This window comes from Eubalaena glacialis, chromosome 3 (genome assembly GCF_028564815.1).
Source record: "Eubalaena glacialis isolate mEubGla1 chromosome 3, mEubGla1.1.hap2.+ XY, whole genome shotgun sequence".
In the NCBI taxonomy this organism is placed as follows: Eukaryota; Metazoa; Chordata; class Mammalia; order Artiodactyla; family Balaenidae; genus Eubalaena; species Eubalaena glacialis.
Genome location: NC_083718.1, coordinates 103,475,511 through 103,547,599, shown reverse-complemented (window position 1 = coordinate 103,547,599; position 72,089 = coordinate 103,475,511). Strand labels below are relative to the sequence as shown.

Genomic DNA, 72,089 nt, shown 5'->3' with positions numbered 1-72,089 from the left:
TTGCTATTTAGGGTCTTTTGTGGTTCCACACAAATTTTAGGATTTTTTTTTTTCTATTTCTGTAAAGAATGCCATTGGTATTTGATGGGAATTGTGTTGAATCTATAAATGGCTTTGGGTAGTATGGATATTTTAACAATATTAATTCTTCTGATCCATGAACACAGGATATTTTTCCATTTGTTTGTGTCTTCTTCAATTTCTTTCAGCAAATTATTATAGTTTTTGTTGTACAGATCTTTCACTTTCTTGATTAAAATTACTCCTAAATATTTTGTTGTTTTTGATGCTATTTTGAATGGGAAAGATTTCTTTCTTTCTTAGATGGTTCATCATTAGTGTATAGAAATACAGCTGATTTCTGTATGTTAATTTTGTATCCTGCAACTTTACTGAAATTGACTAGTTCCAATATTTTTTTTGGCTGAGTCTCTGGGATTTTCAATATACAAACTCACATCACTTGCTAATCGCTACAGTTTTGCTTTTTCTTTTCAGATTTTAATGTCTTTTATTTCTTTGTCTTATCTAATTGCTCTAGTTAGAACTTCTACTATTTGAATAAGAGTGATAAGAGTGGACATCTTTGTCTTGTTCTTGATCTTAAAGGAAAAGCTTTCAATTTTTCTCCATTGATTATAATGTTAGTTGTGTGTTTCTTGTATATGACCTTTATTATGTTAAGGTATGTTCCTTCTATGCCCAATCTGTAGAGTACTTTTATCGTGAAAGGATGTTGTATTTTGTCAAATGCTTTTTCTGCATCTATTGAGATGACTGTGATATTTATCTTTCATTTTATTAGTGTGATATGTTACATTTATTGATTTGTATATGTTGAACCATTCTTGCACCCCAGGGATAAATCCCACTTGGTCATAATGTATAATCATTTTAATGTGTTCTTGAATTCAGTTTGCTAATATTTTGTTGGGAATTTTTACGTCTATATTCACCAGGGATATTGGCCTACAGTTTTCTTTTTTTGTGGTGTCCTTATCTGGCTTTGATATCACGATAATGCTGGCCTCATGGAATGAGTTTGGAAGTATTCCCTTCTGCTTAATTTTCTGGAAGAGTTTGAGAAGGATTGGTGTTAATTCTTCTGAAAATGTTCAGTAGAGTTTGCCGGTGAAGCTGTCTGGTCCTGGGGTTTTCTGTGTTGGAAGGGTTTGATTCCTGATTCAATCTCTTTACTTGTTATTGGTCTGTTCAGATTTTCTATTTCTTCCTGATTCAGTGTTGATAGGTTGTGTGTTTCTAGAAATATTTCCATTCCTTCTAGGTTATCTAATTTGTTGGCACGTGATTGTTCTTAATAGTCTCTTATGAGCCTATGTATTTCTGTAGTATTATATTTAACATCTCCTTTTTACTTTCTAATTTTATTTATTTGAGTTTATTTCCATCTTAGTTAGTCCAGCTAACGATTTGTCATTTAAAAAAAATCTTTTTGAAGACCCATCTCATAGTTTCATTGATCCTGTCTACTGTTTTTCTGATCTCTATCTGTTTCATTTATTTTCTCTCTGATCTTTATTATTTCCTTCCTTATGCTAACTTTGGGCTTACTTTTTTCTTTTTTCCTAGTTCCTTGAGATATTAAAGTTAGATTTTTTTATTTGTGATTTTTCTAATTTCTTAATATCTGCATTTATCACAATGAACTTTGCTCTCAGAACTGCTTTTGCTGCATACCATACATTTGGATATGTTGTATTTTCATTTTCATTTGTTTCAAGATAATTTTTTATTTCCCTTTTGATTTCTTCTTCAGCTCACTGGTTGTTCAGAAATGTGTTGTTTAGTTTCCACATATTTGTAGACTTTACAGCTTTCCTCTTGTTGATTTCTAGTTTCATACCATCATGGTCAAAAAAGATAGTTGGTATGATTTCAGTCTTTTTAAATTTGCTAAGATTTGTTTTATGTCCTATTATATGATCTATCCTGGAGACTGTTCATGTACACTTGAGAAGAATATGTATTCTGCTGCTGTTGGGTGGAATGTTTTATAAATGTCTGTTAGGTCCATTTGTTCTAAAGTGTGGTTCAATCCAATGTTTTCTTGTTGGTTTTCTGTCTGGATGACCTATCCATTGCTGACAGTAGCATATTGAAGTCCCCTATTATTGTAGTGTTGTCTATTTCTCACTTTAGATCTTTTAGTATTTGCTTAATATATTTTAGTGCTCTCATTTTGGGTGCATGTATATTTACAATTGTTATATCTTCTTGAAGTATTGACCCCTTTGTCATTACCTAATAACCTTCTTTGTCTCTTGTTACTGTTTTGGGCTTTAAGTCTATTTTGTCTGATATAAGTATAGCTAACCCCACTTTCTTTTGGTTTTCACTTATTTGGAGTATTTTCTTCTATCCTTTGAGCCTATGTATGTCACTTTGACCTGAAATAAGTCTCCTGTAGGCAACATATAGTTGGGTCTTGGTTTTCCCAGCCCTCTCTGTGCCTTTTGGTTGGTGAATTCAATATGTTTACATTTACAATGATTATTGGTATGTAAGGACTTAACTACTGTCATCTTATTATTTGCCTTCTGCTTGTTTTTCATCTCAATTCTTTCTTTTTCCTTCTGTTTCTGCCTACCTTTGTAAATTGGTGGTTTTCCCTAGTGATTTTTTCAGTCCCTCCTTTTTATGTTTTGTGTCCCTATGGTAGATTTTTGCTTTTTGGTTACCATGAGGCTTACATAAAACATCTCATAGGAACAAAATAGTCATTTTTATACTGATAACAACTTCTCTTTTTTCATCTATAAAGTTTCCATCCTTTTACTTCTTTTATATTTTTGATGTCAAAATTTTCCTATTGTTGTACTGTGAATTCATTACCAAATTGTAGTAGTTATAGTTATTTTTAATTCTTCTTTCCTTTAACATTTGTACTGTAATTAAATGGTTAACACACCATTCTAGTATAGAGTTGCAGTTTTCTAATTGTGATTGTCTATTTTTCACCTTTACTAAACTGTTGTGTATTTTCATGTGTTTTTGTGTCACTAATTAGCATCTTTCCATGTCAGCTTGAAGAGTTTTTTTTAACATTTCTTGTAAGTCAGGTCTAGTGGTGGTGAACTCCTTCACCTTTTGTTTGTATCTCCTTTATGTCTGAAGGATAACTTCACCAGGTAAAGTATTCTTGGCTGGTAATTTTCAATCTTTCAACACTTTGAATATGTCATGTCACTCTCTCCTGCCCTGTAGAGTTTCTTCTGAGAAATCCACTGATAACCTAATGGGGATTCCTTTGTAGATTACTTTCATTTTTTTCCCTGGCTGCCTTTTGGATTCTTTCTTTATCATTGATTTTTTTGACAGTTCCATTATAATGTGTCTTGTAAACAGACTTTTTGTATTGAGATAATGTGGTGTTCTATTAGCTTCATGGACTTTTATGTCTAATTCCTTCCCCAGGTTTGGAAAGTTCTCAGCTATTATTTTTTACATAAACTCCCCTTTTCCCTCTTTTCTCCATCTGGTACACCAGTTATTCTTATATTTGCTTTTCTGATCAAATCCTTCGGGTTCATAGGGCTTCTTCATTTTTAAAAAATCTTAGTTCTCTTCTCTCTTCTAACTGAATCATTTCTAAATTCTTATCCTCCCAGTCACTTATTCTTTCTTCCATCTGATCTGTTCTGTTACCTTTGCTCTCTGATGAGTTCTTTATTTCATTCATTGATTTATTCAGCTTCAGAATTTCTGTTTGGTTCCTAAAAAATTCAGTTTCTTTTGTAAAGAATCCTTTATGGTCATTAATTTTGTTCCTGAGTTTATTGACTTGCCTTTCTGAGTTTTCTTATAGTTTATTGAATTTCTTCATAACAGCTACTTTGAATTCTTTATCAGATCTCAGTATACTGTGCCTTTGAGTTCAGTTCCTGGAGAATTATCATTTTCTTTTTGTGATACCATATCCCTTGATTTTTCATAGTGTTTGACGATATGTGCCTCTACTTTCGCAGTTGAAGTAACAAGCACTTTTCTTAGTTAAGGATTTGTTTGCTTTGGCTGTTACAGCTCGTCAGGCTGGCAATTAGAAATCTTTCTTTTGTTTTCCAGAAGGTGGCGCTGTAGCTCAAGTTTTAGGTTTCTCCTGTAGAAGCTGGCTCTTGGGGCTGTGCTTAGGAGTTGTAAAAAGAGCTGGCATCAGAATGGGGGGAGGCTTGGGCTTAGGAACTGAGACTTTGGAAGTGCCATGGCCTGGTAGGGGGATCCTAGAGTGAGGTCTCCCAGAGTCCTGAAGCAGATAGCAGGAAACATGTTCCTTCAATGCCCTTTGATAGTCTTATCTGCCCCCTTTCCTTTTCTCTTCCTCCCCACCCCCCCTAGTCATGGAGGTCCCTCCTCAGAACTCCAGGTCTGCTGGAGAGAATTGGGACCCTCCAGCTGCGACCCACCTGCATCTGGGCAGTTTGTCACTCACCTCTTTGGCTTTCCTCCTCCTCTAACACAGAGGTAGCTACTTCCACTGCTAAAAGTCCAGTGTTGTTTAGGGTCACCTTGGAGAGGGGGGCTGCCTCAGCAGGTTCCTGCCTCTCCTCTGTCTCCAAACTTGTCTCAGTCCTGCTCTAGTTCCCCCATCAGGCTGGCTGGACCTCCACAAATTCTCTGTCTCCTGTGAGAGTCCACCCAGTTGTGTGTTCTCAGGTTCCCTTTCTCCCAATTGGAGCAAGTGAGAGTAGAGCAGACTCATCCACTCCCTTGAATCTGCAGCCCCATCTGAGGTCCTGTCTACCTACTTTGAATGCACAGGTGGGTAGAAATCTCCTAGGTATCCTGGTATAAAATACAGAGGACTTTTGTTTGGTTATGGATGTCCAATTAGTTGTAAATCAAAGGGGAGAGAAAAAGGAACAATGCATACACCACCATGATGCTGATGTCATGTTAGTTTTGTTACTTTTTAGAATGGTTATTTCTCTAATGTAAATGCTAATTGTCTTGTTCTTTGGTCTTATTTTCTGTATCAATAAAACAAGATGATTATATTTAGATATGTGTTTTCAAATTACCAAAAAAAGGGACATTACAATTAATGGCAGATTTTTTATAAAGCTACAATTTCATGACTTTATATTAAAATACGTTTTTATACAATGTTTTGAAATTTTAGTTATTACTTAAAATCTGGAAACCACTGGACTAGTTTATTCCAATAGTCTCTCTCAAGGTTAACATTCTCTGATCTTACAGTTTATTCTTCCCTTGACTTCCTACATCCCAAGAGAAAGAAAATGTCATATAAGAATGTTTTATGAATCAAATATCTTAAGGGAACTTAATGGTTGTATCAATCAGGATAGAATAAGTTATGCTGCAGTAACAAAGAACTAAAAATTCTCAGTGCCTTACAATAGCAAAGTTTATTTCTCTTGTTCATCTCAGATCAACAAGGGATTCTTCGTATCAGTCACTTTACATTCTGTCACAGAAACATATTGACACATTTTTTACCATATAGAAGCCCCAAAGTAAAACATTACTTCTGTTTGCATCTCATTGCCAAAGCAAATCACATGAGCACTTCTGAATTCAATAGGACAGGGATATATATTTCACCTGCAGGGAGGAGCACTGAATATTTATAAACAACAATATATTCTGTGGGTGAGTATGATATTAGGAATAAAAACTAACAGAAAAACGAATTTTATTTAAAATGAAAATTAGAAATACAGGAAATTTGAGAATAACTCTTACTACTTCTCCAATCTTCTGAACATATTAATATTAGCTAAACAGAAATTTCCAGATATCAGAATATCTCCACATACAATTTTTTTTTGATTTTTTAGAACAACCCAGTGAGGGAGATTAAAAAGACGGAATTGTGGCTAAAGGCTCACTACAGAGTTAGATCGTTTGGTTTTGAATTTCAGTCTCAACATTTACTAAAATATGTTCATGGACAAATTGCATTACTTAATTTCTCAGTGCCTCAGTTTCCTTCTTTTAGGACTGAATATAATCGTAATTCTATCCTGAATTTATATATCTGTGAAGAGTCAAAGTGATAATACATGGAAATGGCACACAGTAACACTCAATGCATATTGCTAGTTGTTAATTATTTTTTGTATTTTTATCATTTATCAACAGTACTATTATTCCCATTTTCTAAATGAAAACCTAAATGCAATCTATAGACTTTAATGTTTCTCTAAGGTTCACATAGTAGATGGCAAAGCTTGGATTCAAAATTAGATTTTTGGTTTAGAGATTTTGTTTACATTCTAGTCACAATTATTTAACTAATTTGACACAATCATATTCTAATCTGTGTCTTTAAGGTTATTTTAGCAAAAGGTTGTTTTTTTTTTTTTTTTTCCTATAGATTGATATAAATGGTTCAGGAAAAAAAGACTGGCTGAGATTGGGAGAGGATATTGAGAATGAGAAAGGAAGACAAAGAGAAAGCAAGCAACTGAAAAGGTACAGTGTAATTAGAGTAGGTGGCAGGGCAGCCAACTGAGCTGGCGGAGGGAAGTCAGTGGTTTGCTCAGGAAACAGGAGTGATAGTGGCCAATCTGGTGCCGTTGTGGAGCTCAGACTTTTTGTACAAATTGGATTTGGAGAATTAGAGCAGGATTGTAAGACCACCTACTGAAAGGAAGAGTATTATAGGAAATCTATAAAGTCCTAAATTCAGCATTTTTTTCCTAATTGAAGAGAAAAAAAAAACAGAACTGTGTGACTTTGTTGTTTTATAATTGAAATGACTGAACTGTGGATTTGAGAGACTGCTGACTTTAGGGAAGTCGATGTGGTAAGTTGTTTTAATGGTTTTTGTGTATCATATAGTTCCCCCCTCCCTTTTTTCTTGAAATAGGTGGTTTCTGTCATATGCTTTGATATAGTTCAGAGTCTCGCAATCTGTTTTAGGTTTGTTGACAACTCAAGTTTCAGTTTCCAGCAGCGTATACTGTTTGTGTTTGAAATGCGTCTGAGGCTTGGCTCAAAATGTTTCTCGCATTTCAGAAACGTGGTATGCAAACTTGATTATCTTTGCCTTCATTTCTCTAATCTTCACATGTGACTTACTATCCTGAGAATAAACCTTATGGGTAAGTCTGAGCTAACAGTTTTTTTCTTCTTAACATTGGATATGTTTTATTGAAACTTCAAATATAAATTTTCAAATATAAATACTCCCTAAAAAGTATTGCTTTGTTGTTAAGCTATTACCAAATATCCTATTTAATATTATTTAGGAATTCCCAAGACATCTCATTTAGCACATTATAGGAACCATAAGAGCTTTAAAATAAAAAGAAATTTCCTCTATTTAGAGCAATCCAGAAAACATGAGGTGTGAGCAACAGAGCATTGATATTAGTAGCACTAACTATGAATAGCTTCTCTGAGGAGAACCATTTTAGGAAAACTATAATGGGAAGTAGACATAACAACTATTTCAAGTCCTTATTTTTTTGTTTTGTTGTTGATGCCAAAGATGTCAAGAATTTGTTTGCATTGTTTACTTCCCATGATATAAATATACTTTAGTTGTTTTAATGCCTCTGCTGTGAAGTTTATAGCTCTTTAGATTGACTGAGATGAAAATTAAGATTAAATGAGAAAACCTATGACAATGGCTGATCCTTGGTAGAAGCTTATTATATGTTTGCATATCTCCACCTATGCTAGGATGCTAATAAAGTCCCCCAAATTGTGTTTGCAAGTTATCCTTTATTTTAATAATATTTTTAAATGCTTTGTGAAAAACACTTATTTGTTACTTAAAGAACAGTTCAGAGATAACTGATGAGGCAATGAGGAGAAGTTGTTTCAAAACTAACATGTAGACTGCCAGAAGCTCTAAAGAGTTTTAAAAAAAGAGAAGAGAATGGGGGAAAAATTGCAGGTAGAAAACATTGCTGGTTCCTTCTTATCACCATCTGTTCCTCTGGGGGATAAAAATACGTCTGAGATATAGAAAGTATTATTAGAATTTGGGAATAGTGGAATGGAAAGACAGAATGTTCAAGTAATGATAAGTGAAAGTGGGAAGAGAACATGAGTTTCTAGCAGTTTGAATAGTACCAGAAGTAAAAATAGCAATACAATAATAACAATATTACAGCAACCAAATACACTGAGCTTTTACTGTATCCATGCACTGGGATAACAGCTTTATATGTGTTAATCCATTTAATCATCAGAACAACTCTATGAGGTACATACTACTTTTTCTAGTTTACAGATATATTTAGAGAGGTTACTTTCCAGGATCACACAGCAGATAAATGGTAAGGTCAGGATTTAAACTATGCTTTGTCTAACTCCTAAGGTCTTAATCTTAACCATTACATTTTAACATTTGGAACCTTGGGTCAAGTGTGAAGTTCAAATGTTCTCTTTTCTAACTCTCAACTCTTTATCACTGTCAGCCCTATGTCATCCACTATTTAGTCAGTCTTCTCTCCTATTCTCTTTCTAATATTCATGTACATTCAGTTAGTCTCTTGTCCTCCTTGCAAATTTTCCTTTCTATTTGTTTTTGAATACATTTCTTTGGTAATTAAACTCTCCCTATGTTGAAGGTAACTCTTTATATGTTCTACTACCTGCCCTATCATATAGACTGCAGAGTTATAACATTGGATTCAACACGTCTATTGGTACCATGTCAACTTTCAAGGGTCCAGCTCTCCAGGCCTGATAATCCCACCAGAGTGAACTGGCCTATACATACTAGTTGCTTATGAATGGTATCTGTTCTGACTGGTTGGTGTCTGTGCTAAATCAGTTGTTAAATATTTTGTGTGCCATTTCTGAAGCTGTCATTTCTTTGTTGAAAGCTGCCAAGTCTCTCTTCTTCTTTCTCCATATCTAATTTTTTTATAGCCCAAACTCAGTATATTCCATAATAGCTCTTCAGTTTCCCTAAATCAATCTGCCTCTAGGTTGCACTATGCATGAAAATGCCATTGTCATTGTTCCACTCACTAAACTTTAAATCATAGAGTCCTCTTTGATTCTTCCTTTTCTCTATTCCCCTACATCTGATTAGCTACCATTTCTGTAGAATTATCTCCACCAAATCTATTGCATCTCTCCTCTCTATATCAATTCATTATTGCTGAATAACAATAATTTATTATGTCTCATATGTCTATGGTTGACTAAGTAGTTCTTCTGCTGATTTAGCTCTGGAACAATCATTCAACTAACAGCTGGTAGGTCAACTCACATGGTTAGAATGGCTAGGGCCAATTAGATCTCTCCATGTGGTCTTCCCAGTTATCATCACAACACAATGGTCTCAGATTTTCAAGAGATGTGCAGATGCTATTCAAACTTCTGTTTGTGTTTGTGGCTTGTTTGCTGACATCCCTCTGGACAAAACAAGTTATAAACCAATTCCATAGTCTATGTAGGAAGAGATTCCACAAAAATATGGATACTGTCAAGTGTCATTCATTGGGTGGCACTTATTGTTACAGTTGACCACAGTCTCCTAATTTTCATTTTTACTGCTGAAATCATAGTTCACATTTTCATCACCACTCTGTTTTACTACTGCACAAGTTTCCGATTGTTTCTATCTCAGTTCTCTTTGCCTGCCAATCCATCTGCCATACTCCAAAAGCTCTAATCATGTTACTTTCCTTTTTAAAAACAAACAAATGAATAAAAACCTTCTATAACTTCTCATAGCTTTCAGAAGAAAGTCTGCTTTCTTCTCCCTGACTTTGAGAGCCCCCCAATATAACTTTCCTAAGTCCTATGGCTCCTCTACTTCTAACTCAATGTTCTACAAAACTATATTAATTTCTTGCTATTTTCCTTGCCCAATTCCTACAATTGCTATATTTATTTTCTTACTTAAAAGCCATTTCCCCTTATCTCTTTTCATTAAAACCAAACCCATTCTTCAAGTCAATTTTACCTTCCCGTATTCCCATCAGTCACAAAGGATTTTCCTATTAATGAAATCCTAAAGCACTTTACTCATCTCTCTCTTAAGATAGTGATCATATCCTTCATTTTATTATTGTTATTTGTATTTGTGCATGGACGTGTCCTTCCTCAGACTTAGTATGAGAAAGGTGCTACAACAGTGCTGTCCAATAGAAATATAATGAAAACCACATATGTAATTTAAAAAAATTTAGTAGCCATATTAAAAAAGGTAAAAAGAAACTAGGAAATTTAATGTTAATAATAAATTTTATCTAGCCTAATGTATCACAAAATATTATCTCAACATGTAAACAACATACTAATTAATTTTTTACATTGTTTTTCATGCTAACTTCAAAATCTGGAGTGTATTTTACATACATATCATATTTCTGTCCAGATAAATCATATTTCAAGAGTTCAATAGCAAAGTGTTGCTTTTGGCTACCATATTGGACATTACAACCTGAGAATTCTATGAGAAACATTGGTGTAGTACAGAGAATGTTGACTCGTGGTAGGACGATTATCAAATTTTGGCCTTGTTACTTATTATATGAGCCTGAACAATTTATTCAGTCTCTCTTAGCCTTAGTTCCTTTATGTATACAAAGTTTTTGCAAGGATTAGAGTTGACTGTATTACACAGTTTCTGACATGGTGTTCATTTACTTAAAAAAACATCAATGTGGACATGACCCAAGCTACACCAATGTCTTGCACAATACCTGGATTTTAGAGTCTGTATATTGTAACCATTTATTGATCACATAAGCCATTATGCTATTTGTTTTGCAAGGAATATTAAATATGAAGTCTACCTTTAAGAAGATTGGTCCCAGAATGATGGCCATATAAATACTTATTTTTTACAATATAAATCAAATATCACTTAATAATATCATATAAGTTAAAAAGCTGTCTTACAGAGGAGTCATTAACTATTCCTGGGAATGTCAAGGTAAGCTTCATAAAGATGCTTTTTCAACTGCATCTGAAAGGAAGAGAAGTTACTAGATATTCAGGGGTGATGGAAGGGAACCATAGAGAGTTAAATAAAGTGCATGAAAGTCATGGAGGAATAAAATTCCTTGTAAAATATGAAGAAATTTTAGTTTTGCAATGGATAGGTGTTAGGGACTTCATGTTTGTGTTCCACCCCACCAAAAAATTCAAATGTTGATACCCCAACTCCCAATGGAATGGTATTAGGCTATGGGGCCTTTGAGAAGTAAATACATTAAGTTGAAGTCATGAGAGTGAACTCTTGAGAGTGAACTCATTTGGATCTAATTCTCTTTCTTTTCAATCCTCTCTTTGAAGTGTTTGCCGTCATTTCCATGGATTTAAAATGCATACTTTGGCATGGAGGCCTGCATCTTGAAAGCAGATCTTTTCTTGGACTTCAACCTCACATTTACAAGAGATGCTTCACATCTCTACTTCACTATTTCACAGACATCTCCTACTTAACATATCCAAAATGTGACCTTCAATTTGTTTCTTCAAGAAGCCTTTTGGTATTCCCCGCTGCTCTGTTTCACCACTTACTAAGACACCTGAGGTATTTCCTTGATTTTTTCCTCTTAACAACTTGCCCTACTTCTTCATATAAACCTTAGCATGATCTATGAATTTTTATCTTCAAACTATCTCTTAATTCCTTGCACTTCTTTTCTTGTATCCTCTTCCACCTCTTCATCCAGGTCATCATTACGTCTTGCCTGTTTTCCAAAACAACTTTTCTCCTGTTTGTACTGTTTTACTTCCTCAACTGATTTTACTACAAACCACAAAATAATATTCATAGTATTTAAGTCAAATTACAAACTCACATGCCTAACACTATTACATTTTTATTGCATTTAGACTAAAATCTCAACTCCTCATGATAACCTACAGTACTATACACTATCTGGCATGAACCTAGCCCTCCAACCTCAGCTTTGCTCTTTCCCTTGGCAATCCCATACCCTCAGTCATGATGGACTTTCTTCATTTACTTGAATGGGCCATGTTATTTTTCACCTTGGAGATTTTGGGGGATGTTTACCCCCACTTATTTTGGAATGCTCCTAACCCAGATTTTAGTATGGCTGGCTCCTGTTCTTTATAAGTGGTCCCATAACTCAGTGACTGGCATCACCAGTCATTCAGTTCTGCAAGCAAGAAATCTGGTCTCATCGTTGAAACCCTCTTCTCATATGTCACTCAGACCATCAAGCATTCAACATCACATTCCTAATTTACCTTCTAAATATTTCTCGACTAAGTTCTTTTCTCTCTCCACTGCCACTATCTAGTCATGGTTTTGTTAAATGACTAAAATCTCTTATTTTACCAACATTATTATGAAGAAAACACCACAGACTCACAATTTAAAACCAGACTTTATTGTTTATAACAAATTCATTGCAGGATGGACGCAGGGAGTCCAAACACAAGCCACGGCCTGGGAACACCTCACAGCAGTTTTGTAACACATCAGAATTACATGCTTTCTTTTAGGTAAGATTGTACAGAGAGAACCCTTTTAAGAATTTCCTGGTCGTTAGCAGGGGAGTAGGGTAACCATGATAATCAGGTATGTACGTCCGGGAAGGGAAGATGAACATTATGGACTTAAGGCTGCAAACTTCAAAAAGGATATTTGAAAGGGATTCTATAATGGGATAGCAGTATTTGTACAGGGAGCATATGTGTATAGAGGTTAAAGAGCTTGTCCAGGAGAATAAAACATCAAGGACATCTATTGAAATTGTTACTATTAGCATATCAAACTGATAGAACTTCACATTCTGTTGATTATGGAGGGGCTTGCTTCATCATCAGCATCTACCTTAGCCCTTCCTCTAATCATTCCATTGTCTACTGTGCATCCAGAATGGTCTTCTCAAATCAGAAAACCACCACCAGCACCACCACCTTTCCAAAATTCTGTCAATGGATTACCACTTACCTTAGAATAAAAGGCCAAAATTCTTAGCAGGGCTATTAGACCTTTCTGCATCTGAAGCCTCATCTCCCAAACTCTCCTCTTCAACTTTTTTTTTTTTTCCCTATAGCCATACTAATCTTTTAGTTACTCAGATTCACTGAGCTCCTTTTATCTCCTCAAGTTTAACTCTGGGAAATTCTGCCTCTTCTACTTGGAAGGATCTTTTCTCACCTCTTTCCCTAATTAACTACTATTCATCATTCAATTCTTAGTTCAAAGGCCACTCCTATAAAGTCATTTATCCAGGATTAGGTCAAATTCGCCTACTATTGTCATGACTTTCTGTACTTTTCTTCTTACCACTCACCATAAATCTATAGGACAGTGTCTATTTTGGTCTTTATTGAATCCTCAGTCACAGGACAGGGTCTGGCAGATATTTTAAGGACTCAATAATTATTTGTAAAATAAAGTGACATAATAAAAGAGAAGAAGAAAAGAAAAATATGTCAATTTTTGAGAAGTAGAAACTTAGTAAAGATAAGGCCTTGGAATAGAGTTATTCCTCTCATCCTCAGTCTAATTCTTCCCACATTTCACCAATTCCTGATTACCTTGATTTCTCAGGTCATAAATGTCCTGGGATCTCAATAGAAGCAGAAGAAGTGTAGACATGCCTCAGAGATACCGTGGGTTCAGTTCCAGATCACCATAATAATGCGAGTATCTTAATAAAGCCATTCACAGAATTTTTTTGGCTTCACCAGTGCATGTGAAAGTTATATTTATAGTGTAATCTGTTAAGTGTACAATAGCATTATATCTTTCAAAATGTACGTGCCTGTTTGAAAAAATACTTTATTGCTAAAAGAGGCTCTCATCTGAGACTTCAGTGAGGCATAATAGTTTTACAGTAATAGCATCTAATATCACTGATCGCAGATCACTGTAATAAATATAATCATAATGAGAAAGTTTGAAATATTGCGAGAATTGCCAAAATGTATGACAAAGTAACAAAGTGAACAGATGCTGTTGGAAAATGATGGCTTTAAACTTGCTCTGTGCATGGTTGCCACAGACCTTCAATTTGTAAAAAGTGCAATATCTGCAAAGCACAACAAAACAAGGAATGAGATATGCCTGTATTTGACAAAATTCAACATTCTTCTGTCAACAAATGAAGTATAGAAGGAATGTACCTGAACATAATAAAAGTCGTACAGGACAAGCCCACAGACAACATCATACTGAAAGGTGAAAAGCTGAAAATTTTTCCTTTAATATCAGGAACCTCACCTCTCCTCATTTCTATTCAAAATAGTATGGGAACTTCTAGCCAGAACAATTAGGCAAGACAAAGACATAAAAGACATACAAATGAGAAAGGAAGAATAAACTTGTCTCTGTTTGCAGATGACGTGATTTTATATATGGAAACTCTTAAAGGCTCCAGCAAAAATCTGTTAGAATTAATCAACAAATTCAGTAAATTTACAGAGGACAAGATCAACATGAAAAAATCAATACAATAACAACAAGCTATCAGAGAATGTAAGAAAGCAATCCCATTTACAACCACACCAAAAATAATAAAATACTTAGGAATAATTTAACCAAGGGAGTGAAAGATCTGTATGCTGAAAACTGTAAGACATTGAGGAAAGAAATTGACCCTGGTGGCGCAGTGGTTGAGAATCTGCCTGCCAATGCAGGGGACACGGGTTCGAGCGAGCCCTGGTCTGGGAAGATCCCACATGCCACGGAGCAACTGGGTCCGTGAGCCACATTTACTGAGCCTGCGCCTCTGGAGCCTGTGCTCCGCAACAAGAGAGGCCGCGATAGTTAGAGGCCTGCGCACCGCGATGAAGAGTGGCCCCCGCTTGCCGCAACTAGAGAAAGCCCTCGCACAGAAACGAAGACCCAACACAGCCATAAATAAATTTAAAAAAAAAAAAAAAATTTAAAAAAAAAAAAAAAAAAAGAAATTGAATAAGACGTAAACCAGTGGAAAGATGTCCTATGTTCTTGGATTGGAAGAATTAATATTGTTAAAATGTCCATACCACCCAAAGTGATCTATTATTGACAGTGCAATCCCTGTCAATATTCTAATAGCATTTTTCACAGAAATAAAATTCAATCTTAAAATTCCCATATGGAATCACCAAAGACCTTGAATATCCAAAATCATCTTGAGAACGACAAAGAAAGCTGGAGGCATCACACTTCCTTATTTCAAACTAAATTTCAAAACTACAGTAATCAAAATAGTATGGTATTGGCCCAAAACTAGGCAACAGAGCCCAGAAATAAACCCTCACATATATGGTCAAAGGATGCTTGACAGGGGTGCCAATACCCATCAATGGGGAAAAGATAGTCTCTTCAATAAATGGTGTTGGAAAATCTGGATATCCACATTCAAAATAATGAAACTGGTCCCCTGTCTTACATCACTGAAAAAATTTTATTTGAAATGAAAGACTTAAATGTAGAACCTGACACCATAAAACTCCTAGAAGAGAACAGGAAAACGCTTCAGGATATTGGTCTCAGCAGTGATTTCGTGTATATGACACCAAAAATCACAGACAAAAGAACCCCAAAAATAAACAAGGAGAACAAGATCAAACTAAAAAGCATCTGCATAGCAAAGAAAACGGTCAGTAAAATAAACAAGGCAATCTATGGAATGGGAGAAAATATTTGCAAACGGTGTATCTGTTAAGGAGTTAATATTCAAAATAGATAAGGAACTCTTACAACTCAGTAGCAAAAAACCCAAATAACCCAATTTTAAAATGGGCAAAGGACTGAGTGGACATTTTTCAAAGAAGACATACAACTGGCCAGAGGTACATGAAAATGTGCTCAACATCACTCATCATCAGGGAACTAGCAAATCAAAACCACAAGATATCACCTCACACGTGTTAGGATGTCTATTATCAAAAAGACAAGAGATAACAAGTGTTGGCAAAGATGTGGAAAAAGGTAACCCAGGTATACTGTTGGTAGAAATGTAAATTGATACAACTATTATGGAAAACAGTATGAAGTTCCTCAAAAAATTAAACATAGTACTACCATATGACCAAGCAATCCCACTCCTGCATATAGATTTGAAAGAAATAAAATCAATATCTCGAATTGATATATGCACCCTCATGTTCAGTGCAGTATTACTCACAATAACCAAAACGTGGAAACAACCTAAATGTCTATCAGCAGTGAATGGATAAAGATAATGTTATTTGTCAACTTGAAGGGCATTGTGCTGAGTGAAATAAGCCAGGCAGAGAAAGACAAATCTTGTATGGTATTACTTATGTGTGGTGCGTTAAAAAATTAGAGTTGAACTCATAGGAAGAGAGTAGAAATGGTAGTTGTCAGGGCCTGGTGGGGGGCAGGGGTGAGCAAATGGAGAGATGTAGTCCACAGGGTACAAACCTTCAGTTATAAGGTGAATAAGTCCTGAGGATCTACTGTACAGTGAGGTCACTATAGTTGATAATATGGGATTGTACACTTGAAATTCGTTTAGAATAGATTTTAATAGTGCTTACCAAAAAAAAAAAAAAAAAAAGGAGTTAACTATGTGAGGTGATGGATGTGTGAGCTAAATTGCTCTTGGCAATCACTTCATAGTGCTAATGTTATATCTAATCATCACATTGTACATTTTAAATATATAAAGTTTTATTTGTCAATTATTCTTCAGTAAAGCTAGAAAAAAATCATGGGGAGGTCAAGTACCTTGACGAAACCCCATCACGTTTCTAGGATTTTCAAACCATAAGAGCTGTCAACTCTTTGGTACGCTATGCCCTTATTATGTCAACCAAGTACTCCTAAACAGGCAAAATGATGCCACATGGTCTGGGTATAATACATTTGAAATCTATTTTTTCTTTGTTCACAGTATTTTCTGATCCTTTTCTCATGTGTAATAACTTGTTAACACTTTCTTCCTTTAGATGTTTCATTTTATCTACAGAAGTAATTCTGCCTATGAACAGTGAGTTATTTCTCTTCTCATGGAAGGGAAAGTAACTATTTGTGTTGAAGAATTATTATTTGTGATTAGACTTTCATTTGTAACTCAAAACTGAACCAACAAACACCATCATAGAGTATGACGGATAACAGAATGATTGGGACATTAGCTCATGCCTTTGCAGAGTAATCTCAATATTATGATGATCAGGATCATTTTTTAATATCATTCAGCTTCCAAATAGAGTGCCCCTAGATGCTGAACCAATATATGATAAAAGCTTCCAAAAAGACACTTATGTTCAATAAACCAAATCTCTAAAGAGATTACTTTCTGTGGTATGTAGAGATAAGTCAGATGGTTTTTGCAAAGGATAGAAAAGTCTTCACGTATTTAAACCAAAGTTTTTAGAACATTTGCATTTTGTTCTTATGGCTGTATCAAAGCAGTTTCCTTCCTTCCAATATGAAAGTGTGTGGAAAAAATTTCAGGATCTTTATTCAGGGCTAGTTCAATTGACTTAATTTTTCTTCTCTTTTGTTTCCCACTGCAAGCCTCTTAAAAAAAAAAAAAAGTCTAGAGATAAGGGAAAAAACATCTAGATCCATCAGATGTAGCTTAGAATTTGTTGCAGAAAATTATAAAGTTTTAGAAGAAATCATTCAAGGGCTCCAATAAAAACAATACTTCAAAAAAAAAAACAGAATGGAAAGTGATAGATTAAAAGACCTTTAAAGGTCTTTCACAAGAAATTGAACAGATCAGATGGGCAGATGTGCAGTCTGTTTGCTCTTTTTGTCCTTGAACATAGACTCTGGGGAAATAAAAGTGTGGGTAAGAGCCACTCACATAATTTGTTTTTAGGTAGAAATGGGTGTCTTGAAAGGGTTTAGGTACAAAGAGCACCATTTACACTAGAATAAAAGGTAAAATATGTATTATTTCTCTATAACAGCAAATCTGCAAAATCCAACTGATATTTTGGGATACTTTTCAAGGTCTTATTTGTTATAAAATGATTATATGTGCATCAATTCAATGAATGGACATTTTGGAAACACTTCTTTGAAGCTCAGTTTCCTCACCTGTAAAATGAAAGGAATATCTACTGTTTTAGTCTGATGTATCAAATGAGAAATTGTATATAATATACTAATCATTATTTCTGCCTAAATGCATATTTCTTCATGTCCTCAATAAAGATGTGTTTCTTATTCTTAGTGCTGAGGTCTGTCAGCCTAATACTCTCCTAAAATCTAACTCAAGGAAGAAAGAAAATCACAGAGCATTGGAACTGGAGCAGAACGCAACATTCAACTCTAATTTGAACTGTTGCCAGGGTCAGTCTGTGTGTCCTTAGCTGTAAAAGTCAGTTGACAGAAAACCTCTCTGTCTTGAGTTTAGTACTTCTAATTCAGTTCTAGGTCATAGGATCTGTAGGAATGCCGCTATCAGAAACGTCAGCCTTAGCTTTGTATATTATCTTCCATGTGCTGTAGGGCCGCAAGTAAAGATTAAGTAAATTCTGTAGCTTACAATGAAAGTGCATATCAATCAATCCAACATGTTTATTAAGTGCATAGGACTCTTTTAGGTACTTTGAAACATGTTACCCATGTTTAAGTAGGAGTCTAGTTGTGAGAGCAAAAGAGAACTATGTGATACATTAATAAAAATAGAGGAAAATATTGTAACAGTGTGCATAATGAAGTATGGGTAGTAGGTTGTTTGACTTCAAAGGAGGAAAATGATGCCTGTTCTGAAATGGTTGAGAAAGCTTTGTGGAAAGGGAAAGGCTTGATATATAGATGAGGATTTGTAAGGAGGAGAAAAGAGGAAGGAGTATTCCAAGAAGAAAAGTAGTGACAGAGGCACAGAGGAATGAAAGAGACTGTGTGGTGGTACTAAATAGATTAGTTGATTAGTGAGGCTGGAGAGGGAGATTTATGGGATACGAGGGGAAAATAGGTTGGATAGGTAGAAAGAGACTAATATCAGAAAAACACATTTCCTGTCAAGGCTTTCCTAATAGGTTTGATATATCGATACCAGCAATGGCATTTCTGACTATGTAGAAGATCACTTTCTATGCAAGACTTTTATATGTTTCCATGGGGAAATTCTAGGAACTATCATTCCTTAAACTGATAGTAATACAGAGTTAGTTTATTAAGTTTTAGGTTACATTAATTTTGTGGTCTGCTTCACTCCTCCTACTAGCCCCGAGCTGTGTAGTTTAAATGAAACTGAATTCAACACTTGTAGTCCACTTGCACATAGGTCTGCCAATCTTTGAATCCTTTCAGATTTGTGTAAACCTACATCTGTCAATCCTCACTCCAGGCTATTATTGTCATGTGTTGAAATCACTGATTTTGAATGACAACCTACTTCCTGCTTACTATTTTTATATCACTGGGGATGGAAATAATAGAACTATCCCTTGATTTAACTGTCAGTCCAGTGACACCTCAAGCATACTATAACATTTTACAAAGCCCCTCAATCTGCCAGAAACGGATGGTTTTAGTAATATTGCTGGCTTTGTAGAAGATGAAAGTTTAGCTACGAAATGTTTTCCTGTACCAAAATGAGTACTAATACATTAAAAAAAATTAGAATAGAGACTTACATCCAGCAAAACGCTCCTCCAATGAGAATAAACTTAAAATTTTTTCATTTGAGAAGGAAAGGCATTGTTTGGTATAAAGGATTTTCTGCTTTATAGTCTAAAGATACCAAATTAAGAAATTGGTATCCATTTTTTTTTGTTGTTAAAAAAAAACCAACAAAGGGAAGAAAAATAAAAAGGACTAATATCTATACAGAAATTTTTCTGAGTAAAAGAAAATATTTTGTGTAAATACAGTTTCATGTTATAGAGGTTTAATTTTAGAGGTACTATATGGAAACATTTTCAGTGTGCAGGCTTAGAGGTGTCGCTACATAAGAGTCCATCTTCCTAGGTCCTGGGGTGAAACTTACTGAAAAAGCAAACAAAAGTGTAAGGAAGATACAAATCAAAATGATTACCTTTATTTAAAAGCTAATAATGTATGAGACTCGTTTTTATCAGCGGATGAGCGGCATTCTTAATAGTGAACCTAAGAATTAGATCGACATTTACACTCAAGAGCCTGAACTGGAGCAGGGCTCCCCTGGACGGGGCAGAGCCTCTCTAGAAGAAAAAAGCAGAATACCTTTATCAACCGCCAAGAGAAAGAGAAGGAGCCGGGCTACATGTGTGCAATATTTCCTTCCAAACTCATCAAAAAGACTTTACCCACTTCCTCTAGTGAGTGAAGTGGCAGAGAGACGCCAGAGTGTTCGGTACATGTAGCTATTCCTCAAAATAGAAAAAGAAGATGAATAGAGAAAAATAATCTCCTTCATACTTTTTGGTGTTTTGAAAGGACAATAAGTATGTTGTGTTAAAGTCAAGAGTTTTAAAGAAGAAAAAGAATATGAAAAAATAAAGAACCTCAATTATAGTTTCTTTCTATATATTTTCACTGTTCCTTGCTAGTGACACAGTAATAAATATTCAGAGCTCTCTCTAACAGTTCATTTGCTCTGGAATTCCTATCCATGCCCCATGATTGTCTTTGATTTTTCTCCCCCTTTTGGAGCCTTCCTACCCTTATGCAACATTTGGTCATGGAAAACTCACAAGAATAGCATCCCACAATTTTACAATTTTACTCTCACAATTTCTTCCTTTAAAACTTTTTTTCTTTTTGTTAACTCATCTCAACCAGTAACATGTTTGTCTCTCGAAGGACATACTAACTTCATTACAGTAAACGTAAAAGAGGGTTTACTGGGGAATGTTACAAACACAACACATATAATGCTTCACAGTTTCATTAATCCACAAAGAGTGATGCTTTGGCTGGTACATCTGGACTGGGTGACTACAGAAAGTGCTCAGCAGACAGAGACCCCCCACTTCCCCAATGCATATAAATATGGGAGGGAGCAGCCAATAAGTGGCTTTGTTAGAAAATATGGCTTCTGAGTCCAGCCTCTGGTATTCCCTGTTCTTCTATTGAGCTCACTCAGACCTGTGGAGTCAATCTTCTTAGTAAGCTATCAAAAGAAAAGAGGAAATGAGTCCTCAAATAAAATAAAATGTATCCCTTCTTACTGCCTCAAAAACTTAGTAGGTGTTAATGGCTTAATATATTGATAGTTTATATTAACTGAATTAAATTTTAATGATTATTTTTAAAAATCTCCTGGAGATAATGTCTTTACTCAGAAGTGTGACTGCAGTGGTAGGAATATCTGACAGGGAGGATATGTAGGTAGACTCTGAGCAGTCTTCCAACCGCCAAATGTCAGTCACTGACTACCACGTCACTTTCCACTAGAGGGTAAAGAATGCTCCGAGTGTCAGAATCTGCCATAATCTACTTACACATCAGCTGAAAAGCTGCGTGGAAGTATGTTTGTTTTCTATTTAGCAGTAACATACATATTCCACAGATGTACTCTTATGAGTGCAAATGAGAGAATGTTTCATTTCCTCTGTCAAGGGTACACTTAACAAGGAGCTAAGATCTTTTCAATTGGCGACGTTTAACATGGGACATAGTCTGGTAAAGGCATGGCTAAAGGAGTGATAAGAAGAACACTTACTTTTGTTTTTTAATTATAACTCAAAGCTCTTAATTTTTATTTTATTTATATTTATTTTTGGCTGTGTTGGGTCTTCGTTTCTGTGCGAGGGCTTTCTCTAGTTGCGGCAAGCGGGGGCCACTCTTCATCGCGGTGCGCGGGCCTCTCACTGTCGCGGCCTCTCTGTTGCGGAGCACAAGCTCCAGACGCGCAGGCTCAGTAGTTGTGGCTCACGGGCCCAGTTGCTCCACGGCATGTGGGATCTTCCCAGACCAGGGCTCGAACCCGTGTCCACTGCATTGGCAGGCAGATTCTCAACTGCTGCTCCACCAGGAAGCCCCCAAGAACACTTACTTTTTATAATGTGATTATTTAGGTTGTGTAGGAAAGGGATATTTCCTCTATGATGCATCATTTAGCATAATTATTGATTATTTTTTAGCTATTTATATGTGGATGTAATTTGGGTATACAGAAACAAATTACTTTTAGGAGTAAGGAGAAAATTTGTAATTTTCTAGGTAGGATGACCGTGTAGTCACATAGGTTACAAACGTGTTTTTTAACTTATCAGGACAATCCCCTCCCCCTGCCCCTTTTAAAATTAAAACCTCCTGTGGAAAATCAATGTATAAAACTCTAGTAATGAGGCTCCTCTCTTTGGAATTGCGGTGGGATGTTTGGGAGCTGGATTGCCTGCCCTCACCTCCTCCCTCCTTGTCCAGGACCACTTGAAAACATCTATAGGGGCATGATATGTTGCTTTTAAACTTAAGTACAGGAAGAAATTTTGTAAATGCTATATTTTTGATTTTTAAATTCAATACCTTCTGTGGAAAATGTTTTTGAGACCTTTAAAAGTTACAGTGTTCGAAAGAATATTATGAAATAATCTGTAATATGTCAAAATGTTACTATTTATAACAGCAGCATTTTTATACAATATATTATGTTGAAAATAAGTGGAATGTAACTCACAGGGAGTGTGAAAAGCTGAATAATTTTCAGCTGCAATAATGCTACATAATCAAGAAACTCAAAATCTTGGGAGCTTAAAACAACAAATGCTGAATTTTCCTGCTCTGAGGTCTGCAGTTTGTTTGAGACAGCTCTGCTTCATGATGTCGTTTACCTGAGCTTGACTTCAGGCTGTGAGTTAAAGTCATGTCTGATCCATTTTCTTCAGTCAGTGGCCGCTCAAGGTATGTTCTTTTCATGATGCAAAGCAGAAATACAGGGACCAAGTCTTGTCATGAAAGAACATTTAAAGCCTTTGCTTGCCTCAGTGTGAAAATATTCCATTGATTAAAGCAAGACACATGGACAAGCCTAAGAGCTCTATTAGTGGCTTTGAGTAAGAAGTAATGCCATTTGAATAAGCAGATATACTCTGTATACTTTAATAGGAAGAATTGCAAAGCCATATGGCAAAAGACATGCATGTATATTTCTTTAGCATTGACAAACTACAGAATTTGGAATAATAATCCAGACCAAAATTATCAAAGGCAAATACAGACAAAAAACAAACTCAACATTTATCATGGACACTTCAAGACAAATAGGGTATACTAAATCCACAATGTACTTATTAGACAACATACTTACAAGTACATGCACACTTTCCACTACCATAATTCTAAGATTATGTAGTTTCCTTTCATAGTTAATTATTATAGTTAGCAATAACTTTTAGTGATAATTCCTTCCAGGATATTATCCACATGAACCAGAAGATTCCAACATGTGCATGTGATGAGTATTTATTGTTCATCCCTGTCAAGCATCCCCTCCTCCTTTAGTGGTAACAGTACATAAGTTTCCTGGTAAGAAACTACACAGAGACCATGTTTCACCCATTCTGTTAAGGCACAGTTAGCCTTATTTCTCACCTGCAGGGGTACGCATGTGATCTATGCTGGAACAGTCAGGACATTCCATTCCCTTGTCGCAATGTTTGGTTCAGGGGTGGGTTTATACGCTGAGCCAGACCAATTAAGAGTCAGTCTTGAGTCTTTGGCTTACACTGTTGGGAAAGAAGTACTTACTTTTTTCTCTGAGTTTCCAGTCTGCTGGGAAGTAAGCTTGACACTGCGTTTGACCAGTTTTGCCACCGTGTGGGAAAAGCCTGCCTGAGAATGAAGCCAAGACACTGGAAAGCAGAGCCAAGAGATGGAGACAGAAAATGTCTTGAGGTTTCTTTGAGCTTTTAATTCCAGTCCGAAGCCATCTGTATCCCTTAACTTCCCAGTGACAAAGCTAACAAATTGTTCTTGATTGTTTTTGTCACTTGAAATCCAAAGCATTCATACTAAAACCTATGCTTCTTTTTGCTCTGCAGTCTCTCTCCAAAATTCTCTTTTTCTGGACTCTCTTGTCATATCACTTTGCTAGCACACACATGACCCCTCATTTCAAGGGTCATGTACTCCATGTCATCTTAATGTTTCACTATATCCTGGACTGATACTTAATTCATTTGTTATTTCTCCTGAAAGTGCAGATTTGCTGAATAAAAGGGGTTCTTTAGCCAATAACGTTGTTTCCTCAGTTAGGTTTCATATCAACTCTGTGGTCTCAGTGAAGATGTGTCTGAAGATTCACATGTTTCATTGTATGTCTCAAACTCTGACTCCACCCATTTCCTGTGGCATTGACAGCTTGCCCTCAAAGTCTTCCAGATTCTCTATCTGGAAGATGTGATGCCATATCTCAGACATGATTGTATTCTCCTGAACCGTGTGGCACCAGCCATCTTCCTCCTTTATATTGTGGCTTCCTTGATGCCTGCTAAGCTACCATGTGAAACTGTCTTTTGACTAATATAGACCACCAGCCCCTTCCCTGCTGATGCAAATTCCCCTCGTGCAAAGACCATGCTGTTGAGGCCACACTTCCACGCCAAAGCCGCTATTAGAGCTCTTGAGTGCCAAAGTCTTTTTCTGTTTGGGAAGAATCTCTTTCCTGCAACACTATGTTGCATAAGTCTCAAATCAGTGTTGCCTTTTAATTCAAATGTGTCACAAAGAATTTCAGTGTATATGCATTTGTTCCTTCTGCATACTTTAGCAATCAGTCTGTGGGAATTTGACCACAATCCATCTGAGAGACAGACTCCTCCCTCCTTTCCCTTAACCGTTTGATCAGGTTTTGCCTTTATTTCTTTATGAGTTCTTTCTTCAAGATTTCCTGATTTCTTGGGAAAGAGAGAGGTCTTGTCTCTCTCAGACCTTTTTTATTGGTTGAATTGTATCATTATTACAGCTTCTGATCATGTTGAGAATCCCTCCACAAAACATTTCTGACTGGATACACTGCACTCATGGATTTTTATGGACATTAAATTTACAGTCTGAATTCTACAATACCACTCCATTATCTCCTCTTATTCTTAGAAAAGCAACAAACAAATATATCACTGTAAATTAAGATCACAGAAGCTCAACACTTAAATAGAATGGAGCATACCCTGTAGCCAGGCAGAAAAGCAGAAACACTTTAGAATTCTCAATGGTTCCATCATTCACTGTTAGAAATTAGAGCGCTATTAGAATTATTTCAATCATCAGATGTATTTTTTATTTCCTTTTCTGATTATCTGGAATTATCACTCCGGACTCACTTTGGCACCTAATCCTGCTGCAAACCTCCTGCCCAACCTACCTATAAATCATTCTACTGAGAATAGACTTGTTGCTTTGCTTAGTTACCCTAATGTACTTATAAGATTAGCAATACAACTTAAATGCATCAGTGCTTATATTTTGAAATATGCCTTATCTCAGTACTGTGATCATTAGCACTTAAGACCTTACCGTATCATATCTGAACTCAAAGTCTTTCACAGTGACACTGCTTTTGATGGTAAAACCCACAGTTTCCAAAACATCCAGGACATCAGGAAAGATGTTCTGGTACAACACCGTCACCGAGGGGTTTGCTCAGATGTTCTGTGGTGCAGTGGTGGACTGAATGAGTCTAAAGACCTTATGTCTGGTCAGATTTGGATCCTGTGATTATGTCCTAATGGAATAGAAGCCACAGAATTACCTTCTCTAAACTTAATGTCTTGATGTAGCTAATATTCTATGGTTGTACGTTTTATTAATATCTACTCACCTCAGAATAAAATGTCATACTGAAATTTCTTTTTTTATTTTTTCATTTTTAAATTTTATTTATTTGTTTGTTTGTTTACTTATTTATTTATTCATTTTTGGCTGCATTGAGTCCTCGTTGCTGCACCTGGGCTTTCTCTAGTTACGGTGAACGGGAGCTACTCTTTATCTATCTATCTATTTATTTATTTATTTATTCATGTTTGGCTGCATTGGGTCTTTGTTGCTGTGCGTGAGCTTTCTCTAGTTGTTGCGAGCGGGGGCTACTCTTCCTTGATGTGCATGGGCGTCTCATTGCACTGGCTTCTCTGGTTGCGGAGCACGGGGTCTAGGCACACGGGCTTCAGCAGTTGTGGCACGCGGATTCAGTAGTTGTAGCTCACGGGCTCTAGAGCACAGGCTCAGTAGTTGTGGCTCATGGGCTTAGTTGCTCCGCGGCATGTGGGATCTTCCCAGACCAGGACTCGAACCCGTGTCTTCTGCATTGGCAGGCGGATTCTTAACCACTGTGCCAGCAGGGAAGTCCTCATATTGAAATTTCTTAATTTCTTAAGGCAGAAACTTAAATAACTAAAAACTTTGGTTGGGACTGAAAACAGAACTGAATTGAATATTCCGTTTCTGTTTGAAATCGAAACATTACAAATGCTTGCACTAGATAGTTAAGACAATATTTTGACTGTGAAATCAGTTGGCCCTAATTGTTATTTTCCTTCTATTAGTGAAGGACTTAAAAAAAAGATCTAATCCTAGTTAAATAACACGATTACAGACTTTGTAGATATATATAATGCCAGATGTTTAAAAAGGTTAATATTCCCTCAATAAGGAAAACATTGTTATAAAAGGTCACTTAGATGGTATTGCTGGGAGATTTTATGGATGTTCTTCACCTGTTTAACATTTTTATTGATAGTTCTTTTCAGATTACAAATAAACAGTTTGTGCTCTAAGTATGTATTCATGTTAAAATTTACTTTGTAAAACATGCTTCTTACGGGAATACAGTTTTACTTTACTCTCCCTTTTATCACACACTGTTTAGCTGTGCTGACTGTGTGCGTGTGTGTGTGTGTGTGTGTGTGAGAGAGAGAGAGAGAGAGAGAGAGAGAGAGAGAGAGACTTGAGTATTCTAAGCTTTTTCCTGCCTTGGGCTTTTACTATTGTACTTTGTTCTATCTAGATTTCTCTTTCTCTGATCTTCAAATCACTAGCTCCTTCTAAACCTCCAAATTCTAGTTGAAAATCACTTTCTTGAAGATACCTTCCCAGACTATTCAGTCTAAAATACCCTGATGGTGAAGTCATTTTCTATTTCATTACACTGTTATTTCATATTAGTTCTTATTGCCATCTTGAAGTGTTTTATTATTATTATTATTATTAACTCATGTATTTTCTGTTTTTCCACTCGAATGTAAGCTGCTCAAGAACAAAATCTTGTCCATCTTTTTCATCATTGTATCCTGAGTATTATCCATGTGCTTAGCAAAAAGCAGGCACTCAGTTAATGCTTGTTGAATGAATGGACTTCTTCCTGCCTGTACTATATTCTCTCTAGCAGGATTTCATGTACATTAAGAAGGAAAATGGATGCAAATTTATTGATGTAGTGTTTGATCAGGTAGAAGAGATATTTGGTTATAAGAAATAAGAGAGAGAGAGAAAGAAAAAAGCCACACTCTACTGCTATAGCCAATGCATTAAGCACAGGATTTGATGGAGAGGGGAGGGAGGAGGGGAAAGGTCTGTTGCCTCAATGCATGTGCATCCATCTTCCAAATAGTTTCTTAAATCTTAATCCAGAAATTGAAATAACTACAAATTTTCTTTGAAGGTGAAACCAGAACTGAATTGAATATTCTGTTTCTTTTTGAAATTGAAACATTACAAATGTTTGCAATAGATAGTTCAGGCAAAATTTCCACTGTGAATTCAGTTGGCCCTAATTGTTAATCTCCTTCTCTCAGTGAAGGACTTCAGAAATATGATCGAATCCTAGTTAAATAATACATGATTACGGACGTTTTATATACATATAGATATATAAAATGCCAGATGTTTAAAAATGGTTAATATTCCCTCAAAAAGGAAAACATTGTTCTAAAAGGTCATTTAAGTGTCATTCCTAGGAGATTTTATGGCTGTTCTTCACCTGTTTAACATTATTATTGATAGTTCTTTTCAGATTATGAATAAATGGTGTGTGCTCTAAGTGTTTATTCATGTTAATATTTACATTGTAAAATATGCTTCTTACAGGAATATAAATAGTTGCTGGAAAGAACACTGACAGCTTGAAAGCAAAATGAAGTTCTTTCTATTGCTTTCAGCCATTGGATTCTGCTGGGCTCAGTATGCCCCAAATACCGAATCTGGACGGACATCTATTGTCCATCTGTTTGAGTGGCGCTGGGTTGATATTGCTCTTGAATGTGAGCGATACTTAGCTCCCAAAGGATTTGGAGGGGTTCAGGTGGGTATTGTTCACAGTATAAATTGCAGACTTCGCTGTGCTTAGAGTAAATGGTATTATGCTCTGTGTCTGTGAAGCTGGGACAACATTTTACTTCACAAATAAGTACTCTAAGTAAAACAGTTTTCTGAGGAAGAAAAAAATTTGAAATTGTTGGCAACTTCATGTTTTATTTCTAATACAATATTTTTTTTCAGCAGGACATTTCCAATGTGAAGTTAATATTTTCTAATGGTTGTCAAGGAATGTGGCTGCATATACAAAGATTCAGAAACAAGTTTAGACTCTTGAGTCGTTTCTAGACTATTCAGTGATACAAAGTAAGCTGTAATTTGATACTTACTACTGTTGTTTTATTTGTAGGTTTCCCCACCCAATGAAAATGCGGTAATTAATAACCCTTCAAGACCTTGGTGGGAAAGATACCAACCAGTTAGCTACAAGTTATGTACAAGATCAGGAAATGAGGATGAATTCAAAGACATGGTGACTAGATGTAACAACGTTGGTGTAAGTGAATTAAAGTTCCCTTTAAAAGTATTATATAGAAAAAGGATTTCTCTCTCTTGCCTCCTGTTCCTTTCAAGCACAACGATTTTCATATATTTTAAAATTTTACTTCATGCTTTAGCCATAAATTAAAATGTAATTGTTACCTTATGTTCAGCTTTTGTAAATATTTATTTATGCACTAAAGAAGATGTAAGTAAAAGTTTAAGGCCACGAACTTACTCATACAGCAAAATACCAACTTTTAACCCTTCTGGCTGCATGCATTTCTGAGGAACACTTTTCCAGTTAGGAATCGGAAATTCCAGTTACAGTATTGGCTGTTACTTTTATGTGACTTGTGTCTCCACCCATAATTCCTGGGCCTTTCTTCCCATAGGTTCTTTGATGGTAAATAATTATTTTCTCTTTGATGAGGAGCATAACAAGAGACAATACCTACTGATCCTAAATAGATAGTAGAGACTGGCTTTTTATTTCCTAGGATGACCCATGGAAATTGCAAAAACCAATCATCTCTCCTGCCTAATCTGATTCTTTTCTCCTGCCCCTCCCCGCCAAAAAAAAAAAGGGCCTTTGCATTTTTTCACAGTTATGGTAGTTTTGGGTTCTCTTAATTTGTCATATATGTAAATATTCCACCAAGTGGCTAGAATGCATGTAGGGCTTTAGTTCACAATGATTTCCTTTCACATTTGACTGTTGCTCTTCTAGGAAGGTAAGTTATAAAATAACAAAGAAATATTTTGGAGTGTTATTAATGTGCTGTAAACTCAAATTAATACTATTATAAATTTCTACCTTTCTCTAGGTCCCATTGAAATAGAAATTTTGCCTTTCAGGTCCGTATTTATGTGGATGCTATAATTAATCATATGTGTGGAAATGGTGTGGCTGAAGGAACGAGCAGTACTTGTGGGAGTTACTTCAACCCTGGAACTGAGGATTTTCCAGCAGTCCCATACTCTGGTTGGGATTTTAATGGCGGTAAATGTAAAACTGGAAGTGGAGACATTGAGAACTATAATGATGCTTCTCAGGTAATTAGCAAAAAGAGCTGTCTATGCCTTTTATTATCCACATGTAGCTTATTGATCTCATTTTAAATATTAGTGGAGATTCCTTAGAACAGGATTCCAAGCCTGACTGTTCAAACAAAGAATCTCAAATCGATATTTAAAACATTTTTCCCAATTAAATTTTTCACAATGAAAAAGCTCATCCACTGTATTTCCTACATTCTCCATTTTTATACTAGAAAATGTTTCAAAGGTATGTCCATACTAGAATGTCAGTATCCCCAGAGACCAATGCAAGATACTATAGAAATATCTATTAATGAATAAATGAATGAATAATCAAATGGATTCTCAGGCAAAGATGATGCTTTATGTACCAATCACAACATTTTTTACATCAATAGGTCCGAGATTGTCGTCTGGTTGGTCTTCTTGATCTTGCACTGGAGAAAGATTATGTGCGCTGCACGATTGCTGAATATCTGAACCGTCTCATTGACATTGGTGTAGCAGGGTTCAGAATTGATGCTTCTAAGCACATGTGGCCTGGAGACATGAAGGCAATTTTGGATAAACTGCATAATCTAAACACAAGATGGTTCCCTGCAGGAAGTAAACCTTTCATTTACCAGGAGGTACATCAATACATATATGTGCAGATAAAACAAAGATTCATCAGAAAGTAAATGGCAGATTTCATTAAAAGTGCAATTTCTGTAGGTTAATGGCTGACTCATGTATACGGAGGAGTGTTCCTTAAACTCCTTTGATTCAGAGACAGCATATCTGACTCTATCACAGGAGCTTTTTTATGCAAGTGCCGAGAATTTTTTTAGGCTGCCAAAAATCTCTGTGTCATGTATCATCTCCCTAGAGACCATTATAGAAGACAGATAAGAATATAGTTGTTGTCTTGAGCCAGGCTATGTGACTTAAATTCTTGGCTATAGTGCTGTTAGCTGTGTCTGTTTAGGCAAATTGATTAACCTCTCTGAGCAATAATTTTTTCAAAGTTTATCGAAAGGAATAATGATAATGGTTATGTCTTTGTTTTCTTTGGAGAATTAAAGAGGTAATATTTAGCAAGCACTTAGAAATATTGCCAGCTGGATATTAAGTGCTCTGTAAGTGTGAGCTATTCTTATCATTTATGTGCAAGACTAAATTAGGTCAGCATTCTCACAGGACAACAGGTTACTTTGTCATGTTACTTTTAATATTGTAGCATAGATTTTAACAAAGGAAAATAAGAATCTTAACATAAGCAAAAGCATTTGGGGCATTTCACATAACATAAATAGTATAAAGTTATTTTCTATATAATAGTAACTCATTAGTTAAAATTCTTTTCAGCTCTTATTTAAAACGATATTTTCTTTTTGATTTCTACTAGGTAATTGATCTGGGTGGTGAGCCAATTAAAAGCAGTGAGTACTTTGGAAATGGCCGTGTGACAGAATTTAAATATGGTGCAAAACTAGGCACAGTTCTGCGCAAGTGGAATGGAGAGAAGATGTCTTACTTAAAGTAAGTGAAATACAATTGATCCTTTGAAGTATTTCACGGATTTATTTGTGATATTACCCCAACATGAATTTTCCTCTTTAAGCCTTCTTATTTAGACAACATCCAAGGATTCATTTACTAATAGCAAGTGTCAGAGTTCCCCAAACGCCAAATTATCATCATTATTTAGAACGGCAATCACGAGGAAGTAATTTTAGAGACCCAAAACATCACATAGAGATTTTAATCCTGGTATTATACGTCTCTACTAGATTTGACTAATGTTTGCACATAAATTGTGCAGGCCAGGTTATTGTTAAAATGATTCTGTACTTTATGAAGTCCCTACAATGTGGCCATACTATAGAATTTACATATATTAATCAATTAATTTCAAATATTAAAATATTTATATTATAACAATATAATATTGAAGCCTTATTTAAAAACAGTTTGCCATTGTGTATAAAATGATAAGAATGTTGAACCTTCTGCAGTCCATCTAAATTATAATTTAGTGAAACTTCTAAAATAACTTTTATAACAAAAATCTTATACCTGTAACATGAATGTAAGTCAAGTAATTCCTACATATATACATGCATGAAATGAATTTGTAGATAATATATCTATATAGTTTATATTTTGAAAGCCCTACAGAATAATCATTTAATTAGAGAATTTCATTAGAGGGTGCTATTCTGAACGAAATACACATGTAGGTTACTCTAAAAGCTATTGTAAAAGAATACGTATAGGTGCTTTTAAGATTTTTTTTTTTCTTTTTAAATAGGAACTGGGGAGAAGGCTGGGGTTTCATGCCTTCTGACAGAGCACTTGTCTTTGTTGATAACCATGACAATCAGCGAGGGCAGGGAGCTGGGGGAGCATCTATTCTTACATTCTGGGACACTAGGTAAGAAACAAAGTTCCCCATTTTTAAACCTACATTTTAATGATATTAAAAATATTATTTTCTTCTATAATGTTATAGACTGTACAAAATGGGAGTTGGATTTATGCTCGCTCATCCCTATGGATTTACACGAGTAATGTCAAGCTACCGTTGGCCAAGACATTTTGAAAATGGACAAGTAAGTTTTGGTATTGTCCAAAATGTCTTTTCCTCAAGAAAAAGAGGTTAATTTTGTTTTAATTTCACATGATGCTATTACATTCGGTATTTTTTGTATCAAATATTTATTAAGTGTAGACCTGATGCAGGACTCTTTTAACAATGCAGTGGATATTAAAAAAATTAAAATTAATGATTTCTATGGACAAAGAGTATGTAAGCTATTTCAAAATATAACAAAGGTAGCCCCTCACCAAACAAAACAAAACACACTTAAAAATAGGATACAGTGAGTAAAATATGTATTTCTCATAAGTACCTATTTCATAGAGTTGACATGGTGATTACAAATTAACACTTCAAAAAAATTAAAACAGTACATGCACTACAGTACGAGCAATATAAATATTTGTTAAATACTTTTAAAAGAAGTTTTTTGGGAAGCAAAGAGATGATCCAATTGGACCTAGGTTCAATAGAGAAAGTATGGTATAACAGGAAAGAAAGTATATGTGTTAAAGAAGAGACATTTGCTGACTCTGCTGGGATTGTTAAAGATGAAAAAAATTTGGGCGGTATGGTAAAGACAATAATCTGAGTAATAATTAAAAAAAAACTGAGAAATAAGATTATTAAAGAATATATTTGGCAAGTTAGTGGACAGTTTTCAAACTGAAGATTTCAAATGCAACATCATACAGCAACTTCATACCTGAAGTAGAAAATTCTCTTCGCTGCAAACCAGATAAATATTTATCTAGTTTCTAGTAGATTATTTTCAAATTGAGAAGTCCACTACTTTGTACAGCAACTCATTCTATTGTTAGATAGCCTTAATATTTAGAAGATGTCCCTTTATATTGAGCCAACTTCTTGTAATTACCACTAACTGGTCTTATTTCTGATGGCCAGAGTCATGGCGTATGTCCATTTCCCCTTTTCCCATAACATTTCCAAGACTTCTCCAGGACTTGTGCATGCTAACAACTCTTAGTTTTGTCCACTATTCATCATACAACAGGATTTAAGACAGACCTTTATAACCTTCCTAGACATAATCTGTTTTTTCCTATGATTATCTTTGAAAGTACCAATCAGAAACCACAATATTAAAAATTTGGTCAATTTAGTAAGGGATATTGTGATGCTTTGATTAGTACATTTATTTAACAAAGAAGAATGAAAGAAACTAATATTTATTTAGCAATTATCATGTGGAAAGCATTTTTACATACCTCGTTTAATTTTTATAGCCACTAAGTAATATCTTCACTTTACTGAAGAGGAAAATCAGGCACCGAAGTTTTGTATATTAACTAAGTTTTTGTAGCTAGTACTAATAGAAGCTATCTTTTAGTCCTGCTGCTTCTGACACTAAAGGCCTTGCCATTTCAGTGACATTGCACTACCTAGAGTGATATTAAGAAGTCATTGCAATTCCTTGCAAAGAAAATGAGAGGGTAAGAGAATCATAGCCTTGTTTGAAATATGGCACTAGAGAATGGGAAGTTAGGGGGAAGATAAATTCAGTAAAAATACGGAACAAGTGGATTCTCAATGAAGACACTACAGAGACACATAAAGGACAGATTGGGTTTGGTGGACTGAATAAGGACACATGTAATGTTAATAATGTGAGCTTTTAAAATGTATTAATATAGTTTTGTTAATTGAGGATGTTAATGATTGGATTGGGCCACCAAATAATAATGGAGTCATTAAAGAAGTTACTATTAATCCAGATACTACTTGTGGCAATGACTGGGTCTGTGAACATCGATGGCGTCAAATAAGGTAGGAATACTTATTTAGAGATATCCTCTAATAATACAGTTTCTTAACATTTTGTTTTAAACTGTTGACATATTCATCGGCATTTCCTATGCTATTTTGTGTTTAGGAACATGGTTGTGTTCCGTAATGTAGTTGATGGCCAACCTTTAACAAACTGGTGGGATAATGGTAGCAACCAAGTAGCTTTTGGAAGAGGAAACAGAGGATTCATTGTCTTTAACAATGATGACTGGTAAGTAGACATCAATTAGAAATAATTATACCAACATGTTCTTGGTTTATTCTTTTCCTGTTCATTTACTTCTTTCATATCTGAAAAATCCTTTAGTCAGCAGATTAAGAAAACATAGTGATCAGCAGAAAAATGATGATGACTCTTATTCTTTTGATCTCCTCTCTTTATAAGGGCTTTCTCTTCTAAGTAGAGTTATTTTTTGTACACTTGTGCATATCATGGGCAGATATGATGCACATATATATGCTAACATATACACCTCACATAAATATTCACATAATATAAAGGTTGTGAAATCCCTAGAAGACTGTCTTCTAGCACTTTTAAAATAAATAATGGAAAAATACTGCCTCAGGATGGAAATATCTTTTTTTCTGTCTCTTTTTTTTCACCTACCCTCGTATCTAGTTCTTTGGTCTTCTTTTTTCACTGTCCTGTCTTTCTGTGACAAATAATACTTTTTAAAGCATACATATATATATATAAAGAATACATATGTTATGGTCATTGATTGACCTCAGGAGATTTTTTAGTTTTAGTTCTGAAACATCTCATTACTGGCTTTTCATTTGTGACACTTATATTCTCTGTCTCAAGTATACTGATTCCCTCACACAGAGAACTATAGCTCAGAAGACCTCTTTGCAAGCAGTTGAAATACCTTTGTCCAAGGCTTACTTCCACTCATGCTTAGCTCACTCTAGCCCAAATTATATTTTACTGACAAAAAATAAATCAAGTGTATGTCTTTCTTCCCCAAGACTCCATTGCCAGTCCTTTAATTTCTGTCTTTTGTAGATGGGAGAATCAAAATAAATTTGTGGGACAGCTTTGTATTTTAAAACCATATACATCTTCATAGAAATGCGAGATTATTTTTATCTCCAGCCCAAATTTCTTTGACCCTCTTGAAAAAAAAAAAGGTTTTTAAAGAAATAATCATATTTAAATTCTTGACAGTAATCAGTATTTTCTTAAGTTCAGATGAAGACAAATTTAAAATGTGTGTGTTTACCACAGGAATCAATTTTCTCTAAGGGAGCCAACTCAACCAAATCTTCACTGATACTCTTCAACCTTTTTTTTTTTTTTTAATAATATTTACTCTTGACTAGGTTACGCCTAAGTCTTCTCTTCTATAAGAATATTGTTGGCCCTAAGAAAACTACTTACAGCCACTGGGGAGGCCTTTGTATTTAGATTTTATTTTCATTGAGACCTTGACTGCTTAGAGTTCTACAGCACAAAGTTAAACTCTTTGTTTTAGAGATAGTCTGTATTCTTGCTTTTAATTGTGGTGAAATCTTAAATTTTATTTTACAGGGCATTATTTTCAACTTTGCAAACTGGTCTTCCTGCTGGTACATATTGTGATGTCATTTCTGGAGATAAAATTGGTAACGATTGTACAGGAATTAAAATCTATGTTTCCGGCGATGGCAATGCTAATTTTTCTATTAGTAACTCTGCTGAAGATCCATTTATTGTGATTCATGCTGAATCTAAATTATAAAGTTTGAATTAAATACATACACACAGAGAAATAAAAGGTGTTTCTGTTCTTATATATATATAATCTATAACTTCTCATAATTCATTAATTTTTGGTTAAAGCTCTAATAAGTAACCAACTTGAAAAACTCAGAAAGGCATAAAAAAAAGTATACTTAAATAATTATAATATCATTACAATCAACATTTTGTTATGTTTTAGAAGATTCTCATTAACCTTTTTGTCAAAGGCATTTCTAAGAACTCAGAAAAGCATGTTGAAAAACATGTTTGTTGCCATTAACACCATTTGCCCAGCTATGTATCTCTAATATATGTCTGTATTTCTTACATAGGGTGTTTCTAACAATTAGTTAGGGGTAGCTGATTTAATGATGATTCCCATACAAAGTCATAACACTTGGGTGCTTTTCACAATATAAAGGCCCTTTCATGTTTAATAAGTTAAAAACTAAAAGAAACATATTATGTAGTCTATAATAATTAATTATCTGGAGCTCACAAGGAATCTTCTCCTACATTCTCTATATTCTTTTTTTCATTCTCTTTCCAATGGCTTTCACATGATGATGTTGTATGACTTTGGTTTCCTCTCTTAACCAAATTGATTCTGTGAGGGAGGAAAACTAAGTCAGGAAGGTTGTTCTGGTACAACACCATCTCTGAGAGGCTTGCTCTATGCTCTGCCATGCGGTACTGGATTGAATGAGTCTAAAGATCTTATATCTGGTCAGATTTGGGTCCTGTTCTTATGTCCTAATAGAACAGAAGCTACAGTATTACCTTCTCTATATTTAGTGTCTTGATTTAGCTGATAGTCTATGGTTGTATGTATTATTATCTATTAACTTCAGAATAAAATGTCGTATTGAAATTGAAGAGGCATGTTGGGACTTTGCTAAAGAAGGTTCCTTGGTGCAGGTACAATGAGATATAAAATGAAACCTCTGTTTCCTAGTGGTAGATTTTGTAAGAACTGGGTGTCACTTTAGGAATTCTGCCCAGTTCTATCTTAGGAATTTTTATTCTATCAATGTCAATACTCTCTGTAATTTAATTTGACTGAGATATGTCTTTTTTTTTAAACATCTTTATTGTAGTATAATTGCCTCACAATGCTGTTCCAGTCTCCGCTGAACAACAAAGTGAATCAGCCACATGTATACATATATCCCCATATCCCCTCCCTCTTGTGTCTCCCTCCCACCCTCCCTATCCCGCCCTTCTAGGTGGTCACAAAGCACTGAGCTGATCTCCCTGTGCTATGCAGCTGCTTCCCACTAGCTATCTATTTTACATTTGGTAGTGTATATATGTCAATGCTACTCTCTCACTTCGTCCCAGCTTACCCTTCCTCCTCCCCTTGTCTTCAAGTCCATTCTCTACATCTGCGTCTTTATTCCTGTCCTGCCCCTAGGCTCATCAGAACCTTTTTTATTTTTTTTAGATTCCATATATATGTGTCAGCATATGGTATTTGTTTTTCTCTTTCTGACTTACTTCACTCTATATGACAGACTCTAGGTCCATCCACCTCACTACAAATAGTTCAGTTTCATTTCTTTTTATGGCTGAGTAATATTCCATTGTATATATGTGCCACATCTTTATCTATTCATCTGTTGATGGACATTTAGGTTGCTTCCTTGTCCTGGCTATTGTAAATAGTGCTGCAGTGAACATTGTGGTACATGTCCCTTTTTGAATTATGGTTTTCTTAGGGTATATACCCAGTAGTGGGATTGCTGGGTCATATGTTAGTTCTAATTTTAGTTTTTTAAGGAACCTCCATACTGTTCTCCATAGTGGCTGTATCAATTTGCATTCCCACACACAGTGCAAGAGGGTTCCCTTTCTCCACACCCTCTCCAGCATTTATTGTTTGTAGATTTTCTGATGAGAGATACATCTTTTTTTTTGACAAATGTTATTTTGCTGAAGATTTGCTATTCTCCTTCCAGTAGAGAATATTTTGTGCTCTTTTAACTCATTGAAAAGAATCTTTAGAGACCTTAGAAATAAATGAGATGGTGCTTATGAAAAAAGTGCCAACATTTTTATTGACATGTATTAATTAATTGGAAAAGTGGCAATAAAAGAATATTGTTTAAATATTTTCATCACATTATTGATAGAAGTACAGGGCACACCCACTTGAAAACTAACTATCACGAGCAAGATAAAATGCTAAAGTATGAGAGGTAAAAAGATAAGGTGTGGCCTTTACTCTTTTGACCTATCATTTAGTGGAAACTGGTCAATAATTACCTATACCGTCAGAGAATTTTGCATCTGATTCTCTTATTAATTCAGAATATAAAAGGCTAATCCAAAATATAGGAAAAAGCAGCACCATAGAGTATACTTTCAGTGTATTCTTTAAATTAAATTCTTTATTGCTGCAGATAAAATTTGACACTCTAGGTACTGATTTAAAGTAGTTGAAAGTGAGTCTAAATTTTAGTTCTGTTTTTCCTTTATTTACTCTTACATTCACCAGTATCAATTATATACTTTCAGAATCCAAAAACAATTATCACAAAATTTAACCATTTGCTTTTCAAAAAGTTTTTGCATATTTTCAAAGTTTATATAGGATCCTCGTTAATTCTAGAATTTATAAAACTGATTCTTTCACAAAAAATCAAACACGTGAGTTTGAAGTAAATCTTGTTTTAGGAAACTTCTTCAAATCACAGACATTTTAGTTATAGCAGTAGAAGGTCTTTAAAAAAAGTTTCATTTTCTTATGTTTAAAGATTACAGAGTAAAGTTATCTCCATTCCAACCTCCTCCTTAATGACAAGAGAAAATAACAAGAACAAAAATTATAGGGAATAATCCCCTTCATCTCTAATAAAACTATGAGATTGTCAGCCCAAATAATAAACAATAAGGACCAGCATGAAAATTCAACAGAGTGGAATTTGGACTCTTCTAGAGAGGAAATAGTACCAACAGACTTTGAGCATGGCCAAACCTCTTAGAAATACGGAGGTCTCTGACCTTAAAGATCTAATTAAAGACTTGTTTATTTGAACAGTGAGCTACCAGGATGTGGTGAGCCTTGGAACTATACACAAACTCTAAAAGTCACAACGAAAACCAATATTTTCCAGAGGAAGTTAGTAAGAGTCGCAAGTATTAGCAAGGAACATATTTGATGATCAGTTTGATAGTTGTACAGAATCCTTTTGGGAGTGTAAAGAAGTAACTAAAGCAGTTAACCTGCAATCTATTCACTCTGTTTACCGTCAGATGCCCTGAGAGAAAGAATAGAAGGTAGGTGACCTGGTCTAATCTCCTTGTCAGCTGGACTTCTGGGAAAAGGGACTACTGATATTTGCTGGGGGAAGAAACTTTATCTCTGAAATGCCCTTTATAGAGTGTTCCTGGCTCAGGGTTACCTATAATAAATATAACCTAGAACCTATGCGGTATGGTGTATATCTTGTAAGTTATACAATTCTCTGAGACATAAATGGAAATGTTTTATACCTTAACTGCTCTTGTTGTCTGAGGTAACCCCATGAACCTTATTTAGAAACCTGATCTATTGTTCTGAGCCAGATACTAATGTCCAATGCAGGAAAATGGGACCTGAGGAGCTGCTGTTGATATCTCAGGCCTTTCTCTGTTTTGTCTGAACATCTTGATTGACTGTATCCTTGAAATTATTATGAAAGTTTGATGCCGGAATAGGATCTCTGATTCACTTTTGTCTGATTTGATAATCCAATTCTACATGTTAGCTTGGGGGAATAAAATACACTCTCTAATACCATAAAGGAAATCTATAACATAATAAGTTTCATAAGGAGCCATATAGATTTTCTGCTCATTCTGAAAAGATGTTGAGAAACAGGCAAAGGTACTACAAAGAAAATAAATGATCTTAAAGCAGACACAGATGGATTGATGAAAAAGTGTTCTGAGACAATATACACAAAATGAAGCTGTCCCAATTCACACAGCCACCAAACCCCAGCATACACATACAAAGCTTTTGTTGGATTAAGAGACTTACTAATAATAAAATGATTAATAATCAAGAAGGAAACTATATATGGCCCATGCTAAGTAATTGTAAAAGAAGAAAATGAATATAAAGAAAAAACAGCAGTACAAAATCAGTGGCATTCTTGAAAACCACCAAACATAACTAGAAAAAGTAATTTAAAAAACATAATTTACAACAACAACAAAACTATAAGGTACCTAAGAATAAACCTAACAAAGGTGGAAATTGATACTATAAAAATTCTAGAATGTTTTAGGACACATAAAAAAGAAATGGAAATATATTTATAAACATGAATTGGATTCCTGAAAATAAAATGTGCTAACTGCAATAAATATTCAGTAGAAAAGTTGAAATGTAAAATTGAGGAAACCTTCCAGAAAATAGAGGAAAATGGCAAGAGACAGAAAATAAAATAGAATAGGTTAAAAAATTAGAGGATTATTCCAGGAGTTTAAATATCAAATTATAAAGATTTTTTGAAGAGACTATATGGAAAACAGGAAAGAGGCAATTATGAGCTCAAGGATATGAGTATATAGATTAAAATTGGAAATGTTAAAAGCAATGCATATTGTAATATTTCAGAAAATCAAAGGGAAAAAAGTGATGCTAAAAACTTCCAGAGAAAGAAAATGACTAGTTTACATATGGTGGATCAAAATTAGATTAGCACCGGAGTGCCAGTACAAGAGAGTCAATAGAGTGTAGATTCAGATTTTGACTGTAAAATTTATTTGCTAAGTAACCTGAGACAAGCTTTTCAATTTCTTTGGACCTCAATTTCCTCAACTATCTTTATGGATAATATTACTTTTTCATAACTTTGTTATGAGGAATAAATAGGCTAATATAGAACATGGTATATAGGAATTCTTAAATTAATGTTAGCTATTTTAGAAAACTTATTAACAGTAACCCTGAAAGCTTGAGCACAGTAGAACAATTCTTTAAAATCCTGAGGAAAATGATTTCCAACTTAGAATTTTGTAGCTAGCCGTACCATCAGCCATGATTTGTGGGGGAGAATACATATTTATCACATGCAAAAACCTAAAAACATCTAACTTCCATATACCTTTTTTCACAGAAAGGAGGAATTAAACCCAGAAAGAGGAAATTAAGATTTCTGAAATAGAATCCTATACAGAAGAGAGGCTAAGGGAATTCTCAATATAATAACAAAAAAAGTCCCAGGAGATTAGGACTCCAGCAGGCTATGGATAAACCAGTAAATATGAGGTTAGTTCATTGGTGGAATTTGTGAGAAAGGTCTTTTTAGAAAAATAAAATAAAATAAAGTTGAAGGGTTTGACCTCGTGAATAATTTTATTGAGAAGCATTTTAGAGAGTTGTTGGAAGTTTGGGAAGACATAAGTAGATATTTGAAGAATGCCAAGCAAATAAAAAAAAAATAAATAACTTTTAGAAAAGTAAAAACTCTTGTCTAAGAAAGGAAATTAAATGTCATAATGCTTGGCTCAGAATGAAAAATGTTTACATAGACATAGTATTAAAAACAGTAAATTTGGATTTAATTAATAAAACCATATGGGGAAGATGGGAAACAGAAAATGTGCATATGTGAGGGATGCATTATAGTACTAAATTATAATCTTATAAATTTGGAAATCAAGGCATAATATCTATAACATAGAGAGGGAGAGAGACAGAGAGACAGACTTTCATAATAGATATCTCCTAGAAAAAATAAAAGAAACTTTACTTTTCATTTCACATTCATTTCTAAATATCAATGGTCACTCGAATTAGAATGCCAAAGCCAGTGCTAGTTTCAAACTTTTAGAGTCACTAACTACTGAAACCATTTGGAATCCACACTCTTTTGTAATAATAATTTTTAAAAAGAAACAAACAAAATTCTAAATTTTCTATAAATGAAAGAAATTCTAACAAAGTTCTGAGTTTTGAATTAGGATATTTCAATGTTTTTCTTTTTAAAAATATAAATACAAGTTTTTTCTGAATTTTATTTTTCCTATTTCCTATTTCTGAAGCCACAAGCACAAACTAATTTGCCTGATCCATCTCAGGTTAAAACCTAGGCAGTCCTGATGTAGTCTCCCCACAGTGTTAAACAGACTTTGGAAAATCCCGGGTAATCTGTGTCCCACTTCACATTGGAGATATGGGAACACATATATTGTACAGCTTGACCAACATGGCAGGCAGAGTTGGATAATGAGTGTTACAGAATCTGCACTATGAAGAAATAGGCACTCCTAGAGAAGGGTAGACTTGAAGATGGGCTTAATCTTTGGCAATGACCTGTGTCCAGGCTATGTTTGACTCTAATCTCTCCCAACCTTCAGTAATGATTGACATATACACAGGAGGATAAAGGTTCAGGGCAGGAAAATGCAAGTATGGCCAGTCCCCTTTCTTGCCACTTAAGAGGAAGGAGCAGCATTCTTTGAAAGAATTCTGGAAGATGACAAGCAAGAACATGAGTAGTGGCTTACCACAGAGTTAGAGGCATTGAGGATGAGTATATAGTGGGCCACCCAGGGATAGAGGTGAGGCAACTCTTCTTTTTCCATACATACAATAAAGTGGTGACACTAATGTTTCAAGGTATGTTAGAATTATCCTTATAAGGATTTTGTATTCTCCCTTTCTCTCACATGTCTCAGATAATACCTTACATCATCTTGTCTTTGAAATAGAAGTAGGTGCACAGGCCAATATGGATTCCCTTGTATAGGTCCTAGACCATTCCCAAAACCAAGGATTTCTCTGAAATCTCCTAGTTTAGGTACAAATTAAAGTATGTCCAAGAAGGTGTCTGTTGCTCTTGATCTTCTCTCTTCCACCAAATTAGATTGAAGTCATATTAGATTTTGGAACAGGTTTATATCATTTAGTTCATCCTTGTTAGATTATTAAAGTCAAATCTGGATTTTAATACATGTTTTGAACTTTAAAAATGGCAGGTTTAGTTTGAGAAGAAAAAAGATTTTTGTTGGGAGTATTGTATATTCATAGAGTTAAATCATCTGTGTTATGTGAATGCTTTACATGCTGCTAGGTCAGGTATGTCCCTACTCTTATGCAGTCAAGTCCATCATTACATGTAACCTAGAAAAATGCGGACATATTTCCAATTAGGGTGAGCCTTCCTATCAAAAGCCTTCCTATCCTTTTTGATATCTTTCCTAAGCCTTCCAAAAGGCTTTTGATAGCCTTCTTATCAAAATCCTGTCCTAGATTTTGTTGCTTAAAGATGAATCCTGTATGAGTATGAACCATTATGTTACGGACAGTCAAAAAAGCTAAGAAAATATGTTCAATATAATTGGGAAAGTGAGTCCATTTACAGGTCAGGCAAAGCTGCATTCTCATTATTCCAGAGATTTTGGAGGAAAAAATTTAAATGAGGAACTGGCAAGGATTCCCAGGGGGAAAATATCTCAAACCGCTTAGAAAAATATTTTCAAAATTTATTGCATTAATAGTATTTTATCTATTTTAATAAATATGTTATTTGAGAAAAGCTAATAAAATGTTAGGGGAAAAATCTTCATAATTATTCAAATACTTATTTACACCTAAGCATACATTAAACCTTTAGCACCAAACGTGCTGTTTGGCATAAAATAGGCTTTAAATGACTTAACTGATGAGTGAGTAATTGAAAAAATATAGTTCTTCATTAGATACTAGCATGCAACCTCTGAAAAATAATCTACATACAAATAGATATAGATAGTAAAATAATATTGATAATTGTGAATAAAGAATCAATTTTCACATCTGTAAAAATGTGGGTGTTAGTGTGAGATAGATTTGGGTCTGAATTCAATTCCTACTACTTTATTGTGTGTCTGTGGGCAATTTACTTAACCTTTCCACATGCACCTTCATGTTCCTAGCTAATAATTGTAAATAACAGCTAACTCATAGAGAAGTTACAGAAACAGCATAATATATAGAGCATAGTGCCTGCCACAATGAATGTGCAACAAGTTTTACTTATTATCCCAATAAAACCTTATATTGACTAGAAAAAATAAATAAGGCATTTGTATAAATTGAGTAGATACAAGTCAATTTCATTTAATTACTTCAATTCTCTCTACTTAAACATCTCTAATTTTTTAATTTTATAAAATTACATTTGCCTATAGTCTGAGTTAAAAATGTAAATAAATAAAAATTGACTTCGCAGCAGTGATTAATTTAGTAATTGTATTACTACATGGCATTTTGAACTATATGGCATATTTGAAAGAGCAATAAATTGTAAGAATACGTAATTGCTTTTCTAATGTAAAGTCACAAAGAATATCTGGTCCAGGAGTGGTTACTATCAATTTCAATATTCAAAGGAAAATATAAATTTAAAATCTTCTCATTAAGTAATTTGAACGTTTCTCATTAGATTAAATGAGAAAATTCTTTCAATAGGTTACCTATATAATGATTGCATTTATTTGGAATATCAGTGCAGTGTGGAGTGATAGGAAGGACACTGGAATGAGAATTCAGAGGCTCTTAGCTGCAGTATGGCTCTGATACTAAATAGCAGTGTGATCTTGGGAAAGACATTTTCCTCTACATGTCTCAGGATACTGAAAAAGATGATATTTAAGGTACTTGAACAGGCCTGCCTTCCATGGAGCCAAGAAAGAAACAGCTAAGAAATAAATTCCCAAATCATAGAAGTTGAGTAATAAGACAGTTATTAGAAGGTGAAAATATATTATTTTAGTATCTGGCATCTGAATTATCTCATAGATAAAATCGTCCCCTTTAAGAAGATATCTTGAAAAACCACTGACAGAGTGAGATTCTGAGACAAGACCCCAAGAGTGTAAATGTGGTTTTCTAGGTCTGTACTAGAAAGAAGGGGATTTTTTTTTTTCTAGGAAAGGACATAAAATTAGGAACTGAAGAGGGAAAAGAGTTAGAGAAGCCAGTAAAACATTGTGAGATGACCATGGGGACATAAACTCATTCCCTCCCTACCATCCATCAACAGAAATCTTGGCGGCTTTGGGTTTCCAAAGTAAGTGGGGATGGGGATATTATCAAGTCTTTCTAGCTCTCAAGGGGCAGGCAATCCCTAGATGACATCTGGCTCACATTTTGAGGGCCTATACAGATTCATGTGAACTAAGGCTTTGGACGCCACTGCATCTTGAATTAAATCACCACTCTCAAAATGAGCCAGCAGTAACAAAGTGTTGGGTACATGGAACAGAGTAGAATTGTGCTGATCCTTAAACAATGGAATAATTACCACAATTAAGTTAATTAACATATCTGTCACCTAATATAGTTAACTATTTTCTTTTGTGAGTGTGGTAAAATGATTAAGACTTACTCTCTTAAGAAAAAAAAATAAGACTCTCAGCAAATTTCAAGTGTACAGTACAGTATTATTAACTATAGCCACTATGCGATACATTACAGCCCTAGAATTTATTCATCTTATAACTGAAAGTGTTGTTATACTTTCTCGTTTCCCCCAGCACCCCCAGCCCCTGACAACCATCATTCTACTACCTGTTTCTACGAGCTCCATTTTTTTTTTTAAGATTCCACATATAAGTGGGATCATACAGTTTTATCTCTGTTTGTATGGCTTATTTCAATTAGTATAATGCCCTCCAGTTTCATTCATGTCATCACAAATGGCAGTATTTCTTTTTTTAATGGCTGAATAGTATTTCATTATATAGAGACATACCATGTTTTCTTTATCCATTCTCCCACTGAGGAACACTTAGGTTATTTCTATATCTTGGCTATAGTAAGTAATGCAGCAATGAACGTAAGAGTGCAGGTATCAATTCCAGATACTGACTCTATTTCTTTCAGATATATACACAGAAGGATTGCTGGATCATATGGTAGTTCTATTTTTAATTTTTTGAGGAACTATTGTTTTCCATAATGGCTGTACCAATTTACATTCTTAACAGCAGTGTACAGGGTTCCCTTTTCTCCACATCCTTGTGAATATTTGTTATCTCTTGTCCTTTTGATAGTAGACACTCTAACAGGTGTTAAGAGATATCTCATTATGTTTTTGATTTGCATTTTTCTAATGATGAGTGGTGTTGAGCACCTTCTCATGTATCTATGGATCGTTTGTATGTCTTTATGAAAAAATGTCTATTCTGGTCCTTTGCCCATTTTAAAATTGTGATATATATATATAGCCATTGAGTTGTAAGTGTTCTTTATATATTTTTGGATATTAAACCCTTACCAGATACATAGTTTGCAAATATTTTCTCCCATTCTGTAGGTTGCCTTTTCTTTTCTTTTCTTTTTTTAATGTTTCCTTTGTTATGCAGAAGCCTTTTAGATTGATACAATCCCACTTGTTTACTTTTGCTTTTTTTTGCCTGTGCTTTTGGTGTCATGTCCGTGAAATCATTGACAAGACCAATGTCACAAAAATTTTTCTCTGTTTTCTTCTAGGAGTTTTATGGTTTTGAGTTCTACGTTTAAATCTTTAATTTATTTTGAATTAATTTTTGTGAGTGCTGTAAGGCAAGGGTCCAGTTTCATTCTTTTGCATGTGGACATCCAGTTTTCCTACCATCATTTCTTGAAAGGACTATGCCTTTCCCATTGGGTGTTCTTGGTGTCCTTGTCAAAGATCATTTGACCATATATGTGTGGGTTTATTTCTGGGTTTTCTATTCAGTAGCATTGGTCTATGTGCCTTTTTTTATGCCAGTACCATACTGTTTTAGTTACCATAACTTTGTAATGTAGTTTGAAATCAAGAAGTGTGGCGCCTCCATCTTTGTTCTCTTTTCTCAAGATTAGTTTGACTATTTGGGGTGTTTGTGGTTCCATACCATAACACTGGGTCAAAGAAGAAATCAAAAGGGTTATCAAAAATTACTTGAGGGGGATTCCCTGGTGGCACAGTGGTTAAAAATCCACCTGCCAATGCAGGGGACATGGGGTTCGATCCCTGTTCCAGGAAGATCACACATGCCACAGAGCAACTAAGCCCGTGCGCCACAACTACTGAGCTCACACTCTGGAGCCCGTGAGCCACAACTGCTGAGCCGGTGTGCCACAGCTACTGAAGCCTGTGAGCCTAGAACCCATGCTCCACAACAAGAGAAGCCACCGCAATGAGAAACCCATGCACTACAACGAAGAGTGGCCCCTGCACGCCACAGCTAGAGAAAGCCCACATGCAGCAACCAAGACCCAATGCAGCCAAAGATAAATAAATAAAAAATATAAGTAAGTAAATAAATAAATAAATAAATAACTTGAAACAAACACAAATGGAGTGTTGTCAGAAGCATGGTGGGGAGAAAAGCTACCTTTTTCTCTCCTCTTCAATCTACAACCAATAAAATACCCACAACTCAACAAAGGTACCTCCACCCAAGACAAAAGGATGCAGGAGGATTCTACACATCTGTACATTTAAAGGTGAGTGGACTGGAACACATAGAAGAGGCAGAACTAAAGGAACAGAGGCATTGGTACCTGCCATCCCAGCCCTCTGACCATGGTAGCTGAGCCTACAGCTTCAGAAACCTTAGCAACAGCAGGGGAAATGGTGCACAGGACTCCAGCCTCCAGACCACTCCAGTGCCTGTGGCCACAGGTAACTGGGCAGGCATGGCAGTGGGGCCTGAAACCCCATTCCTCCAGCTGTTGAGGGGCCCCAAAATTCTACACCTCCACACCCCCCCACTGGCTGTGGCAGAGGCCACAAACCTTACAACACTGGACACAGTAGAGGTGCCTGTGCGACCCTGGTTCCTCCCCCAACTCTCACCCTCCCACCCCAGGGCAGGGCCTGTGTCTCAAGGGATTAGGGACAGGAGGAAGGAGCCCACCATCCCAGTGACGACAGGGGCTCTGGCAGAAGCAAGGCTGCAAGAAGCTCAGAGTCACAAGAAGCAACAACGAAGGCACAGAGCCATACCTCTTACACAGAAGATGGAGGCTGAAAAGTGCGAACTTTCAAATATTTGTAACCAGAGGCAGCTCACGGTAGAGAAACCAAAAACGTGTGTCACAGCGACACCTACTGGAAAACAAAAGAAAGGACTCTAATTTCTAACGTCATTTAACTTTAAATGCATCGAAAGAGGAGCAATTCATCAAGTAAAATGAACAATCACAAAATGAAAATGACAGTTCTTCAGAAATCAAACTTAAACTCATGGAATATTGCTGTCTAACTGATAGAGAATTCAAAATAACTGTCATGAAGAAACTCAACAAGGTACAAGAAAACTCAGAAAGGCAGTTTAATGAGCTCAGGACTAAAATTAATGGACACGAGGAATATTTTACCAAATAGATTGAAGTTCTGAAAAAGAACGAAACATAAATCCTGGAGCTGAATAACTCAATAAATGAGATGAATAATTCATTAGAAAGCATTGAAAATAAAGCAGACCATATGGGAAGAGAGAATTAGTGAGCTCAAAGATAGAAGTCTAGAAATGACACAAGTAGGAGAGGAAAGAGAAACAGATATGAAAAATGAGAAAATTCAACAAGAGCTATTCAACCCTTTTACGAAGGACAACATTAGGAAAATGGTTATCTCAGAAGGATAAGAGGGGAGAAAGGAAGCAGGGAGATAATTTAAAGAAATAATAGCTGAGAACTTCCCAAACTTTGGGAAGGACCTGGATATACAAGCCCATAAATCTAAGAGAACACCTAATTATCTTAATGTAAAGAAACCTTCTCCAAGACTCATAATATTAAATTGTCAAAAGTCAATGACAAAGAAAGAATTTTAAAGGCAGCCAGGGAAAAGGATGGTAACCTACAGAGGAGCCTCCATTAGGCTAGCATCAGATTTCTCAACAGAAACCCTACAGGCCAGGAGGGAATGCAATGGCATTCTCAAAATACTGAAAGATAATAACTGTCACCTAAGAATATTCTATCCAATAAACATCATTCAGATATGAAGGAGGAATAAAAGACTTTCCCAAACAAATAAAAGCTGAGGGAGTTCATCAATACTAGATCTGCCTTATGAAAGATATTGAAAGGAGTTGTTCTTCCAGAAACAAAATGGTAAAAATACACAACACTTTGAGCAAGGTAATAAATAGAACTAGAAAATTGCAACTCTTTATCTGATTAGGTTTTTAAATACTTTATTATAGTATAAAGGTTAAAGGGAGAAAAAAAGAAAGCAAAAAAAAAAAAAAAAACTACAGCTGTCTCAGTTTGTTAGCAAACTCACAACATAAAAAAAAGGATAATTTGAAACAGAAACGTAAAAGGGGAATAGGAAAAGGATGGAATTCATATATATAAATGAAGATAAGATGCTATCAGCAGAAAAGGGACTATTTTATCTATGAGACATTAAACATAAAACTCAGAATAACCACAAAACAAACATATAGCAGAGACACAAAGCATAAAAAAGAGGAAACGGAGAAAAATATCATAGAAAATCACCAAGCCAAAATGGCAGACAGAGACACAAGGAAAAAGAAATGATGGTGATCTAGAGCAACCAGAAGACAAAAGATAAAATGGCAGTATTAGGTCCTCACCCATCAATAATCACCTTAAATGTAAATGGACTGAATTTGCCAATCAAAGGCACAGAGAGTCTGGATGGATTAAAAACAAGACCCAACTATGTGCTGCCTCTGGGAGACTCAACTCAGCTCTAAAGACAAACATAGGCTAAAAGTGAAATGATGGAAGACAGTGTTCCAAACAAATAGCAGCCAAAAGAAAGCTAGTGTAGCTATGCTCATATCAGGCAAAATATACCTCAAGTCAAAAAAAAGGTAATAAGAGACAATATACAAAAATAAAGAGGATGATTCATCAAGAAGTACATACAGTAATTAATATATGCACCTAACACAAGAGCACAAAAATATATAAAACAATTATTAACAGACCTAAAGGGAGAAATTGACAGCAACACAATAATAGTAGAGGACTTTAACACCCTACTTACATCAATGGACAGATCATCCAGACAGAACGCAACAAGGAAACAGCCTTAAATGAAACATTAGACTAGATGGGTTTGATAGATTTGTACAGAACATTCCATCCAAATGCAGCAGACTACACGTTCTTCTGGAGTGCATATGGAACTTTCTCAAGGATAGACCATATGTTGTGACACAAAACAAGTCTCAATAAATTTAAGAAAATTGAAATCATATCAAACATTATTTCTGATAAAAATGGAATGAAACTAGAGCTCAACTATAGGAAGAAGATTGGAAAAGTCATAAATACATAGATACTGAACAACATGATACTGTACAAGTATTGGGTCAACAAAGAAATCAAAGGAGAAATCAAAAATTACCTGAAGACAAATTAAAATGAAAATAAGACATATCAAAATCGATGGAATACAGAAAAAGCAGTACTAAGAGGGAAGTTTAATAGCAATACAGACCTCCCTCAAGAAATGAAAAAAAATCTCAAACAATATAAACTTAACCCCAAAGGAACTAGAAAAAAGAGAACAAATGAAGCCCAAATTTAGTAGAAGGAAGGAAATAATAAAGATCAGAGCAGAAATAAATGAAATGGAGACTAAAAAACAATAGAAGAGATCAAAGAATCTAAGAGCTGGTTCTTTGAAAAGATAAATCAACAAACTGTTAGCTAGACTCACTAAGAAAAAAAGAGAGAAGGCTCTGATAAAATCAGAAACAAAAGAGGAGAAATAACAATGGATACCATAGAAATACAAAGAACTGTAAGAGAATGTTTTGAACAACTGTACACCAACAGTTTGGACAACCTAGAAGAAATGGACATATTCTCAGAACCATACAACCTTCCAAGACTGAGTTGTGAAGAAATCGAGAGTCTGAATAGACCAATCACTAGTTCAGAGATTGAAACAGTAATCAAAATCTCCCATAAAACAAAAGTCTGGGGCCAGGCGACTTCAGAAGGGAATTCTACCAAACACTCAAAGAAGATCTAATACCTATTCTTCTCAAACTATTGCAAAAAATTAAAGAGAAGGGAACACTTCCTAACTCATTTTACAAGGCCAATATCACCCTGATACCAAAACCAGACAAAGATATCACACAAAAAAAGAAAGTTACAGGGCAATATCTCTGATGAAAATGGATGCAAAAATCCTCAACGAAATATTGGCAAACCAAATTCAACAATACATTAAAAGGATCATACACCATGGTCAAGTGGGTTTAATTCCAGGGATACAAATATGGTTTAACATTCATAAATCAATCAGTGTGATACACTACATTAACAAAATGAAGGATGAAAATAATATGATCTTCTTAATAGATGCAGAAAAAGCATTTGACAAGATTCAACACCCATTTATGATAAAAACGATAATGTGTGTATAGAAGGGATGTACTTCAAAATAACAAAGGTCATATGTGAGAAACCCACAGCCAACATCATAGTCAATGGTGAAAGGTGGAAAGCTATCCCTCTAAGATCAGAAACAAGATAGGGATGCCCAGTCTCATCACTCTTATTCAACATAGTTTTGGAAATCCTAGTGAGAGCAATTAGGCAAGAAAAAGAAATAGAAGACATCCAAATTGAAAACAAAGAAGTAAAACTGTCACTATTTTCAGATGAAATTATTTAATATATAGAAAACCCTAGACTCTACCAAAAAACTATTAGAAATAATAAATGAATACAGTACAGTAACAGGATATAAAATCAATATACAAAATCTGTTGCATTTATTTATAATAACAGTGAGACATCAGAAAGAGAAATTTAGAAACAATCTCATTTACAATCACAACAAAAATACCTAGGAATCAATTTAACCAAGGAGGTGAAAGACTTATAGACTGAAAACTATAGACATTGTTGAAAGAAATGGAAAAAGACACAAATACATGGAAAGATATTCTGTGCTCATGAATGGAAAGAATTAACATTGTCAAAATGTTCATATTACCCAAAGCAATCTACAGATTTAATGCAGTTCCTATAAAAATCCCAAGGACATTTTTCCCAGAAATAGGAAAAAATGAAATATTACTATTTGCAACAATATGGATGGACCTTGAAGGCATTATGCTAAGTAAAATAAGTCAGACAGAGAAAGAAAAATACTGTATGACTTCACTCATATATGGAATATAAAAAAAAACTAATAAACAAACAAATACATAAAAACAAAATATATGAACAAACCAAACCAAACAACAACAAACAAATAGATGCAGAGAGTCAGAGTGGAGTATGAAATGGGTAAATGGGATCAACTGTATGGTGATGGATGGAAAATAAATTTTTGGTGGTAAGCATATTGTAGGGTATACAGAAATAGAAATATAATGTTATACATATAAAACATATAATGTTATAAATCAATGTTACTTCAATAAAAATTTTTTAAATGACAGTGGATACACAACATATGAAATCTTACAGGATGCAGCAAAAGCAATTCTCAGGGAGAAGTATAGTAATAATTGCCTATATTAAGAAAAAAGAAAGATCTCAAATAAAAAATTTAACTTCATACCTCAAGGAACTGGAAAAGGAGGAACAATCTAAACTCAAGGTAAGAAGTAAGAATAAAATAATAAAGATTACAACAAAAATAAATGATATAGAGACTAGAAAAACAACAGAAAGATCAATGAAACTAAGCTGTTTTTTGAAAAGATAAACAAAATTGACAAACTTTTAGCTAGAACAACTAAGAAATAAAGAGAGAAGACTCAAACAAATAAAAGCAGAAATGAAAGGGACGTTACAACTGATAACACAAAATATAAAGGATTGTAAGAGACTACTATGAACAATTATATGCCAAGAAATTAGATAACCTAGAAGAAAGTAATACATTTGTAGAACATACAACCTATCAAGACTGGAAAACATACAACCTGTCAAGACTGGGTAAAAAATAAATAGAAAATCTGAAATAAATAGAAAATCTAAGCTCAGGGCCAGATGACTTTACTGTTGAATTCTACTAAACATTAAAAGAAGAATTAATGTGAGTCCTTCCAAACTCTTCCAAAAAAAAAAAAAAAAAATCAAAGAGGAAGGAACACTTCTGAGCTCATTTTATGAGGCCAGAATTATTCTGATTCCAAAATCAGATGATGACATTACAAGAAAGTAAAATTACAGAATAATATCCCTGATGAACATAGATGCGAAAATCTTCAACAAAATACTATCAAACTGAATTTAACACACATTAAAGAAGATCATACACCATGGTCAAGTGAGATTTATACTTGGGATGCAACAATGGTTCAATATACCAAATTAATAAATGTGACACACCACATTAACAGAATGAAGGATAAAAAAATATTATTATATAAGTAGATGTAGAAAAACATTTGAAAAACTTCAATATACTTTTATGGTAAAAAATCTTAACAAATTAGACATATAAAATATGTACCTCAACCTAATAAAAGCCATATATAATAAGCACACAGGTAACATACTCAGTGGTGAAAAGCTGAGAGCTTTTCCTCTAAGACTAGAAATAAGATAAGGATGCCTGCTTTTGCCACTTTTATTTAACACAGTACTGAAAGTACTAGCCAGAACAGTTAGGCAAAACAAAGAAATACAAGGCATCCAAATCAGAAAAGAAAAAGTAAAATTGTCTCTTTATAGATAACATGATTTTACATATAAAAATTCCTAGAAACTCTACCAATAAAACTTTCAGAACTAATAAACTATTTCAGTAAAGCTGTAGGATACAAAATCAGTATACAAAAATCAGTCGCATTTTTATACACTAACAGTAAACTTTCTAAAAGATAAATTAAGAAAGCAATCCCACTTACAACAGCATGAAAAACAATAAAATACTTAGGAATAAATTTAACCAAGTAGGTGAAAGACCTGTACACTGAAAACCATAAGACACTGGTGAAAGAAATGAAGACGCAGATAAATGAAAAGATATCCCATGTACATGGATTAGAAGAATTAATTTTGTTAAAAATGTCCATAATACTTAAGGATCTACAGGTTCAACATGATCCCTATCAAAATTTCAATGGCATTTTCACGGAAAGAGAAAAACAATCCTAATATTTATACATAACACATGGTTTATTAACAGGTTGGATATTTGCTCAAAGGTGGTCCATAACAGATTTATTTGATGGGTTAAAGTCACTAATATGCTCCATCTATATTGTGTTTTATAATATAGTTGAGCATTGAAATCCCAGGAGAGACTACATGCAGCTAGTAATTAGGGAATGTTTGTAAAAGTGCCACCAAAATGGTGAAGGAGTGGAATGCTTAGGAGTATGAAAAGTGAAGGATAAATATAGAAGATTTATAGGCCCCACCATTAGAAATCAGACATGCTCCCAGAGAAACTAGTGTTGGTGTTTTTGTCATCAATTGCATGATATCTGATTAGGTAATATAAAGACTCACTATTAAATGTTTGACAATATATGAGCAGAAAGAAGAGAAGACCACTTTATTTGTGTTAGTTCTGGAGAGACTACTTGTTTTCTATATAGTTACTCTATCTATAACTAGGTACTATTGTAAAAAAAGAAAAGAGAAAGAAAGCATTGTGTTTTTAGTGAGGAAGATGATTTTGATGAGGTTGGGAAACTAGTCAGGATGACGTTGCTAGTGAAAGATGGGGAGAAACTGAATATAGGCAGTGTTGTAAAGACAGAAATTAAGGAAATAATCCTTACAGTATTCAGGAAGTAGAATTAAGAATGTTTCCTGATTAATGTAATATAGATGGTGAAGAATGATTTAAGAATAACCTCTAAAATTTGTGATTTAGTATAGAAGATAGATGGTGCCATCACTAAAAAGGAGAACATGGTGAATATGAGTGGAGAAGAATTGGAGAAGAGTTGATAAAGAATTGAAAAGGAATAAAGAATTGGAGGTGAATGAAATGGAATAAAGATGATAATTCAGGTTTGAACACATGAGTTTCTAGGTAGTGATGTTCAGTGGGCAGCTGAACATATAGATTCAGGCTTTATAAGAAAAATCTTTGCTGTGTATATATATTTTGGAGTCTTCAATATACAAGTGGTAGTTGAGGCCTTATGTGGAGTTTCACTTATATTTATAGAGTGAAAAGAAAGGAAAGGAAGGGAAGGAAGGGAAGAAAAAGGAATGGAAAAGATGGGAATGGAAACAGTGAAGGATTGGAAAAAGGAGCTTTAAAGAGGATAAGAAATAGCTATGGAGCTCAGAACTAGGACTTACTGTAACAAAAACAAAAGAACTAAAATAAGGAAAAGAGTCATAGGAAACATATAGGGGCAGAAGTGCTGGATAGACAACTAGTTACCTTGCCATTGGTGACCTTGGTAGTATCAGTAGAGTGGTGCAACTGGAAACCTCCTCTGTGAGAATCATATGGGGGAGGATTAACAATTTCAAATAACCCTGTTTAGAAATCTAAAGCTTAAATAGAATCAGAACATAAAAGTAATTTGAAGACAGTATGCATAATACGGGAATTATAGAGTGTACGTGATTTTGTAAAAGAAATGTATGTTTACAAGGAGATTAGTAAATGTTTGAAAACAAAGTAGTTTTATAGATTTTAATTTAATTGTATAAATTTTTGATAGTTTGTGTTTTCACAGTACTGTGGCATTTAAATTTTTTAGCTTTGCAGAATTGCTGACTGAATTGAAATAGATAGCTTAGGTTCTCTGATTTCCATTTAAATGCTCAACAAACTGTCACAAGGAAGTAGTTTTGCACGATTTATAACAACTTTAAGAGATTTGCTGCTGTGCTATGACTACATCCAGTTATACGAAATATGACTTTCAAAATTACTTTTTGCCATTACCTGGACAAGTTAGGGTTAGTGTAGAAGGAAGTGGCTGCCTAGATGTAGGAGGCTAATACAGTCTTGAACATTTGATATATTCACATAAATCCTCTGCACACACACAAAAAGGAAAAGTTGCAGCAACTGTTTCTTACAGATAGAACTTAATTAAAAAGAAAGAGTTGAGTTTTCAGGGTTGCATTTTCTATTTCCGAACCAGATATTTTTATTAAGTGGCAGTTAGAGTTCTCAATATTAGCTATTGAATTTCAGATGATTTCAATGCAATGAAAACTATGGCTAGTTCTTATCTTCCTCACCCCAGTCAACAGTATTGTAATTTAATCTTTTCCTATGATATCTAATTCGGTAACCAAAAAAAGCAATCAGTAAGAGTAAAATGATAGGAAAATCAGTCAAAAAACTGTTTTTCTTTAAATTTTAAACTCCTTGAAAACTGAGCATCTTTTTCTCTATGATCCCATGAAGGCTGAACAATAATAAATATCCACTGAATTAAATTTTTTAATTCTTTCATCAATGCTCTTAATCTTAATATATTTCAAAATTCTTGGAGTCCTTTTATTACACTGACAATATGAAATTTAGCATTAACCTGAAAGATAACTGGGTCTTATCCTCTAAATAATTCTTTTGTAGCAAATAGATGTTTTTCAGACATTAGTTTTGTAATTCATAATTGTAATTTTAAAATAATCTGAGGATATTTCCCCCCTAAAGACTGCTAAATATAACCCCTTCTCTAAATCCACTGATACTTTAACACAGAAAATTAAAGAGAAGTGTGTTTTTTCCCTAGGCTAGATTTAGTGGAAATGGGAGAGATTAAAGAAGAAATTCCTCATTACATAGGTTGTGAGAAAATAGAAAAATTTTCCCCTGGAAATTTGTATGTGGATGAACCACATTCCCTTTTGACAATAAAAGACAATAATGAGCCAGAAGCAGAAAAAATATATATACAAACTGGGAAGACAGTAAGAATGAATATGAAGGGTGAAGAATTAGGGCTGTTCATAATCATTTCAATTTGGATTTCCCCATAATTTATGTGTCTGTTTTTTTAAATTGGTTTTCATTTATACCAGAAAATATATTTATTTACTATCTAGCTCTATTTCTGTCAATATAAAAATTCAAATGTGAAAGGACAATGAATAAAATTTTAAAACTTAAGGCTAAAGTAAAACTACAGCTTATTTTTAATGTGTTTTAAGGAAGGAATTGGAGAAGTATTTATTTAGCAGTTTAAAATTAACAAAGGTTTTAGATTTTTATTTCAAAATTTAGCAATGAGCACTCAGATGTGTCATATGTAATCCTCATATATTTTTTGAGGGTGAAAATCATACCGAATGTAGCAACAGAAAGTAAGAGAAAAAATTGGACAAAAACAATACAACGGTGTCCTTTAATCTTGAATATTTTTTTTGCATGACTACTTACTTACATAAAAGAATATGGTGTCATATATATTACCTATGATTGAGTTATATAAATATATACAATGTAAGATTAAAGTAAATGAAATTAAAATTCATAATTCTGGGCATAATTATAATGCTAAATAACAGTATATAAAACAGTATGTAGTAATGATTATAGCATAAATAAGCATTTAATTATTAAATACTTATTTTTCTATGAAAAATGTTATTATGAAACAGGGAATGGGATGAAATGAAATTTGCAGAGTAAATGATGAAACTGAGTCTGAAATACATCCGTTATACCTATGCTGGAATTTATCTGGTTAAATCAGTGCTCTGTTTACACATTGCTGACCATCTGCTCTGTCACCTAAAGTGATCCCGTTATGAAACAGAATCCAAAGATATCTTATCTTCTGTTCCTTGTTATTTCTGCATGTCAACATAACTTTAACCAGCTAAAAAAAGTAAATATTCACTACCAGCTTAACCTCTAGGATATGTTAATGAATTATAGTTTAGATTCATGGCAGCATATTAAATACCTTTTATAATTAAAAGTAGTCATTTATAAACTTGCTACATCTTCTGTCAGAAAATGAAAGCCACTTTCTAAGTAACAGTAAATATGTTGTTAAATAATGACTAGTAAGTAAACTTTAAAAGTAAGAATTTGGTAGGAAAGCATGTGAATATGTGTATATATTTATATTTATATAAATATATATATATTTAATATATATACAAATTACAGGGAGGGATGGTGAGGGTAAATTATTCAAAGAAAATGTAACAGGGAAAAGCCAAATCTGACTCCAGGTTGGATCCGTTTATTTTACTTTAACCTTTGCTTCCCGTTGCTTTTGTTCACTAAAAGGATACTGTCTGTACATAATGGCCTGCCTCGGGGAACCCTCCCCCTCTGCCTGAATGTTAAACCAAAGTGCCTTTGTTCAGGGAAATATCTGGACCCTGTCCTCCTGTGGATGGCTGCAAGAAAGACGAAATGAACACATCCCCTCCCTGAGGCTGGCCATCCCAGGGGATATTTGCAAAACTATGGCCTTTTTACTTTACTTCCTTATCTCCTCCCTCTCTCTGTGCTATAAAAGAAACTGGCATCCAAACCCCCATAAGATGGTTTTTCGGAGACACTAGTCTGCCATCCTCTTGGTCTGCCGGCTTTCTGCCTCAACACCTCGTCTCCGATTCATTGGCCCATCGTGTGGCAAGCAGAGCGAGCTTGGGCTCGGTAACACAAATACTTTTCTTGTAAAGTAGTAACGACATGTGGAGGAAGGCCTGACAAACCAAAGGAAGAGAATAAATTGACCTTCTATGCAAGAATCAGTATTTTTCAATATGGACAAAAAGTCTGCACATTTCACTAGATTAGCCTAGGGGAAAAACACACTTTAATTTTCTTTGTTAAAATACCAGTGGATTTAGAGAAGGGGTTATATTTAGCCATCTTTAGGGGGGAAATATCCTCTTAGATTATTTTAAGATTATAACTAGACATGAATTACAAAACAACTGAATGTCTGAAAAATATCTATTTGCTATAAAAGATTTAGAGGATAAAACTCAGTTATCTTTTGGGTTAATGATAAATTGCATATTGCCAGTGTAATAAAAGGACTCCAAGAATTTTGAAATATATTAGGATTAAGAGCATTGATGAAAGAATTAAAAAAATTAATTCAATGGATGCTTGTTATTGTTAAGCCTTCACGGGATCACAGAGAACAAGAAGATGCTCAGTTTTCAAGGAGCTTTAAATTTAAAGAAGAAAAGTTTTATGACCAATTCTCCTATCCTTTCACTCTTACTGATTGCTTTTTTGGTTACTTGTTATTCCTTTTATTGTCTAGTAAGAACTGTGAGAGAATAGACATTTTCTCTCTTTTCCAGAATACCTTCCTGGTTTGAAGTACTCTGAAAAGTGCCATTCTCTGCTATTTAATTTATTTGCCAAATGTTTGTTTCTTGAGCCTGGTTTTGTCAGTCTTTCTGATTATGTGTTTCTCAAGAGCAGCAGTCAGAACCAAAGACTATTTCTTCTACGAATTTTTATAAAGCCTAGGAAAATGTTTTAATATAGTAACTGCTTAAAATTGATGATTGTTAGTCTGATGATTAATAAATAAAGGAAAATTGACTTTGTTCTCTTTAATAAGTGATTTTATAAAGTGCCCTGAAAAACTCGAAGTGCATTATTTTCCTCATCATATCATTATATGGTGTAAGTAAACAGAGTCAGTTAAGAATAAAGAAATAAGGAGCAGAATTATGTTGAAATAGCTTGTCACAAGGTGGCACTGCTGTTTCAAATATGAGGCTATACCTACCCTTTCTCTTCTTCGGGGTGATCTTTTAAAATATTTAAAATGCTTTGAAAATACTTCGTATTACCTTAAGGAGTTTAGATCTCAGATAAACTTTTAGAGTAGCATCCACAATTAGTGTTGCCTATTGGCTACAATTTTTGCAGGTTTTTTTTTTCATCAAGATGTGTAAAATTCCCAGTCTCAAACCTCCAACTTTGATTGAATTTAGACATACTAATCTAAGGGAAAAAAATAAGCAGACAGACATATTTCAGTCCATAACACTTCTATTTTTGACTTTCATCTCTTCTTTATTGACTTGTTAAGAAAATAATCAATTTCATAAAAGTCATTATTAGGGTGTGACAATCAACTTTTGTCCATTAAGTTAGTAATTACTATTATTTCTAGGAAAGAGAAAAGATTTAAGATTCTGAATTGGTATTTTGAAAAGAAGGCAGTGTCATAGAACTTACTACCAAAGCACATCTCATATGGACAAAGTTGAAATCAGAACTTAGTAAAATACCATCACACGCTCTTACATTCTCTGTGAGAAATATTCATTGAGGCTTATTTACACTGTACATATGATTTCTATAGCTATAGTTACAAATACAGAGTATCACCTTTTTACATGAATGCAGTACTTTCAGAATAAAGTATCTAAGCTATAGAAGCCAAAAAGTGAGAGGTGATGCTCATTAAGCAGGCTGGAAAGACTAATAAGAATAAATGTTTGCTAAAGGCAAACAGTCACCTTCACAAGTTTAAAGAGAAAAGAATAATGCTAAAAACAACCTTCCTGCCTGAAGTTACCAAGAGAGATAGAAGTAGTTTAAAAGCACAGTTTTAGAAAGAATAGCATAACAGCTTTTAAGCTGAACAAATTGTATGTTCTTAAGGAATAATTTAAGTTACCACTCAAACCTTGAATGAACCTGCTTGCCATAGGTAAATAACTTGTGTGTTTGTCTCTGGATTTAACACATGGTTTGGTCATGCTAGCGTGCATGGAAGGATGCCAGTCTTGCAGGTATACCTTCTGCAGTTAGTCTGCAATAAGCCAGTCCTCTGAATATTCTTATTATTAGTTACTTGGAAGTAAGAAGAAGGAAGAGGAAAAAGAGAAGAAAATAAGACTAAACAAAAACATAAGTCCCTCCAGTTAGAGATTCCTACACTAATGTCACTTTATCAGAGAGCCCCTTCCTTGACTACTCCTCCCTCTTTACCCCCAGTACGCTGACATGGCAGATATAGACTTGTGTGTTATGTCTCCCTCACTAGACTATAAACTCCATGAGAGCAGGATTAGTTTTGTTCACTATTGCATCCTCAGGGTTTCAGACACTTAACACATAATAGGTCTCTCAATAAATATTTGTTCAATAAATGAATGAATTTTCATACATCATGGATATACAGATATAGTTGCTTTTTTTCATAATAGTAAGCAACCTGTAGTAGATATTTATTAAACATGAATTTTGGGTGCTATTACTAGACAATGCCTGAAATCTGGCTTTACCTAACTGACTAAAACTTTTGGATGTCCTGTATCATTTTTCTCTAATCAATATGTAACATAGAACGTATAAGAAATATGTCGAAGTTTGAAGAATCAGAATATTTGGGCTGTGGCCACAAAGGGGACTTGCCAAGTGGCATTTACTTGGTAAATTCATCATATTTTAGTTCTGACTTCAGTCTTAGACAGACAAACTTTCAATCTTCTTATTCAGTCTTCTTACTGGAGATAATAATATTTCCTGAATGATAATTTAGTCAACCTGAACTTCTCAAATTGGGGCATGCTTGCCTCCTGGGAATAGCTGGCTAAGTGCCATAGCCACTCCCATGGGGGTGAGAGCAGAAAGGTACAGATAAAGTGAGGCTGAGAGCTTTGGTCTAGGCCTAAGCTTAAGCAGGGCTTCCAAACATTTTTCTCTACATGCTTCTATGGACGGAGATTGGGGATATAGCTTGAAAAAACTAACCTTGAATTCTAAGAATATAACTTAAATATCTTTACATATTTTACAGTTTACTTCATAATATATCCATGTTTCTTTTTAAATAAAAATAATATTCTGACCCTCTTAATATCAAAAGATGATGCTCTGGGTTGCTCTTCTCTCCCAGCAAAGGTGTGTGAAGCCATTTGGATATGGACTCAGATACCACTGACACACAGTGAAATAGAGTACTCAGCTTGGTAAGTGTGGTTTAAGCCATTTAAGCCAACATTCATCCATTTATATATTTCAGCCACCTATTATGTGCCAAATACTGTGCCATGTGCTTGGGAAACAAAGATAAGCAAGACAAGTTTGAGTAACAAGCTAATAAACAAATAAGTACAATGTGGTAATTTCAGTGATAGAGGTGGGCATAGGTTGCTGTGGGAATTGAGGGGGTGGTAAGTAGTTGAGCCTGAGATAAGGGAAATTTTATTAGGACAAGCTTCCTAGATGAGTAGGATTGAACAAGCAGAAGAGACAGAGTAGAACAGAAGAGGCATGAAGAGAAAAATTAAGTGTATTTGCAAAATCCATCTTTACATAGAGGTATGCCTATTACCACGATGGCTATATCAAGAATTTGAACCAGAGTATTCCTAGAAAACATTTAAATGAACATTGCTGAAGTCTACTTCCCCCATTTTTTTCCATTTCAATTAAAATCTGACCTTGTTAAACGGCACTTTTTTCTTTCGTTATTTAATACTTCAGTCTTGCTGGCTAGGAGTTATTTAGTATTTTCTCTATTTATTTTAAGACTTTCTATCAATATATTAACTGCTCTTTTTTTTCAGAAAGACAGAGCTCACTTTAAATGTATCCATCAGTTGTAAGGTGATCCAGATTTGAGATGTTAAACTGTTTAAAAAGTATCAAATAATGAAGGAAGAAATGATGTTCCTATCTTAGTTTATTTTACCAGAGTGTATCACTACTCTGATTATACAGTATTTAAATTTCAGAGAGTAAAATTATTTTATGTTTAAGCCCTGTGTGGCACTTTACTGTCACTTTTGTATACTAGGCTTATATTTGTCATTGTTAATATTAATAAATGTTTCGCTTTCAAAAACTTCCCCTCTACATCTGCATCTTTCTTTGTGGAGGAAGTGAGGAAGAGAAGGAAGAACATAACAGGAGTAAAATTATGTTGAAATATGGAAAATTGCTGTTTCTTGAGATTATTGTTGGTATTTTGGGTACCATATTATGTAGTCTTAAATGATGAAGATAATGTAACCCAACATATAAGCATACAATTAAGCTTAGGTAGAAGTAACCACCTTTTCTCCCACCCACCTCTCCTAGTACACTGATGTAGTCAGTGTGATCAAGTGTACTCTCAAGAGACTATGATTAGTTTAATAAAACCCAAACCAAATTCTACTAAATGGTATAGATCCCACCAAAAGAATTACTGGAATAGAAAATCTGAATGTCTGACCCGCAAATAAATAAAAGAGTCTAAGATAATGAAACATCATTGTGTTAGGTCAAATTCTAACATGGTCCCCCAAGATTCTCTCACACGGGGGCTTCTGGATATGATGGGGTAGTTACTCTCATGATTAGGTTATCTTACAAGAGACAATTGACTTAAAGAAAGCAAAATTATCTGAGATAGACCTGATCTATCAGGTGAGCCCTTGAAAGCGACTGAGTTTTTGAAGAAAGGTTTTGATGTGAGGGAGGTTCTCGGGCTTTGCTGGCTTTGAAGATGGAGGGGACCATGTGCAAAGAATGTGGGAAGCCTCTGAAGTGTAGCGGGGTCATTTGCTGATCCAGCAAGGAAACACGGACTTTAGTGCTCTTGCTGCAAGAGACTGCATCCTGCCACAGCCACACAAGCTTGGAAGAGAACTCTAAGCTCCAGGTGAGCACGAAGCTTGGCTAAAACCTTGATTGTGGCTTTGACTTGAGATGCTGAGCAGAGAGCCCAACCTCACTCTTTTGGACTTCTCACCTACCTAACTGTATGGTAATAAATGGGTATTGTGTTAAGCCACTGTTTGTGGTAATTTATTATGCAGCAACAGAAAACTGATACAATCATGAAGACCAGTCTGAATAACTAACCAACCTCTACGTTCTGCCTGGCACATACCAGCATCTCCCCATATGCAGTCACTTCTATCGGGCTTTTCTCACTTAACTAAAATTCTTTTCCACCTTAAAATAATAATAATAGTTATTATTTATTGATTACTTTCAACATGCAGTACTGAGATATATGTGAATTATATCCTTCAGTTGTCTCACTGACCCCACATAGATGATACTATTTACTATTTCCATTTACTGAAGAGGAAACTGGAAGAATTAGATTCGGTACTCATCCTGATATGGCAATTTGTCTAATACACACAGTGAGCTGGGATAAGAATCCAGATATTCTGATTTCAGACTCCATGTGCTTTGTTTTTAGAAAATGAAAATAATGTAAAATTAAAAAAAAAATAGTGAAATTCCATCAGCAAACAACCACCACTGTTAACGATTTAGTGATCATTCTTTAGCAAGATTCCCTCAACACATACACAAATGTATAAATTTGTATAAGTGGAGTCATATATAAATGTTCTTTTATAAAAAATGGTTATTTTGTTATTTATTTTCTCTATTTCCTCCCTTTCCTTTTCAATCAACTCTTTACTTTTATTTACCTTCTCACCTTGTCCCCACCCTAAGTAATAAATAGCTTTGCACATCTTTCTATATGCTTGTGTTATATAGATACATAAAACATAATTTCCTCATTTTATATGTGTATATATATATATATATATACTTATACATGTGTGTCTGTATATTTGTGTAATTTTTAGAGAGTTTTGTAAAGATGAGTTTATTTTATATAAAGTTATTTGTTTCTCTTCTTTATCACTTCAATATATGGCCACACAGAGCCTTTTGGAATATATTAAGGACTTTATATTATGAGAACAATGAAGAGTATTAAGCTGAGAAGGTGACAATTGGGTTTGTTTTGAAAAATTATCTTGGTTGCAGAATAGAGGAAGGCTGGAGTTGATGCAGGAAGACCAGTTAGTCATCTATTTTGATGGTCCAAGCAAGGAATGATAGCGGTTTAGATTAGAATAGCAGTAGGTGGTGTTAGTGAGAGGTCAATAGATTCAAATAGATATGTAAGAAATAAAATCTATAGGCTTCGGTGGAGGATTTGATAAGGAAAAGAGAGTTGTCAATGATGTTTGTCAACGATTGTTTCCTAAGTTGTCAAAGATGTTTCCTAAGTTTCTCGAAAGATGGATGTTGGTTCCAATTTACTGAGTTGGTGCCATTTTCTTCCTGTTTCCCCCCTACTTGAGAAAGGCCAAGTTTGATCATAAGCTCAGTATGATTTTTAGGCTACAGCAATAGTAGCACAAGATAGGAAATGGGTAAACTCACAGGTGGCATGGCTAGGCACTTTATCTGCTCTCACTCATGGGCATTTGAGGAATTCTTCAGCTACCCTTAAGTGCTCATTCTTATGGATTTCCATTGAATTTTACCTTCTCTATCCTTGAGGAGAGGAATAGATTTCTGTCCTCTCTGTAATGGTTTCCTCTCATCTCAGCTCTGTTTGGATGATTTTTTAAAAAGAAGCTCCAATTAGAAAATAGGCAAAGACATGCAGAGAAATTTCACCAAAGAGGATACACAGAGGGCAAATAAGCACAGGAAAAGAATTTAACATCATTATCCATTAGGGAAATGCATATTAAAACCACAATTAGATATCACTAAATGTCTACAAAAATGTCAAAAACAAAAAAATAGTGACAACACCAAATGCTGGTGATGATGCAGAAAAACTGGATCAGTCATATATTGCAGATGAGAATGTAAATTAGTACAACCATTCTTGAGAATAGTTTGTTAGCTTATTATAAAATGAAATATGCAGCTACCATATGATCCAGCAATTTCACTCCTAGGCATTATCCCAGAGAAATGAAGAGTTATGTTTACACAAAAACTGTACACAAATATTTATATCAGTTTTATTCCTAATGGACAAAAACTAGAAACAACACAGAGTGTCCTTCAACTGTTGATTAGTTAAAGAATTGTGATACATGTATCACAATAAACTATTGATACAGTCAACAACCTGGATAAACCTCCACAGAATTATACCAAGTGAGAAAAGCTCTTTATGAGACATTCTTGAAATGACAATATGATAGAATGAAGAACAGATTAATGGTTGTCAAAGATTAAGGCATGAGGGAATTGAATGTGGCTATAAAAGGGCAATATGGGAGATCATGGTGGTGACAGAAATGTTCTGTATCTGGACTATATTAATACTAATATTCTGCTTGTGATATTGTATTATAATTTTGCAAGATGTTACATTTGAGAAAAATTGGATAAAGAATATACAGATCTCTGTATTATTTCTATAACTACATATGAATCTATAATTATCTTAGAATAAAAAGTTTAATAATAAAAAAAAACCCTGACAATAAGAAATCTCTCCCTTTGAAAATGAAACCTGATTTCTTTGTTGTTTTACTTTCAGGAAAAAGCAATATAGTATGGGCAATCTCTTTTAATTCTATAGCATTCATTTGTTATTATCCTTGATGGGGTAAAAATGTCAAAACTATTTTTGCATCTACTAATGAATAACATTATTATTAAATAGGTTTGGATTTTTGTTTTTCCCTGTTGAATAAAGGTGAGGAAAAGGTGATTCAAATGAATTAGAAATAAAGGACATTTTGTGTATGTTTATAGTGTTCTGTGCAATACAGAGAACATCATGATAGCAGAGTTTTATTTAGTAAATAGGTCACTGGGAATTCTGTATACTTCCAGAATGGAACTGTAAGTCATCTGCCTTTTTTCTATTAAATTTTATATGTAGAACATATTATAAAATTCTATTTGTGTCACAAAATTCTATTTGTGTCACTAGCATAATGTAGTTTGATAATTAGTCATTTCTTGAATAGCAAAGCTCAAGAAAAGGCCTTGTATAAAATCTACTGAGAATTTATCATTTAAAGTATTTGGAGCCTTAAAAATATAATTTAGAATTAAACCATTGCATTTTCCAGACGTTTAAGACCCTTCAAATTATACTTGCCAATGAATCAAAGTATTAAATCTATTTCCACCTCTTTATTTTATGTTTGAGGCTCAGAGACAAAATGATTTGTTTAGTGTCACAAGGTTAAGGAATGTCAGAAGTGGTCCTCAGTCACAGTACTTTTATTATCTTTTAAAATTCTTTCTGGACACAGATTTTTCTATTATCTAACTTAGAATCATTTCTGGACATTTTTGGTTGTTTTATTAGACTTTAATGTATGTCTAAGAATTTTTCATAAGTTACTGTTGTCTTAATACTGCAAATTGAGAAGCATTTTGAATAAAACATTTGATAACAAAAAATGAATTAGCCTCAAAAGGGCACAGAGAAGACGGTCATTGGTTTAAAGTAATAGGGAATTTATAAAATGCTTAGTGGGGTTATGTTGATAACTTTATTATGATTATTAGTTTAGTATCTGTTTCCAGATGCAATTTTATTTTCTGGTGATGGAATTATAACAAAGAAAGATTGCTTTGAAGGTAAAGTTAAAATACCTGAGTATTTGGTTCAGAGTTCATAAAAACTCTGCATGAAAGGACATTTTAAAAACGTAAAATAGTTCCAGAATTGCAAAATCTAAAAGTAAGCAAAAGAGAGTCTCCCAAGAGTGCTTATACATTAATTCCATGCCCCACAAACCTTTTCAAAAGATGTGAAAGAAGGGTGTGGAGAAGCCCTGCAAAACACAGGTGGCAACACTAAGGAAGTGAGGAGGGCTGTGGAGCTTGCTATTTGCCTTGGGAACGGCTCTTCTTATTTGAACAGATTGAGCTAATCAAAAAGCAAAACTCAGTAGGACTTTTCTCTCATTTTTTAACTCAAGGAAAAAACATTTTAAGAGCAGCTTTTTCCCACCTTTGCATATGATCAGACAAGAAGAGAGCTAAGGGCATTGCGGAGCTTAAGCAAAGTAAATAAGTGGTTCTAATACTTTTCAGAATATTTGTCTATGTCATTAGATGTTTCATGTCCATCCAAAGATGGCTTCTTTCCTATCTCAAAGAAGGAACTACCAGCACTTTCCCAAGGTTTACCTTGGATGCCACTTAACGTGTTTTAAAGACTTTTTATTGTGAAGTAATTTTAGACTTACAGATAAGATACAAAAATAGAACAGAGAATTCATCCAGGTAAAATGTCAAATGTCAACAATTTACCTCATTTGCCTTACCATTCTCTGTCTTGTCTCTCTCTGTATGCATGAGTGCCTGTATATAAATGTGTATGTATGTGTGTATGTATGTGTATGTGTGTGGTGTGTGTGTGTAATGTTTTCATCTGAACCAATTGAGAGGAAATTGCCATTTAACCCATTATTCTTGTATGCTTCAATATTTCCTAAAAGACTAGGACACTATTGTCTGTAATCACAGTACAATCATTAAAATCTGAAAATCAACACTGATATAATACTATCAGCACACACTCCATTCACATTTTACCAATTATCCCAATAACATATTTCATAGCAAAAAAAAAAACGGTTTTTCTCCATATTCAGGATCTAGTCCAGGATTACATACTGCATACAGTTGAGATGTCTCCTGAGTTCTTTCAATAGTTCCTCAGCCTTCTCTTGTCTTTCATGACTTCTAAGATTTGAAGAGTATAAGCCAGTTCTTTTGTAGAGTGTTCCTGATTTTGGGTTACCTGATATTTTCTCATGATTAAATTCAATTTTTGCATTTTGGTGGGGATATTAAAGAGGTGATTCTGTGTTTTTCTTTACATCATAACAACATGATTCTTGATTCCTTGCATTACTGGTGATGTTACCTTCGATCACTTGGCTAAGGTAGTGTTTTGCCGGAATTCTCCATTGTAAAATTACTATTTTTCTCTTTATAATGAGTAAATATTTTGCCACTTGTATACCTATTTAAATATCTTTGTCCTCAGAAAAATTTTACCGAGTCATTTTAGTATTCATTAGTGATTCATTCTTGCCTGAATAAATTATCATTATAATAATTTACCAATTGTGATTTTTCTAATTCTTATACATTTATTAGCTGTCATTCTTACATAAGGAAGAACTTTCCCTTTCCCTTCATTTATATATATGTATGTATGTATTTATATATGTGTGTATGTAATGTATCTATGTACTGATATCATCATGGGTTAGAAACTAGGGGGAAAATTCAGAGTAAAAATCTGAGGACTGTCTACTAGACTGGACAGTATATAAAAATATCTCGGGTGGACTGCTTGCTCTTTTAGATTTAGTACAGCTTAAAAACATATATAATTATTTAACTTTATGTCAAACATTAGCTTTAGAAATATAATATTTCAGATTGTATTTATACTCACAAGGTAAAATGGATAAAGAGGTTTCTCTCTCTCGACCAACAAAATTTTTAAAAAATTACTTTCATTTGAACTAGCCAGATTAGTGATGTCCAATAGAAATACAATATGAACTACATATGTAATTCCAAATGTTTTAGTAGTCACATTTAAACTATATAAAGAAAAACTTTTAATTAATTTAAATAATACATTTGTTTACCTAATATATTGAAATATCATTTCAATATCTAATCAATATAAAACTTATTAATAAGATACTTTACATGTTTTTCCTATTAAGTCTTCAGAATCCTATAGTTACTTTACACTTACAGCACATCTCAACTCATACCAGCCACATTTCACTTTTAAGTGCTCAGATAGCCACATGTGGCTTGTGGCTACTGGATTGGAAAGCACAGATCTAGATAATTGAAATCAAAAGATTTTTAAAATCTAGAATATATAGATACTTGTTTCAGTTATCCACCTTACTTTGCATGTGCAGGAAGTGTTATTTAAAAATAGAAAAAGTAGAAAGCATAGTAAAGCTATAATCATAATACTATAAAAATTCCACTAAAGAATTTATCCTCATAACACTGTAAGAATGAGATTAATAGAAATATCTATAATGGATTAAATTGAATTGAATGACTAAACTAAACCTTTTTTAAAAATACATATTTTATTACTATTTCTGTGTATATTAGTTTGTCCAAAACAAAACTATGTTTTAAATCAGTTTCTTAGTGGACTTCTATGACTATAGTCTTGCAACTATGAAATACTAGTTTTCAACATACCTATACTATTTCCCAAGTCCTTGAGTAAAAAGTGCATACATATACATATATACAGACACACAGACACATACATATATGCATAAGAAAATCTGTACCTATTGAACCCTCTTGCCAAAATATATCCCTTGTCATTACTTTAATATTAAATGATTTATAAATAAAACTGTCATTAATTTTAAAATGGTCCCACTTACATTTAACTTAGACTAAGAACAGTGATGTTGAAAGAGCATGTGGGAACCGATGTAGCCAACTTATTTAGTAACAGGCAGCATCCTAACTATACTAGCTCATTTATCCACGTAACTCATTTAATTTTCACAGAATCTCATGATTAGACATTATCACAACTTATAGTCATTTTACATATGAGGAAAGTAATGCACAAAGAAGTTAAGTAACTCCCCCAAATTTGCACAGCTAGTGATTGTTATATCTGAAAGTCAAACAAAGGCTGTCTAAAATTAGTCCAAAGAAGCCCTGACCACCTCAGGTAGGATGAAGCAAAGAATGAGGTAGAATAAATTTACCTTGCACAGAGATTGTATCTGGTTACAAATGGAAGGAGAGGAGTTGGACTTCATGCAGAGATGCAAACAACCCTGATAAAATAATTTAACCAGTCCATACATTTAACAAATATGTATTTCTCTTTGCTAGGCACTGGAGTACAGTGATGCATAAAACATGAGTTTACAGTTGAGGAGAAATAGGGAAAGAGAGCAAATACAGTCTGCCCTCCATATCCCTGTGCTCTGCATCCTTGAATTCAACCAACTACAAATCAAACATATTTGAAAAAAAAAATTCCAGAAAGTTCCAAAAAGCAAAACTTGAATTTGCCACGAGCTGGCCACTGTTTACATGGTATTTACATTGTATTTACAACTATTTATACAGAATTTACATTGTATTAGGTATTATAAGTAATGTAGAGATGAAACAAAGTATACAGATAATGTGCATAGGTTATATGCAAATACTATGCAATTTTATGTAAGGTACTTGAGCATCCTTGTATTTTGGTATCCTCAGGGGATTGGTTCCAGGACGAGGACACTGTGAGATGACTGTAATTATAATGCAATATAGAAAGTGCTCTCCTAGGAATAAACGCAAAATGATATGAGAATATAAAAAAATATACTTAACACGGCCTTAGGCATTAGGGAAGGCTGAAAGAAAAGCTGTTGAGTCCTGAAGAACTGCTAAAAGTTGAATTAATGATTGGCAAATATATTTAAAGAAACCTACAATATTCCTTTCTTCAGGGTAACATCTCCACGTGGATCGGCTAGATGCATCTCAACCTCAAGATATGATTAAAGACAACTATGATGAAATCGAACCTCAGAATCTCATGTGGAAGGGCAAATAAAGAAGTGTTAACTGCTGAGTTAGTATCTACTCTGTAGCAGGTGCTGGATATGCTCTATATATATGACTTCTACATTCCTTTCTTATGTATGTGCAGTGAAGTTTCAAAAGGGTAGTTAACTTGCCCAAGATTAATGCGGCAGAGCTCTGACATCAAATGGTCTGATTCTTCTTTTTCAATTGAATACTGCCTCCTTCCTTTCGATAAAATAAGGTAAACTGCCACTTGAGAAAAAATGATTTGCTTACTACTTTGAGGTATTCACAGAAAGATAAGAGGCTTATAAAATATTCAAACAAGTAACATTTTTGAAATAGTCACTAAGGAGTTTCATCATATATATTAATTATATATGTAATAATATTTTACTTTTGAAGAACAATGAATTTTTGTGGTATACAAAGCTCTTTCATTTCCCTTTTCTCATTAGTTAGCATAAGTAATTACAGACAAGGTAATGTTATTCCCAATTTGGAGATAAGAATGCAGACATCTAAATATATCACAAATTTAAAACATTCAGATATATACTCAGCATATCCATTGATACCTTTTTTCAGATTCAGATTTTTCAAGATATTCTGTTCTTGTTTAACTGTCTCATGATTTTTATTTACATATTATTTTTGAAAATTATTTATAATTAGAAGTAAAATTAAGCTTAACAAAATGTTTGGAATGTAGCAGTAGGCAACTCAAGGATTTGTATCAATAGCCAGCATAATTTTTTATTAATAATTTAAAATGATTGTATTTTTATAAAGACTAACTTGAAAAATATTAAATCTTGAATATGTTTTTATTTAAGCAAGTCTTTACTAGAAACCATAGAGACTTACATTATGGAAGGTGTGCCAAACATTCTGTGAATCTTCTATTGTGGATGATCACATTATTTTATAGATTTTATAGATGAAACTTTCCAGGGATTTTTTGCAGAACTGATGTATTTTTCTGATGGATTCTCTTGTTTTTTTTCTGGGCTATATTACTTAACTAGACCAATAAATAAACTAGAACAGTTCAAATAACTCTTCTGTTAAAACTGAATTTATATGAAATCAAATATCAACTTGATAATATAAGATCAAAGTAAATAGTTTTCAATATTTTTAATAGCCTTAAAATAAAATTGATATAAA

General features: G+C 34.2%; 1 protein-coding gene across 1 annotated transcript; it reads left to right on the top strand.

Moving 5' to 3' along the window:
- Positions 1 to 23,635: 23,635 nt before the first annotated feature.
- Positions 23,636 to 35,748, top strand: LOC133088359 (pancreatic alpha-amylase). Its single transcript, XM_061186250.1, has 11 exons — positions 23,636 to 23,683; positions 27,869 to 28,082; positions 28,446 to 28,592; positions 29,435 to 29,632; positions 30,016 to 30,246; positions 31,005 to 31,138; positions 31,911 to 32,033; positions 32,112 to 32,211; positions 33,868 to 33,986; positions 34,093 to 34,218; positions 35,545 to 35,748. Exons 2-11 carry the CDS (start codon positions 27,915 to 27,917, stop codon positions 35,732 to 35,734), a joined length of 1,536 nt encoding a protein of 511 aa, XP_061042233.1. The 5' UTR covers positions 23,636 to 23,683; positions 27,869 to 27,914; the 3' UTR covers positions 35,735 to 35,748.
- The last annotated feature ends 36,341 nt before the right edge of the window (positions 35,749 to 72,089 follow it).

Bases quoted from the DNA above. Each gene is read 5' to 3' on its own strand.
- LOC133088359 (XM_061186250.1), top strand. From the start codon at position 27,915: ATGAAGTTCTTTCTATTGCTTTCAGCCATTGGATTCTGCTGGGCTCAG. The intron at 32,034-32,111 runs GTAAGAAACAAA...ATAATGTTATAG, and splicing joins CTTACATTCTGGGACACTAG to ACTGTACAAAATGGGAGTTG. The intron at 33,987-34,092 runs GTAGGAATACTT...TTTTGTGTTTAG, and splicing joins CATCGATGGCGTCAAATAAG to GAACATGGTTGTGTTCCGTA.